Source organism: Alosa alosa, chromosome 5 (genome assembly GCF_017589495.1).
Source record: "Alosa alosa isolate M-15738 ecotype Scorff River chromosome 5, AALO_Geno_1.1, whole genome shotgun sequence".
In the NCBI taxonomy this organism is placed as follows: Eukaryota; Metazoa; Chordata; class Actinopteri; order Clupeiformes; family Clupeidae; genus Alosa; species Alosa alosa.
This window is the reverse complement of record NC_063193.1, coordinates 10982737-11054825: the sequence shown is the minus strand read 5'-3', so window position 1 is coordinate 11054825 and position 72089 is coordinate 10982737. Positions and strand designations below refer to the sequence as shown.

Sequence of the window (72089 nt, the reverse complement as noted above, 5' to 3'; positions counted from 1 at the left end):
CCCACATGGATAGCATGGAAACATCAGTTTTCGTTTCGATCTGTAGCCCCCCCGCTGGACTGGACCCCCCGAAAGGAGGGTAGGGCAGACACACTTTTCTGTGAATATCTTGAGAACCATAGGGCCTAGAATGACCAATTGTTTTCCTTATATTTGCCTCCAGGGGTCATCTTAACCCATTCCATGTGCACACATGTGCATAAACAGATACACACGCACACACATACATTCACAGTAATCATACGTATGACACATACTCACACAGTAGACATATGTACGCATGCAAACACAGGCACATACGCAGGCACACACACAAGCATGCACACACACACACACACACACACATAAACATAAACATGTACACGCACACATGCACACAAGAATTTCTCAGAATTATGAACAGGCAAGATGGGGGTGGGGTTGTATAAAATGAATTGTACATGTGAAATCTATGAACTAATCATGTTTTGGTACTTGTTGTCTAGCAGATACCAGTGAGAATTGAGTGTGGATAATGCAATTTAGTGAGACAGTTAGAATCATATAGGCCTTTCAGCGTGATTTATTTTTGTGGAATAAATGTGCTGGACTGGGCGGCGATCATATTTTGTACTGCTCTGTGGTACATCTAGTTTTTTTTTCTCCTAGTCCTTTAAAGGGAAAACCCCTATATTTGGAAATTTCCATAGAAATCCTAAATGGGGTGGGATGATTGTATTGGGAGCACTGAGGTGTCACATGCGACTGTGGTGGGTCCACCAGACCCGGGAACATTGGCTGTGTAACACAAATATGAACACCTTACAAGGGTTAAATCAGCATTTAAGTGTTGCCTAAATTAGTCACCACAGTCAAAGTCAAAGTCAAAGTCAGCTTTATTGTCAATTTCTTCACATGTTCCAGACATACAAAGAGATCGAAATTACGTTTCTCACTATCCCACGGTGAAGACAAGACATATTTTACCAATTTAGGTCCACAGACAAACATAACATTCAAGTAAACAAAAAAGTAAGTAAATAAGTAAATAAGAGGGCACATATAATAATGAAAAAATAAGAGCAGCAAAATGTGGTTGAAATTGTCCATAGACAGTCAATAAAAATACTAGTGCAAATTCAGGCCAATAAAAGGCTTGGGTAGTTCAGTCCAGTCAATAATACAGTGGCAGCAAACACGATTTAATTTAACATTTCATGGTCCTTTCCTCTCCAATGATCTTATCCTCATAGTCAATCCTCATAGTCATTTTTGTTGTTTTTCATACTGTCAAACTTCCAAAAAAAAGCTCAATCTCCAAAAAACACAGGTCCCTAAAAGTTGCCTGTATGCACGATTCCTGCTTCAAATAAAATCAGAGGAAATTAAATGAGATAACAATGGGTTAAGATGCTTACAGTAGGTTCTATTACTTCCTTCCGTCTAAAAAAGTTTTGGAAAAGGTAGACTTGTTTTTTTGTTGTTTTTTTTTTGCTATGCAAAAGAACCACACTTGATATAGAGAAAAAATGTCCTAAGAGTCAGAAATCCTCCTGCTGAAGCTTCTGAGCCTCAAATTAAGGTAACATTGTAGCACTGCTTTCACTAGTGCATTTGAAATATTACATTTATTATTCTATCCTGTCTTTTCTCCAATAAACGCACATAAACATAATGCTAGGGCATTTATTGGAAGCTTCACTATATGCTTTTTAATATAAAAGACATGCCAGACCGATATAAGACATGTCAGAGCTGCCATTGTCAATTGTAATCTTCTTTTGTGTTATAGGCTAATACAGCATAGACTGATAGACAGTCAGATCAGGATTATGACAGGAGCCCCCTCATGCCACTGTGATGGGCATGACACCATACATTTTACCAACTCTCTGTGGGGCCTAAGTTATTTTAAATTGTGTGTCCACTCCATACAATTAATATATAAGGTTTAGATATTTAGGTTGCTATGTGCTACCATCGACTGTTTTTAATGAAAGTGGCAATTGGCAAGATTTTTTTGATCATATTCACTGAAACCAACACTATGCTCTGACAGAACAACATAAATCAAAAACAAAAAACGCACTTCTACCTCCAGCTAGAGTCTGTTATTTGTTTTGCAAAAACCCACAGCTCCCGGTTCTTCTGGTCCGATCAGAGCAGGGCTGTGTGAGATCTGACTCTCAATCACAGTCTGGTGCAGTCTGGTGCGTACTGACGAGCACAAACTCGATGAGAGGGTGCTCGGTGGTAGTGGGGGAGGGGCATGAGAGTTTTTACACACACAGTGTGCAGCTTTAAATATGAATATTCCTTAAGAAATGAAAATCAATTCAATAAGTATATTCACCTTATTTGTAAAACTCTTCTGCATTCAAAGGAAAACAGGACCCTATGTCAGTAATATAAACTAAAATGTCACCCTCGATGCAGACCTGTGAGATGCTTGTGCATGGTGACCTGTTGCATTAGGAGAGAAGCAGTCCAAATTACATTTGGAGAGTTAGCTTTAGCCAGTAACCATCATGGTTAGCCGCCACCATCTTTTAAAATGGTGTCCGACATGTGCTCACTTAATGACACATTTTCCTCAAACAAGCCAATTAGCTTCCATAATTACAGGTGGACACTTGGGCGTTTTGAATTGGCAGTTTCCAGGGTGGTAGGATGTGGCTGGATGTGGGCACGAGCATACCACTAACGTGATTTTTAAATCACTATATTGCAGCTCAGTTTCAACTTGGCGAGACTGGAATAGTCCCCCGCTCCCTTCAATCTCCCTTCTCCTTCTCTTCCTCACTCTATCCTTTATAACAGATTCTAATTTAAAGGTCAACTGAAACATAGCAGACAGTAAACTTAATATACAGGCCATGAAATATAAATAGAATTTGACATAGTACATTTACAATTTTTATTTTTATACATTTTTTAACATTTTGTAATAAAGAAGATTAAAGAAAAATATAGTAAAGGGTACATGAAGAAATATCCTATAGGGCTTACTACAGCGTCACATTTCAATTCTGGAAATGGAGCACCAGCAATTCATCTCTACAACAAGAACTCAGAAGCAACAAGTCAAATGCAGCTGAAAGTAAACACCAACACATCTCCCTCACATGGATACATACTCAACCACGCATACACACACACACCTGAATCAAACAAAAATGCACCTAACACGCAGGCACCCTCAAACATACAGACACACACACACACACACATACATACACACACTTACCAAAACGCACACACACCGCTGCTCTATTTGAGCCTTGATAGGGCCGTCTGCTGTGGCACAGCGCTCTAGCCTAATCCCAGTGTGATAAGACACACTAGCAGACTCGCTACTAAGAACTGTGGATCACAGACCCAGGGAGATCAGATAAATCCCCCATTACGCTGGCTGCAAGAGGACCACCCCTGTGCTCAAAGCAGGGCGAGGACGAGCGCAGTCAGCCATGAGAGACCAGCCGTGCAATTTTGTCCGTCAGCGCACAGAATTTCTCTCTCTCTCTCTCTCTCTCTCCCCTCGCCACCTCCTTCACTTCCACTCATTTCCTTTCGAGTGGTTCGTAAGGAAGGGACCGACGGAGACCGGGGAGGTGGGGATTATAGTCATTTGTTCGTCCATGAAATGAACAGATGGCCGCAACATCAGAATAGGCCGTTTCTCTGTGTGTGTGTGTGTGTGTGTGTGTGAGAGAGTGTGTGTGCTCAGGTGTGATCTTCACAGTACATCATGCCACCATTCTTAAATGTCACAAGGTTTCCATGGTAAAAAAAGTGTGGCTCAACCACATAATGGTGGAGGCCTGGAACACAGCACTTTGCAGCAGACAGGGAGGACTGCACATCATGCACTATAGTACAGTGGTGTGTGGGAGGGGGAGTGGCTAGCGGCGAAAGCCAATGTGCTTCTTTTACCGATATATTTAACGATATCTTTTGCATTTCTTATTCAAACAATGTCAAATTTGACACTGCACTTACTCATGCCCATGGCAAGACACCTGCCAAGTTTGAAATCAGTCTGACAAACGGTCAGCGAGATATGCGTGCCGCAGACACACAGACACACAGACATCCGGACACACAGGCGCTTCTTGCTTTATAGATAGATAGATAGATTAAACAATCACGCCCTATGGCAGTTTGAATAGTGTCGTCTACACCAACTCGCATCACTATTTCATATGTTGTGAAAGAATCGTCTGTCCTAATGCTGATAAGTTTGCACTTACACACACTGATATTCTTACGCAATAACGTGCCTGCATAATGCAATTCAAATCGATATATGACACTGAGCATCGCAACTGCATTTGGAGTAGCAGAAGAGCAGCAAAATTCTTGCATCACCTCCAGTAATCCCCCATCTTAAAGCACAGCTATTATGGGTCTGGGAGCATTAGGGTCAGCCTCGGAGTCGCGTGTAATGGTTTCCTGGTCCTTTGAGAGCAGGCTAACTCGACCATATAATGTCAGTCGAAGCAAGATTTCAAGACCTTAGGCAAGGGAGCAATGGTAAGGATACTGGCTGAGAGAGTAAGAGAGACAGAGAGAGAGAGAGAGAGAGAGAGAAACGCTAAAAAAACACTGAAAGGGGAAATTAAAGCATGCTTTAGATTTTACCAGTGAAATAAAAAGAGAATTGGATGTGATCTTGGCCATGGTGTATCTTTTTAACACTCCACTCGAGGCGATGTATACCCACAGGTCCATGCTATTGACTGCATCCTGAGGCAGAATAGCTGACTGAGTGTCAATAACCCTTAGTATTCCAGAATGTTCAACAAAATAAGCACCACAAGACTGATGCCCTTACAGCAGGTCTTCTTCAAAAGTGTTTACTCTATTAAATCTCTCTCTCTCTCTCTCTCTCTCTCTCTCTCTCTCTCTCTCTCTCTCTCTCTCTCTCTCTCTTTCATCTAGATGTCTCTGTCTTTTCTTACTCACAAAATTAGCACCACATTATGCATGTCCGTAGTCGCATTGGGGTAAAGATGGCACTTTATTGTGGATGTGGGAGTTGTGTCGATTGATATTTTGTCAGATCCCACATTTGAATAATTCAAGACTTGATCTTGAAGCATGTTGCCTTTTAAATTAATTCATATTCCAATAAGATGCTCTGAAATTAGGCAAGTTTTAATAGGTCTGCTCCTTAATGACTAGGGGAATGAGCAAACAGGAAGGTTTCCTCACAAGTCATTGAGGAATGTGAAGGGCAATGTCGGCTTTATGTCTCTCTGTTTTCTTCGTGGAGCCTGGCAGTCAAGACCCTCAGCAGGAATCAATAAAATAGCAGATTGAAAATGAATGTGAATTTGATACCTGAGAGGGCAGCGCTCTGAAAGAGCTGCACCAATGGAGGTTAAGGGAATCTGCATCACGGCGCACACTGTTCTCCAACGGTATCATTTATGCTCTCGCTCTCACTCTCAAGAATGTGATTTGCATGGAAATCTGTGAAAAGAAATGACAATTACCAAGGCTGAGAAGGCGCATTGGAAACAGATTATGCCTTGAACATGCTTTCTGTACTAGATGATTCTCAAGGGTCGTCATTCACTGAACTGTGATGCTCAGCTGACTTCTTCAACTTCAAACTCTACTGAAATCACAGGGTGAAGCTACCTGGTTCCACTTAACAGACCTAAAAGCAGTTGAAATGATGCAAACGTTGCAAATATTGTAATATTATATTGTATTGTGATATTGTATTGTAATATTGTCATTCACATTTCATGAGATGTTTTTATCACAAGCAGCCCACAGTGCAGGCAGGCATTAGTGTCAATATGTTCACTCCCTTACAATTGGACCCATGGCCTTTGACCTTATTCACAACTTGCTCCATGGACAGGGCAGGCAGTGGAGAACTCTCCTGTAGCTTTATCAGCAGAGAAGACGTGAGCGTACCACTGACATGACTTTTGGGAAAATACATAATTTAAGAAAGCAAGACAGATGTTTACAAAACATTACAGCTGTGTAAATAATATTAAATCCTCATAAATAATACTAACCTCAATGCACACTTGGGTCTTACCAAAGCACACCAGTATGTGCAGCGGCACAGTTTGAGACCACTATACCTCTACTCACTCTAAGCTAACGTGCTAAGTTGGAAATCAAGTAATTACATCTTTATTTTTTTTTAACAATATGATGTCATCTTGAAATGTAAGTGTGCAGATATTGTGCATGTTCTTAACAGTATTTTCATACTTTTCCCAGGGGACACACTTCCTCAAAGTTTGGGGTTAAGCCACAAAGGTTTTTAACTATTGGTGACACACCTGCCTTGCTCTGTAGGGGAGGTACAGGCGCTCACTCCAGTAGAAGACGAGTCGCTGAGCTGGCATGGCTCACACCGTTATCCAAGTTCATGAGTTTGTATGGGACATTGTCCTTCAGGTTTGGTGGGAGTGGGAGTATGCATTCACATCATCTAAAATAAATCACAATGGAGTTCTTTTTTTTTATTGTTAGAGATCCAACTTCACAATGTCATAGAAATGTTCATTCTGTACATTCTGCACAAGCTATCTTGGGATTGGTGCTGAGGTCTACCTAGACAGGATTGCAAAAGCACAGCCGAGTAGTTTAAAAAGTGTCATGGTTTACAGATGATGTGGTTCCCTTGGCTGCGTTGAGCTGTGACCTCTCTTGCACACTGACACGATTTACTGCATGAGTGTGTGGTGGACAGGTTCAGTATTTGTGCCTCAGAGACTGAGGCTATGCTTCTGACCTTACAAAAAACATGAAACAGCTTGGCAAAAAGCCATATTTTTTTTTACAGATGATGAGTGTGGAAAATCTCAAATGTAAGTGGAACAAATGCAATGTATATTACTGAAACTGTAAAGGTAAATGCTTACAGATGACTCACAAAATATTTAGCCAAAAGCTGAACTGTTTCTATAAGGCCATCATATACCCAACCTAGGAGGACACACAAGTATCTCTACTAACTACACCACATTACCCTACAGCTATACCTAATTTTATATACTTATATGATTATAATTAGTTAATAACTAGTTTACAATGAGTTAATTGTTATTTCTTCAAATTATTTGATCAATCACTAAAATAAACAGTAAAACATAATTTATCAACATAATTAACAATAAACTGTGTAAAGTAAGACATTCCAGATGGTCCAAGGGTTTGCCCAATCAATTTCTTCTAGAACAGGCCCAGTAAATCATCAGGGAATCCGCCACCTCAAGAAAGCAATCCTGGCCAGACTCCATCCAATAGCGTAATCCCTATATCATTCTATACTGGAAAGTGTAGTATTCTCTCCCATAGGCACTGTACCTGACTGCAAACCCTGGGTACCGTCCCGACAGCACCAGCTCCTTACGATGAGGTGGGTGCCTCATTGTTATTTCCCCTGTCAAAATCAATCAGGGCCTCAGCGATTGGATTGCACAGTTAAGGCATGGTGTATCTTGGCCTGTGCCGACTCAATTAAATGAGTGTCGAAATACTGTTCTACTTTATAATTCGGGTTCTTTATAGTGCTGGTGGAGCGGGCAGATTTACTCTCACTCTGAGGAGTGATTTTTTCCCCCTCTGAGTCCCAACGCCCGGTCCATCTGTCTCCCGGCACAGAGCGCCCGGTCGCTGTCACTCTGTCCGCTTGATGTCCGGGGGAGCCCTGATGAACAGCCACACCTCCCCACACTAACACCTTTCTTATAGGAGTTTAAGGGGCAAGCAGGGCTGGGAATTACCACCTTGAGAGAGAAATTGGTTAATTTGAATCACTCCCTGTCAGAGCCCTCCCCTGTTTAAAAGCATTGATTAAAGGATGAAAGTGAAAGGCAGAAAGGAGGAGTGAGAAGCTCAGGCAAGACCTGGTACACACACACACACACACACACACACACACACACACACACACACACACACATGCAGGAGTGAAAATCACACAGAGCCTCAGTGTGAGCGACTGCACATTTATCTGGCAAGAGTGCACATTTGCACCACAACAACAAATAATCACATCATCCACCAACAAATAATCACATCATCCACCAACCAAACAGCCATTGTGTACAGATGTATTTGCATACAGTTTGTTGAATTTCAACCAACCGTATAAGGACCTGAGGTGGCAAGAGTTAATTGGAAACCACCAGAGACAGGCAAACCACGGGGAGAGAGAGAGAAAAAAAACACACTAGCCTGGGGCTGCTTTGTCATCCAGTGCATACGGCGAAGGACAGCAGGTGTGCTGGAGAGGGCTGGCAGGAAACTTATGGAGTGTGTTCTGTGACAGACAAGCCCTCGAGCAAGAGATTGCCGTGCGGATTTGGGTGGCTTGCGACCATGGCATTGCATCGGTGCTGAAAACATGCAAAGCGTGACTTTGTCTATATTCGTGTGGGTGTGTGTGTGTGTATGTGTGTGTGATCTCGCTCTCTCTCCCTCTCTCTCGCTGTCTCTTTCTCTCTCAATGTTTGTGTGTGTGTGTACAGTATGTGTGTGTGTGTGTCTGACCCTTTATGTGCTTTGTCTGTCTGCCTATCTGTGCCAGTGCTGATGTGTCCCTCAGTGTGAGTCAGTGTGGCATATATACTCACTGTGGAAAGAAGTGTACAGAGCCCGGGAAGGGTCATGTTGGTAAAAAAGGTATTGCGAGGGAACGCAAAACTATTGCGTGGGAACACAAAACTATTGTGAGGGAGCGCAAAACTATTGCGAAGGAACGCAAAACTATTGTGAGGGAACGCAATAGTGCAGTCTAAAAATATTTACCAACGTGACCCTTCCCGGGCTCCGTAGATGTGAGTTTCTTTCAAAAGAAAATGTCCTTTTTTAGTTGTCACCTTTCATATAGTATGCACAGCTCATTTGCAATGATCTTATGGACAAAGGGCCCAGACATGGACCGATCCTCTGTTCTTGGGGACCTTTAAAGAGAGCTCATGGTCAGGATTAAACGGTATCAAAGGGGACCCCATCCGATGCCTAGATAATTGAATATTGGCACTGTAAGATGTCATTCCTCTCTACTCCCATGATTCCTTTACGGGAATGCACCTCCATTTTAATGTGTAGGGAGAAACATTCCTTTTTAATAGATCTGTAATTGCATCATCTTTCAAGCCTTCCACATTTTCACAAGTGCCACCACTGCAATTAAAGCACAGCACATCTTGCAAATAAGGAGGATTAATGATAAAGTATGTTACAATTTGTTATCGCTCGGCCTAATGAGGCATGTTTTAATTTTCTATTTCAGTGTTCTACATGTGTGGTTAATCAGGCTGAGACAGTGCTGGCAGCAAATGAGGAGGAAAAGATTCTATCAAAGAAAGGATATTATTGATGCTGTCACTCCTGATAACTGAGGAGAGATTGCCAGCGTGAAACTCGCTCTGAAGGTGTGTTCTGTGAGTTCTGATGTCTGTTGTTAAATTAACATCACTGTGACTGGTCCTATGTATTCTGTGTCATAATCTCCTTTATAATACTTGGAATTACAATAAATCCCCCCCCCCCCCCCAAGTCCCAATCCCAAGTGGTCCGCGAGCAGACGTGGTAAAATATAATATAGATGAGTTGTTTGCAATATTGAGTTTGCATATATGTTTTAAATGTGGAATGGTAAAAGATTATGGCCAACATACCATAATTAAACAGTGTCTTAACAAACCTCAAACTTGCCTTCTCCTATTAAAATAAAGGAATCAGATAGTCATCACAAGGGTGATATGGTACATTTCCTTTAACTTGCTTCAAACATTGTTTTAAATACAAAAGATCTCTTGAAAATTAGCTTAATTAAATTGTCTCTCTGGCCAGAGTTGATGGTGACCCTTAGATTGTCCCTATCAGACCCTGCTGCTGCCAATACACACTGGTTTATTAATGTCTCCTTCACATATGTGGACCTCATTTGGATGAGACTAAAACTTGCTTGAAATCTCTTTGTTTTGTGGTTCTCCTCTTATACGTCAGCATCGACAGAGACATGTTCAGTTCTGGAAATAATGGCTGACGTCAGAGCAGTGATTGCTTGGCCTGCCTGTGAGGCAAACGAACGTTTCATGGTGATCATGCTGCTTGACTTTAATTAAGAATCTGAAACAGCTTAATTGTGCTGTTCAACTCTGCTGGCGTGAGGCTGGCCCCTGCTGCCCTGTGCACTTGCCTGGTATGCCTTTGTAGTTCACAGGACAGCAAGCATGAAATACTGTCAGAAACTGATGCCTTTGCTTTGTTTCTGTCAGTAAAGGCTTTCTCTGCCCTTGAAAATGACTTTTTCCTCACATAAATCATGAGTTGGAGTGAATGAATGCTTATCATCATCTTTGGATAATGAATGTGATATAACGATCAGTCTGATTTCTCTCTACTGTCTATCCAACCACTCTGGAATTCCAAGTTAGATTACTAAGAACATTTCTTAGTAATCTGCATCATCATCATCATCATCCTCACCATCATCATCATCATCACCATTACCATCACCGTAACCCTCACCTTCATCCTCATCCTCCTCATCTGCTGTCTCCGGACTGAAAACCGTATAGTCTATTTGCAAGTTGGATATTGCTATTAAACTAAAAATTTTGGCTAATAAACTAAAAACATTGACATTTTGATTGATACCTTGGTACCTTCAGCAGCAAAAGCCGTCATTAAAACTCTTGAGCTGGAATTTCTCATTCAAAACAGCAATGCAGAAGAGTGGAATTCATTTGTAATCGGACTTTCTATTGCTGATTTCCAATTTTACACAGACATCATACATATTTATTACTCTCTGGGCGTCTTGCCCACAATTAGCTGATTGAGCATTTTCATAGCAATCATGCTTGTATTAATCTCATTTCTTTTCTGTCTGTTCAATAAATCTTATCCTGATACCAGATGTATGTGTGTGTGTGATAATGTTTTCACCAGATTTGTGTTCTTTGTTCATTGAGAACGAGACAGATATCCTCTGTGGCTATTTTCACTCCTCTCTTTCATCTGTTTTTGATTAAGCTTTGAAATAGACATTATTCTGCATTGTGCGATCTGATGAAGCCCCACCTATTAATGTCCTCGCTGTTTAATCTTCAGCCCACAGAAATATAGGTATACACCTTCATTATCAGCTATAGTTTCTGGGATCTGGGAGCATCATATTAAGAGAGAAAATGTGTTATATGTGATGAGTGAGCTTAAGAGGTCACTGTCATTTCATGTCTGAGGTCATCTGTTTACTTTCAAATATATTTTGCTATATAATTGAGGATTAGGCAAGGCTGCATATATTTCAACTGAGTAACAGAATGGATGTCAATGTGTTGTTTTTTCTTCCATTTGTAAAAATCCACACATCTCAAAATCACAGACTCTCAAGGCGAGACAACAAAGGAGGAACATCACGTCTGTGCCCGCCTGATTCTTAAAGTACAAACCGTGCCAAGTTGTGTGCCAGTCAGAGAAAACCAGCTTGGTGTGTCAGGAAGCTTTGAATTGTCAGCATTAGGATTAATAAAGAATGAGCTTCTTTAATGTCTCGCTTGAGTGATCTCATAAAAGCTGTCCTGTGGGCTGAATGGGCAACAGAATACAAATAAACCTCCGAAAGCAGTTCAATGCCACAACTTTCCCTTTTGTGTTTGCAAGGCATGCAGAATAGGAACACATGGCCACTCTGGCATTGTGATGGGAAAGTGGGGGAGAACCTAATTTGGCACCAACCTCCTCTGAATGGCCTCCCTGAAAATGTATTATGCTGAACCGAATGCAGCAGGACATGGCTTTTGGCCAATTCCGAGACACCGTCCTGTTTATTGGACACAATCAATGTAAGGGTGAAAAATGGAAGCAAAAAAGCAAACTTACAATGCACTGATAAAGCAAAAATACAAGTTTTTTGCTTTGCTTTGTTTTTGCATGACACTGCTTTCCTTTGCATTCGGACTGCTTAGTCTGTCTGACCAGTTAGAGGAGGAGTTTCAGTTTGCTTTGCTGAGTTGGTCCAAATTCTTCTTTTCTTTTGGTTTTGTTTGTCCTGATATTTCTGTGGAGAGCCATTGTGGAATGAACTGTTTAGAAACCTTTATTTGCTCAGTGGGACTGTGGACGGACCAGTTGAGACGCTGACTCTGGAGTTTGGGTCTGTCCACACACGGGCCAGGATCGGTTTAGTCCAAAGTCAGCTGCTCCCCGGTTCTTCACCGGCCCGCTCCAGGACTGCGCGTGTGTGTGTGTGTGTGTGTGTCTGTGTGTTTTGTGTGTTTTTGCACCTTCAGGAGAAACAGATCAAGGACACTGTTCAGATGCCTGCTTAATTCAAGGCACTTTATCATCCCTGATGTGGAAGGCAATTTGCAAAAGGGCAGCCTCAGCGACAACACTGAGCGCGCCTTTGATTTGTATATTTGGTTTTTGCCGCACGATTCAATGAGCAATGATTAAGGCCTCGGCAGTAAAGCACAGCCAACTCCACTAGTGTATGATAGTTAAACTTCTCCCTTATAACACTGCATTTCCTCAGCAGTTTTGTGGTGCTCACACTGTAATGGCGGCAGTACTTCATGATGAAACCTCTTGCCTACATTGACAAAAGCACTTGTGTCATCACTTTTGGTCCATAAGAATGCTGTATTTTTCCTCTACATGGCAAAGGACTGGGTAAATGGGCAATGTGGACAAAAAAGTAATTTGAATTCTTTTCCAATGTCCTTTGTCTTTTGTAAATAATCCCTGATCATAGTGCATGATATATTAATCGTCAATTTTGTATTGCAACACTGAAAAAAGCTTGTGAAATCATTTATTTTTATTCACTTTCACAATCTTGGGCAAGGAATCAACATGGCGCTGCACGCCCACACAGATACACATGCTGATCTGCATCAATCACTCGGCTCAGTGTGCTGATCCATCTGTCAGCCTATCGCACTGTTACCTGAGCGCTTTCCCACAGGGCCAAACCCCGACGCTGCTGACTTCCTTAAACCAAGAGCACTACATCCCCCAACCCCAACTCCCCCCATACACACAAACACACACACACACACACACACACACACACACACACACACACACACACACACACTGTGACACCCAGCTGTCTGAAGCCAGTGATGACCATGGGGGCCCCACCCTCAGTCAAGCCATGGGCCAGCAGCCAAGAAGCACCTTAAATCAATTCAATTTCATTAGGTGCCACCGCACACACAGTGCATCGTTATAATTTCATTGACGCGCCGATGGATTTTTCAGTGGATGTGCCTGCTAGGTAAATGGCCCCTGGTATAATCATGTTGGAATAAAATGCAATCGGCGGTGATTCACAATGGTTCAGCTATGCAATCCCTACATGCACGCTTGAGGGAGGGGGTCTCTTGCGGCACGGCTATACATTGGCATTCCATCTCCATGCTCTTTTTCCCTGTCACGGCGCCCAGGCCTGTTCAGAGTCAAGGTATAGAGGATCAGATCCAGCATCTCGGGCTGCCTCTCCTTTTTGCATGTCACAGCTTATCACAACTCAAATAGCACAGGACGTACTGCTGTTAATATGATTCCAGGTTCTGTGACTGGGGAAGATATTGTAACAGGGATTTAACAGCACACAGACCAGGTTGTAATTTGAGCAGGTAACATTAGGCTCTAATGTGATTATGTATCCCACGCTGGGGAATATCCCCAGCCTTGAGTGTGTCTGAGGGAAAAGAAGTCAATAGGTGAGCTGAATGTGTTTCTGATTATATCTGTCGGTCTTGTGTGTTGTTCTCTGTTGAGGAGCCTACAGTTATCTCACCACAGAGGCCACTGGGTCAAAATGGCTTCACTGGGTTTGGAATTGCTGTAAATTCAATACGTCCACGGTGAAGGGGTGAAATCTCGGTCGGATTGACATCCTGTTGCAACACCCCATGGGTCATTTCTTTTTTGTTAGTCCAGCCTTAAGCTACCGTCCCCCTGCATTGAGCATCCAGCACCCTCCCTAATGCTCTCTTGTTTCTTGTCTGTCACCATAATTCAAGGGCTATTTTCAGCAGGACGACGAGCATGCGTAATACCCCATATGAAAGCCAGCATGGTACCACCCGTTGAGTGCGCCACAGCTCTCCATCCAGCCGAGCGGACAGTGAGGCGGGTGACTGAGCCATCTGTGTCATGAAAGGGGAAGGTTAAGCTAATGAAGTGGCCACTTCAGTGTATAAAGCAGGTTTGCCGGTTTGCCGGTTCAAAGCGGACTGTCTCTTAAAGACGCAGTAAAAAGAGGGGGGTCTGCTTGAGATTTACAGCTCTGTTTGAGCCTCCCCATGATAACCCGCCATCATTTAGCCAGGGCTCTTTTGGATGCTTGACACTATGTAAAGGTCACAGTTTTAGTAGCTAACAGAAATGAATGAATGCATTCAGAAGCCAAAGAGATTATTCATTCACAAACATGTTTAGGCTTTATGTGTGTGTGTGTGTGTGTGTGTGTGTGTGTGTGTGGACTTTGCATAGTCTGAACTGTTCTGCTGTATTTGCTTGCTATACAGGTCTGTGCTGAGAGTGAGCATCCTGTCTGAGCCGGACACGGCAGATGCATCATTGATGCGTGGCTATACCCGGAACTCATGAAATATTTGAGAGGCACACAGTCAGGTGCTGGTGCTCTGGGTGACAGGTGCAGGCTGGCCAGGGGGAAAAAAAGTGGCGCCTTCAGAGAGCGTCCCTGTGGTTTGCTGGACGGCAGACAAGCAAATGAAGTGACAGCCGGAGCAAACAGAGCACTGCGCTCATTCCTGAAGGTCATCTGCTCTCATAGACTCACTCTCAGGGCCGCTCAACTTCAGGAGGTAAGGCTCTCCAGTCACTTCAACACCCAACAGAGGATATCCAAAAAAGAGCAAGATCACATTATATTATATTATATTATTATATTATATTATATTATATTATATTATATTATATTATATTGCAACATGCAATGCATATTATAAAATTACATATATCTTATATTTGTCTTATATCTACAAACAAGAATGTGCCCATATGGATTATGCTATCTGTGAACTATGATTTAAAAAACTAAATCGGCAGAGAGGAAGCTGCAAGAAGTATCCACAAGAGAGTGCACCACAATGTGTAAAAAAACACATTACTTATATTTCTTTCTCTTTGATATTCCATTGTGCCATTGTTTCTAATCATGTATATTTCTTTGACTCAGGAAGCAACTGGAATTTCAGAATATTTCTTTCTCTTTTAATCGTGTCTGCTATTATTCATTCATACACACATCTTGCCACGGGAGACACAGTGATTCTACTCGTGCACTGCAACCATTGATTTGAAGAGTGATACTGTCAGAGTGATATTCAATAAATAAGAAGCAAGATCCTTGTACAATGTGCTATATTCAGGTCATGCATCTTGTGTGTACAATGACTCCTTATTTACCTCAAGTTACCTTGGCTGATGGATTGCAGCCCTAAATTGACTTACATGCCAAGTGCCTCTGTAACTGTCTCTGCTAATAGTATATCTACTCTAAACTTTGTTTGGCCAGCTCCCCATTCCCTACTTAGATAAATGTATGTCATCTAATGATATGTGGCTTTTGTTGCAGTGGCGACTCAAAGCCAAACTTAAGTTAATCTCCGCTTTTTCTTGGATGCGCTGCACTTTCCCCACTGGTAATAAAATCGTCTGTCAGTGCAACAAGCACTTTGCGTGTGTGTGTGTGTGAGAGAGAGAGAGAGAGAGAGAGTATATGTGTGTATGTGTGTCTGTATACAGTATCTGTGCGTGCATCTGTGTGTGTGTGAGTTTGTGTGTGTGTGTGTGTGTGTGTGTGTTTATGTTTGTGTGGCCCATTTACTAATTCTGTGCCTGTAAAAGTGGTGTATCCAAGGAGCAGCCGTCACTGGGACCCCCAGAGCCACTCTAATCTGCACAGCGGCCATGCTGAAGGGAAGGCGGCAGACAGGCTGTTGTTCTGTGGGACACTCTGTCTGCATCCCAATCGGTGACTAATACATATCAACGGAGCACCGATCCAACCAAATGTGATTTCCACTGAACGTGCATCCCTGGATTCAATACGAGGGGGAAAATGGCATCGTCTCATTCTGCTCAAAGGGGCAAAGTGTTTGAGGAGAAAGGATTACTCTTGCCCTCGAACTGGTCGTCCTTCATGCTGAAGAACCCATGTTTCTCATGTTTCTCCCGACACTCGGCAAAAAGGACGGGTCACTGAAGAGGGCAGACTGTCACCCCTTGGCATCGCAAGGAGTTCCAGAGATTTCTGCGTGGGTTGCATGTCTCCTTCATTGCCCAGCCACACAGCAGGGTGCAGGAATTTCAGAAGAAGGTTCCACCCCCCCACCCCAGCATCTCACACAAATTCCAGCTTAAAAAGCAAAACAGATGAGGGTTGACCGGAGGTCCAGTGCCTCTCTGAACAGAAATGAGACCCAGCGTGTCAAATGATACGTTCCAGCCATGGGGGCGAAAGCTCATTCGGGTGTTATCAATCCTTTCGGCGTGACTTTAGATCCCGAGGGGGAAAAGTGACTCGGCAAACAAAAATAAGTGTGAAATGTTATTGCCTCAATTGCCACCCCTTTTTCAACACAGCATTTCCTCATAGAGCTCTTTCAGGAAGAAGGACCACTAGATGAAATGAACTACACCAGACACATCTGAACATATTTTGAAATGTAATGACATATTCATGCTCTCTTGTTGGTTCTAATATGCAGACACCATAATTGTGTAATGCTGAAAACAAGAACAATTTTTTTCACCTTCCTCACATTGTGCGTGCTTACAATACCAATAAGAAAAGGCAAGGTAGTCATAGCAGCAAGGCCATTGGTTTCATTCTCAAAGAGCATAAACAAACTGATCAAATATTTGAGTAAACTCACCGTTACTGCGTGTTACTTCAGATAAAAGCATCTGCTAACTGAATAAATATGCATGCAATGTAAATGTAAACCCTGTAAAGGCTTCGCTTTCACCACAAACCATTTGTAATGCTAAACAGACTGAAGGTACAGTACTGAATGAACTCCTTGTGACTGCAAGGAAAGTTTCATGGAGAGACTTCTTCTCAGGCAGAGTGACTGCACTTTGCTGTTCAACCCTGCGGATAGAGGATGACAATCTGTCCCACTGTTATTGTGCCGGCATCATTATGACTGTGACACTCTGGCTGTCTGCTGATATTCAGCTTGTGAGTGACAAAGGATCTCAGAGGGCTTGCTAGTCTGTACAAAAGGTGTAATACTCTGTACTAAAACACACATTAGTCATATATTATGTTATTTCATGATGACTCTTTAATTCAGTGAAGGGATATACTGTAAACAGACAATCTGTTTCTGTTTTCCAATTACTTCTTCATGATACCCTACTGTCCGGGCCTTCAGTATGAAGTTCCGAGCTTCTGAATTACAGCCCAATGGTTCATTGGAGATAGAAAGCGAGTTTTAAGAAGAAAGCAACTTTGTTTTTCCCCTTGATATCAATCAAACCCCCATCTGTGTTGTGCATGACTGTGTGTCACTGGTATCTCCATCACAAGTGTACCACAGGTTGTCTTCACCCTTGACGTCAGTGTGTGTTGTGCCTCACCCCTGGCTCTATGCTGGGGCCTCTGTGTTTACCACTATCTTCACACTCTCATCTCCCTGGCATCCTCCTCCTTCTCCTCACTCCCACTCTGTGAAGATCTTTATCTCCTCCAGAGTTATCTCTGCATTCAGCAGGATCTTAATCTGACGCCATTTTTCTTCCCCGCCATCTGCACAAAGCATTTTTGGAAGAAGTCTGGTTGCACACAGATACAGTATATATATATATATATAGTCTCCCTTCCCTAAACTAAAAAAAGCTTTAACCGCTACAATCAGTGATTTGCAGTCGCGCAGTTGATAATAACAAACCCTGTGTCAGTTCAGACACGTTTCAGGCGCATTACGGGCCGATTCTTTGTCAGTGGTAATTACTGTGACAGTCTCTCTCCCTCCTTGTCAGAGCCGTCCCTGCACATTTATATAAGTCGAACAAGCCACCTGCGTACTCTCCTCCGTCTGCCCCTGAACAATCGGCATGACTAACACAATCTTCCGCCGAGGTTGAGAGGCAAGCCTTCTCCCTCCAAATCAAATTCCCCTGTCACAGAGCGACTGATCTTCTGAGCATGGCGAAGGAAATAGTGTACGGGGGAAAAAAATGAAAAAGCCGGTAAAGAAAGAAAGAAATAACACAAAGGGGGGTGGAAAAAGCCTCCTGTGTGAATGCTTATTAGAAACTTTTTCCATGGCTAAATCGGGCGTGCCAAACAGATACGGCAGAGACTTTCTGCTTGCCGCAGTGGTGATTAGGTCTTCATTTGGGTCTCCAGTCTTTGCGTATCAACAGGATTGGAGCCTCTTCACTTCTTATGTGACCATAAGGTTGATACACAGTTTCAGAACCACACAACCCCCCTCTTCTTAAGCAAACTTGAAATAAGGCCTGTCTTCTCCAGAAGTTTCTGGTGGTGTGCATTAAACAGAATCCTTAATCCTCCGGGTGACACAAATATCCGCAGCAAACTGCTTTAAATTATGTGAGATCATGGTGAGATCCCTTTGATATCATGATATATGAATACCAATGTGTGTGTGTCTGTGTGTGTGTGTATGTGTATGTGTGTGTGTGTGTGTGCACGCAAGATGAATTCTCATTTCATAGTGTGTGACTTTGACTCATCTTTCCCCATGAAAGAACTGACAGATCAGCAATCACAACCAAAACATGCACTCAGTTTTAGGGTATATGTGTGTACCGTATATATATGTGTGTGTGTGTGTGTGTGTGTGTGCATGTGTGAAGGGACCCTCTTTGATTTTTCTTTTACCATGCAGACTTTTTTTTCTTATTTTCATAATGCCAACCAAGATTGCTCAAATAATAACAACAATTATGATGATGAAAAAGGGGAAATTATGCGAAGCTCTAAATGCCATCTTTAATTCCTCTCTTTGTAGCACTGACGCATCTGCAGAGTAGAGGTAGAAAAAAAGACCTGCTTCTTCCTTACCCTCCTCCTCTGAGTTAATAATGGTTGGTAGACCTTGTCTCAGCTGCTAGACTTGACTGACTCCACTGATGGTTCATAAAGGTCTTGTGGGAGCCTCGCTCAGGCCGTATCAGGCTGTGAGATAATGGACACCGTCTGGCTTCCCCTTTCTCTCATCATGAGAGATGGCTTTATGGTGGGTTTTTCTTGCAGGTGGGTGGCGGTAGTGCTGGTTTGGAGGGTGGCAGGAGGGGTGGGGGGGGCAGTGCAGGGGTGCGTGCGGACAAGATGACAGATGCCTGACAATTGAACGAGGCGTTTGAAGGCGCAACAAACACTACCTGTCAGGCGGCGTTATGCACCGCTGTAGCCTCGGCGCCTTGTTTTGGGAATGGTGCGTGATTCCAAGCTTTCCCTGTCACGCAGCGTCGGTGAAGAATGCTCAGAGGGCATTGCTGATATGATTTCTGCAAGCTTAGCTGTCCAGGCTTTGAACGGCTGATCCCAAGATCTTAGCTCTGCCACCTCAGTCTCCGTGAAGTTGCCTCAACAAGCTCCTGCACAACACTGCCCTCCACAGGCTCAAAGGTCAACTACATGCAAAACCCAGAGACCTCAACGTGCACTTGACCACATTCCATTTTAATGTATCTATTTCTCCATAGATAGGTTCTCAAGCTATTTGGTAGTCAAATATTAGTATCAGTATTTCTTTAGTCAAGATGAGTGGGCTATATCAAATTAAATCTAAAAGGAGATTATCGTGATTAAAACAGCAATGTGAAGAAGGCCCTCCAGTGCTAAACAAGGCAATGCAGGAAGAGTATTTGCATCTGTTGTATTATGTATGGCCTCTTAACCCTTAAAGGAGTACCGTCACACCGGTGTGACGGGAATGTTGGGAAATTAACATTCTAAAGAATATCTGGGTTCATTGAATTCAACATAGAATTTTAGAACCTTCAATTGTTGCGGAACTTAGAATGTTCAAAAACCTACACCTTTAAGGGTTAAATGCCCACACTGAGGATGCCACCAGCGGCAGCTTGACAGTATTCATTAGCACTAGATGATCGGCCTGCACACTGTCAGTCAGGAGAGATGCACATGGGAGCGGGTTGTTGACCGGTGGCTCCGTCGTTGTGAATCTCAAGCTGTAAGAATGCAATGCGATAATATCTCTCTCTATCTCTCTCTCTCTCTCTCTCTCACACACACACACACACACACACACACACACACACACACACACACACACACTCTCTCGCCATTCTCAAGGACTGTTATGACAGCACACTCACATTTGATACTAGTCAAGTCCCCCGTTTCACAAGTAATGTGGACTTAATCACACTGGTTCTCCTCACCAATTTGGTAGCACGTGTAAATTGTCAATGTCATGTGTGCTTAAAACATCACAGTCCATGATGACATCTGAATCAAAGCAGCTGCTGTAAATAAATATCCACCCAGAGCACTCACAGTATTTATGGCAGACATTTCACACTTCACAATTCACATGTTAGAGAACTTCATCAGATCTGCCTGAAAATGTTTGGGACAGATGCTGACAACTTAGTATCTCAGACACTAGAAGTTAGATGTTTCTGCTGTAAGTTAAGGAGCTGCCAAAATCAACCCATGGGGAGCAGCCTATTCCAAAGCTGTCATGACAGAATCCCAACTCACGATACTTGAAAGAATAAGCTATTATTCTAGAATGAGAACTGCCTTACAAAGATGTAGATAATATTCAAGACATAATTGTATCTGGGAAATCCATCTGGGGTATAGCAAATAAATCCTGCTCTTAGCTCCATTACATGATTTTAACATATTCATTATTTCCATACAATACATTCATTTTCAATCTGATTCAGTTCAATCTACAATAATCAAAATTCATACACGAACCAAAACCTCAAAGCACTTCAGCATGACAAATTTAGCGCACTATGCTCATGCTTCATACAGTGGCTTAAAGAAATTTTAACTTGCTATAAAAATGTAATGGTGAAATGTGCAGTTGTACAATGAGAAAGCCTCTCAGAATGATTATCTCTCTCTCTCTCTATCTCTCTGTCTGTGTGTCAAATGCATCAACATGTCTGAGGCCAGTGTATGCGCATGCGTGTTTGTCTCTTAAATGTTGAGTGCAAATTGCCTTGTTTCTCAATCTTTCAGTTTGCATCAGTTCAGAGACTTGACCTCCCACAGGGATTTGGCCAGCAGTCAGCACATACCATTTTCTTCTGAGTCATTTTTAAAGATTGATGTGAAAACATACCATGCATAGTGGCCTTGACCAAAGCTGTCACTAAACACTGTTGTGAGGTCAGTAAGCCTTAGATGTTTGTATAACAATGGCTGTGTTTACATGTACTGAGGGTAATCCTGAGTTTGATCATATTCAGTATATGGTGCTACATGATCACAGAGAAAACTGGTTATTAATATTCCTATATGCATGACGAATACATACAAACACAAAATCAGAAATCCAATAATAACCTGGATCAATGTCAATGTAAACACGCAAGAGTACATTTCTGTGTGTCTATAAGTGTGTGTGTGTGTTTGTGTGACAAAAGAGGGAGATAAAGATAGGGAGGGAGAGAGAGAGATAGGGAGAGAGAGGAGAGTGAATGATGGAACTAATCAGGGTCCCTTTGTAGTGCCATAGCTTTGGATAGACTTATCTCCAGTATGAAAGTGTTTGGCACACCTGCCCATGCGAGCACCTTTGCAAGAATACCGTGCATCATGCTCCCTGGACCAAGGCAGTGGGGACTGTGAGAAGAATGTGCAGCTTTTCATCACTCCGATTCCCCCTCTAACCTTGGAAGACCGCTGATAAAGCCGTCACTCTGAACACTTCCTCCAGGGGAGTGTTACCTGATAAAGTGGTGTTCCACCTGCTTTGGCCTACGGACACAGGGTGCAAAAAACAACAACAACATAGGCTTATACTAAAAGTGACCGGTATCTCATGAACTCTTGTAAATGTGTTAAGAATTTACCAAAGGTCAAGTGGCAAAATTACTTAGTTTTTGTTTTCATATTTCTTCAACAAATTAACCCTCTTAATCACTTTTAACAGCACATACTCTATGAGCAATAACAACTATCTGAAATAGAAAAAAAGACTGAAATATTCTTCAACAGATCAGGACACTGAAGCACCATTGCTTGTCACATGAGTGGTCTCCTGAATGTATACCTAGCCCAGACATGCCAGGGTTTCTACAACATCCTTATAAATGTATAGGATACAGGATTCGTATACTGTAGATCAGTGTTTCTCAAACTTTTTCAGACCAAGGACCACTTAAGCAATTTGGACTTACATACAAGTTGGTTCAATATTGCAAACAACTCATCTATATTACATTTTACCACTTGGGATAGCTTGTGAACCACCAGTGGTCCCCGGACCACTTTGAGAAACACTGTAGATGCTATTGTAAAACGTGTAGTGAAATGGCATTAGTTGCTCAACTTTTTCCTGTGCAACCAGCCCGAATTTAAAAACAATTTCTTAAAAAATTAACAACATTTAAGATAGGTAAATTCGGTCTGGTATTGCTCCATTGACAAGATTCCGAGCCCAGCAGGGAACTGATCGCACCAATCAAATCTTCAGGGTGGGCTTTATACATTGATGGACAGATGAGCAACGGTGCATTCTGTGATGTCACCTGAGCGTGCTTCGGTTGGTTTCATTTGCAGCAAAAAGGCAATTGCGTCTGTTGTACAAAATATTTATAGCGCAATAACTTTAAAAACAAACATAAAACAGCAATTAAGGCATTTGTCAAGAAGAAGGTAGGCTCATTGTAGGCTATTCCATTGCGCTGATTGGTTAGGTCTATCCAATTGTGTGCAGATCCATTCTGAATAGAATTGAGTTGGCTATGCCAGGCTGGGGACCACTAACTATTTCTGGGGGTGGGGGTAATGTGTATGTTAATCATTGCAACTTAAAAAGTTTTGTGTGTGTTTAAGATCCATCGAAACAGTCTTTCTGTTTTAGCCATGTGATTACACAGGCCTGAGCCTGACCTCAAGCAGTTTAAACAGTCCATTGTCAGGGTGTGAAATGTCATATCTTTAATAGCTCCCTGTTGCAGTCTAACCTATTCTCTTTAGGAAATACATACTTTGGTGACAGATCACGTGATGCATTGGCATGCATGTGGCAATGTGTTCATGAACTGGGACAAGTGTTCACTGGGGAGATGGCAGATGGAGGCTCTCACCATAGCCAAGCTGAAGGGTGACAAAAAAAAAAAAAGAATAAAACACATGAAAGCCGTCTGTCTTGTGTTGTCCCATCAAGTCAATAATGTTTTTATGTCATTATATGTGCATGAGGTTATGGCCAAGGTGCAGCCACAAACACAACGTGATGCTGAGTCCCATCTCCAACCAACTGAGTGACAAGGCAAACAGATGGCGCCTGGCCAAGTCTCGACCCCGAGGCTGATGGATATGGCACCAGTGAGAAGACTAAGTGCATCAGCTACTGGAGGTCGTTTGTGACACTTTCTATCATTTTGACAATCCAGTTTGCATAATGCAATGCCAGGACTTCCTTAGGTGTAGATGAGCAGGAAATAAATCATCCTGTGTCCTATTTTACTTATTTTGAACTCAGTTTGCAAATATCTGTAATACCATGCAACTTATTTTGCATTTCTTCCATAAGACAATACATGCCAGATAGATGGCAATCTACATAGATCCATAGGTCCAAAATCATTATTTCAGATGATCTGCTGCAAATCTTTTCCAACTATTTCGACACAGCACTTGGAAAGCATTGAAGTAATCACATATTCTGAGATTGAAAAGTAGCCTTGGGGATAAATTAAACAATTCACATCCCCGTTTTAAAGCGTTTCAGTGTTCAATTATTTACTGTGCAATAAATCTGAGTCAGCAAAGCAGCTTTATACTACACATATAGAAAGTGGAGCCAGAGGACTAACAAACTACAGCTGTAAATATGGTCAAGCATTTCATCTCAGTTCCACATCTTGAAAATTCCTTGGATGTTAAAGTGCATCTCATCTCATTCTATTAAAAACTTGGAATGTTTGTCAGTGCTAGTGCAAAGCTACAACTTCACAAAAGATGTAAGCTGAAGGGCTTTGTTAACATCAGCCTACTGATTGATAGCATATTGCATCTTTCTCTCTCTCTCTGTCTCTCTCTTTTCAAATGGTGCCATTCTCAAGTCCTGTAAACACGCTTGATATACAGGCTAATTTGGACTTAATTTAATTCACATACAAACTATCTTTACCAATTGTCTATGTTTAAATTGTCAAAGGCATGTGCATGCTACTAAAAAAACATCATGGCAGGAGTGTATGAATATACTGTACTGTACTGTGCGTATTGGTGACAAATAAGTAGCCTAAAGGCAAACATTTTCACACAATAATCAGTGAATACTGGGTGCAGCATTTGTCAGTTTTTTGTCTGGCTTAGACTGGCTCCACCCGCCTAGTTCCTCTGTTCATTTTCATTTCACATCTGACAATACACTAACATTTCCCTTTGCCACCATAGTGCCTGGCTAATCAGCGACAAGATGGGATGACATACAGTACAGTATGTCTCGAAATTTGTTTCAAAAGTGGATGTGGTAAATGGTATAGCAACACCTGCAACACCTGCAAACCTCAGTTTTCGTGTAAATGAAAGGCCAAACCTCATGAAAATATTATGTGTTTTTCCTACGTAAACGGGGTCTCAAGGAGGCTACCCCGGGCACATAACTGAAACGCTCCGTTCACGTGTCTGTAAGAATTACAGGGAAGCTACACCAGGCGCGTAACTGAAGTGTTCTGTTCGTGTTGCTTCTGCCGCAACAATTAGCTTCCAGTAAAATCAATGGAATTAGCTACACCAGACAAGATAGCGCGTGTGTGTTCGAAAAAAAAAATAGACCAATCTTCTAAAATGATTTTTACGTGTCGCAAACGGAACGCTTCAGTTACATGCCCGGTGTAGCCTCCATGTTAGCGTCACTATGATCAATGAAACTGGCGCATATATGTGAAAAAAAAGACCAGTCTTCTTAAATTGTTAATGCGTCGCGAACGGAATACTTCAGTTGAGTGCCCGGTGTAGCCTCCCTGTTATGTGATGAAAGTAAGCTTTAGGAACATTAGGAATCCTGGATTAATGTATTTGATTTGGCTAGTGATTGCCAGGGTTAAGACGTTTTCAAATTGTGAGAGGCCAGACTCTCTTCACGAAGTGAAACGAAGCAGTGAGTCTGGAAACCATTACTCTGTCCGTCATCTGGCCAGAAATAGGAGGACCTCTTTTTCACCTTATTCCGCACGCAAACAGGGGGGGCGCCATCTTTGCCCATTTCGTGCCCGAACTTCCCGTTGAGCAGTACATCCATTGCGATACATTTAGATAGCAGAGTTCGATCAAGATGACTGCCATCATATGTTATGGGTAATCCTAAAGTTAGGAATGTTAATTTAGGATTTTGGCGACTTAAGACATTTCTGTAATAGGCTAAATCTTTCCTATCTGAAGTTAGGAGAACACTGTCTTAGGTAAATAATCAGATGATGCATTGGGTTTTGGGTAAAAAAAGAAAGCACTTTATAAGAACATATTATGACAATTACGGTATGTTTATTTTATTTTATTAATTGGTTTATTTGATAAGGACCATGCATATTAATGAACATTGTGTAAAAAACACCACGTAAATATGCCAGAGTTTAATAACTACTTTTCATCTGCAGTCCCTTGGCAGGTGACATAGGACAAACATATAGATAGCCAGCAGTCATACAGCACTCACACACTATAAAATTAAACACATGGTGACATACTGTATGCATTAACAGAATAAGCCAAACACAACAGATAAACAAAACAAAACAGAAATACATGAAGACAAGGAGGACATAAGGGTGACATACAGTACACTGACAGAATAAACAAACATACTGTGCTGAGAATGACAGTCCATCTCTAAAATATATCTCCATACGGGAGGCCACCGCCGCATATCATCTACCAATAGAGGTGAATTGCCTTGTGTGGCAAAGTGCAATTTAACTCAACAGTCCAGCTCCTCCTCCGAGAGCACTTAGTTTCCGGAAGTAAGTTTCCCATTCATTTTTCCAATCGACGTCTGGAAATATCCATATATAAAGTTTTAGACCATGCCTTAGGCTAACCAGCTACAACGTGACTCATAATCAACATATCATTTCGAGCAAAAAAAACTAACAGAAAAACAGAAAAAAAAGGTTTCAACTTTCAAGATGAGAAAAACTGTTTTTTATCGGATGGCCACACATCGGTTCTGACAGCCTCGGTATCCATCTTAAGTATAAGTATAAGTATACTCTTTTGATCCCGTGAGGGACATTTGGTCTCTGCATTTATCCCAATCCATTAGTGAAACACACTCAGTACACAGTGAACACACACTAATCCCGACGCAGTGAGCTGCCTGCTACAGCGGTGCTCAGGGAGCAGTGAGGGGTTAAGTGCCTTCCTCAAGGACACTTCAGCCGTTCCTGTCTGGGTTCGAACCGGCAACCCTCTGGTTACAAGCCCTAACTAGTAGGCCACGGCGGCATCTTGATTCCAGCGAGTAGCCTAACGAGATGACAGGCATGGGAACAGTGGCATAAACATTTCCATGGCAACAGCGATCTCTTCCAATCAAAGACTCTGCTTTTACCGGCTTTTATATGTTAGGATTTTGGGTAGTGTAGATTCTAGTACTTTTCTGTTAAATCGTGAATTTTTTTTTCTTTTCTAAAAACAAGGTTGATGCCCCATTAACTTTTGACGTCTATGAGCATGTACAATTGCGTACAATTGTCATGTCAAAGCTGGGTTTAATGCTGCGTTCCAGACACAATGTAGCCTGTAAGTTATGACTTCAAATCACGACTCACAACTTAGTTGCATTCCAGGCGAAGACATGACAAGTCACGACAAACCCTTCTGCGGCTGTTGTTTATGTGTGTGTGGCGTCAAAAACAGTAAATAGGAGTACATCTGGTACCAGTTTACGGGTAGTATGTTAAGGGTTTGACTGCCATTCCAGGGCACTTTCAAGGTTGTGAAAACACGGGTTACGGGTTGCCTGGAACGAGCCATAAGTCTACCATGGACGGTACGATTTTATGGCTTATACTCCAATTGTCAAAGGGGAAATTGTGTTGTATTCTTACTTCCGGAATCGGCTGTGGGCGGGACTGCTGCGGTCTATGTTGCCATCTGACAACCTGATGGCAGTTTCATTTCCTCCCAAGTTAGCCTCTCCATCCTCTTCTGCCATGTTATCCAAATGAAGCTAATTAACCAGAACTAGCCTACCGGTAGATTGAGCACAAGGCGGAAGAAAATACATTTCTAAAATGGGTGTGCCGGAATAAAGTGAATAATCTGCAATATGTTTTAATTGGGCCTGTCTCAAAAACTCAGCACATGCACTTATTGTCCATACAATTAATGTCTATAGGCAATTGCCAAAATGAAAATTGGTGTGAAAACAAGTGTCCTCGTTTTTGGCCTTTTGCCGTCATTTTTAACAAGAGTTTTCCTTTAACAGTTAGTTACAGTAGGCTATCGTCTGTCAGCTGACCCAAAAACTGATAGGCCTAAGGCACGCATAACCTGCTAAGCAGTAATGACTGCATTTCCCATGAACACTCAAATGCGTATGATTACCCATAAGTCATTGTAACCGTCTTCCTGCTTTAGAAACAAGGTCGCAAGTAACTTATCATTCGCATTGAACAGAGACGATTTTAAGTCACCATGTTTGGCCAGGCAGTTCGTCGATTTACAACATCTGCAATTCGTTCCTCACACTACGGAGAGGGACCAGGACAGGTATTTAATTTGCAATTGAATATGCTATTTCAATTTGAAAAGTGAATAAGGCAAAGCCGTGGCCTAGCTTTAGTTGCAACCTGTCTCGAGGTCATTTTGCTAGCATGGTTAGCTCGTCAGCTAACACAATGTAGGCTTAATCAATTACCAATGTGACTTTATTGATTCAATTAGGTTACTGGCAGTCTTTCAATGAAGACTTATTTCTGTTGCGTTTGGCTGTTTAGTTTTGTTGATGTTAACTTTGCTAATAACGTTAGTAGCATCAGTTAGCTTAATGTAGGCTAGTGATAACAGTTGCTAACTTTGCTAATGCATTTCCGTTGTGTAAGTTAATATGTCGTTACTTAGCATGACCCTGTCAGTCCAACTTTGCATTAGGTGGTAGTTACCTAATATTGTTCTTGCCAGTTATACTAACGTTATGTAAATAAGCGTTTGGTAACATTAGCATGTCACCACCAAAACTGTTAACGTTAACTTACGGCTAGAAATGTTAATGGTTAAGTTCGATGCTTCACGTTTGCCATTGTAACAGAAAGGTAGTAGGACGTTTAACGTTGTCTTGTTATAAAATAGGTGGTATAAAGAGATGGAGTAGCGTTAACCTTAATGTGGTGATCTTGGAGCACTGGCTGCAGCTGTGCCAGAGACAACTTACTAGCTAACGTTAGTTTAGCCTGTGTTGGTACCATTTGACGTTTCCGCTATTTGACGGTCACTGATAATGTAACGTTTTGCTAACAGAAACCATCCAATGTACGTGTATCCAATATTTTCTAATTTTTACATTTATTATAAGTTGCTGTCTTGAACTAACTCAGAAAGTGACCTTGCATAGTTCAAAAGACTAGAAATAACGACAATGGGGTAACATACCACTAACAGGCTGTCTTAAAAAAATGCATTCAAATGTAACAATACTTTGAAGGTGCCTGTCTTTTTTTTCTCTTCAACAGAATCTTCCATTCTCCGTGGAGAATAAGTGGAGGCTGTTGGGGATGATGGTGGTCTTCTTTGGCAGTGGATTTGCATTCCCCTTCATTGTTGTGAGGCATCAGATCCTGAAGAAGTAAACTGGACCATGGCCTGCAAGGTGAGTCACTCTGTCAGTTTCTGTCAGTCTTGCATAGAGTTTATTTTGTTACACTTCCTGTGTTGAAGTATACCATTTTGGCCCCATTGTTTTAAGATTGTTGTGTAATGACATTCACCTGTTTGTTTGCTAAACTATTGGTAAAGTAGGCCTTGAGACGATCTAGCTGAGTATTCTATGGGTTGGTGTGATTACTGCATTTTGGCATGGTGTAGTAAGGTTTCTTGTGACTTGAAAACGTATGATAATCCTGATCTACAGGAATACTTTTATAATGGGGTGTTTCTGGCAAGACACAGGCAGGATTTTTTGTGTCCTCTGCAGTGGAAACACACTTTTTGAAGGGAAGGGGGGTGTAGTAAAAAAAATGACTTGCTGCAGTCCCTTAGTTTGCAATAGATCGCAACAAAGACTCTCAAAATCCTATTTTGTGTGTGTCTGTCTGAATAAGCCAATGGATCAGTCATAATGGATCTGATACTAGTTCACTGAATTTATGGCACTTGGATGCTGTGCACATGAAAGAAAATTGTGCCTCTGACCTCAATCTCTTTGGGTTTTTTCACACAGGTCCCTCACCCTCAACGTCTTTGGCCCGACTGTCTTCATTTCCATTGGGGATTGTGTAATTTAATTTGTACATAATAAAGCCAAATAAAAATTAAATTTGTTTCGGGCTTCTCAATAATTCCCTTACGTTTTTGGTGCCTTTCCTTGTAATTGTATCCATGCCTAAAAATTCACACTGAGCCAAATGGAAGAAAGCATTCAGTATTTTATAGAGAAGAAGGCTTTGTACATGATTGCATCATGACATTTTTGGTGCCTTGTAGTTGAATCCATGCCTAAATACTTACACCAAGCTATATGGAACAACATATTCAGCATTTTATAGAGAACAATGTGTTTTACATGATTGCATCATGCAAGGGTCATTATGACAGTACTTAACACAGATGTGCAGCAAAAATTATTTGTAAAGTGATTACCAGGTGTCTGAAAGTTGCTGCTGGTGGGCTGATGCACAGTATATTGTGCACTTTCAAGGTCAATAGGTCTTGTACTAAAACCGTTTTACCAGGCCTCTAAGAATTATGGTAAAATTTCTTAGTGCATCTAATATGGCAAAATGTTAAGAGTGTATCATGTCATTCTATGTGACCACTTTCAATAGCACGTCTTGTGTTCATACTATATTTATTTCTATAGATATATGCTTTGACCACCAGTTACTGGAGTGCAGTATGCAACTTTAAGGCACCATATCGTTACCTTCCTAAGGTTTTTCAGAAAGCAAAAAAGAGTTAACCAAGAATTTAATGATTTAGGCAAAACAATATTTTTATGACTTATGCCGTTAGTCTATAATAACGTAATATAATAGTCAGTTGACATGGCTGACATGAGCTTATCTTTGCTGGTTTGTAGACAAATCCAGGTTTGTGTACTGTGTCCAGGTGCGAGCCATGAGTGGTATTTACAGGTGTATGAAATACAAATACTTTGCAATTGTAGGGGGAGCCTAGTAACAACATGAATCCCAAACTATGTAGGATACCTAATGGCCTTATTTTGTTCTCATTCTGGTAGGACTGAAAAATGGTCATGCAAGGCAGATGGTGAATTCTGATAGTTGAGGATGTGTTTTTAGAGAGAATTTAGTCTGGAATGATGCTGTCCAAAATGTTTTTTGAAATGATCCTCCACCATTTCAGATATCCTCTGTTTGTAATGATCATTTATCTGATCGCTTCAAGGCAGATCTCAAAATGCATGTGCATGTTTATTTACTGTGTTTGGTCTTTGTTTCTCCTCATCACTGTCTCTTCATTGCAGAGATGTGAGGTTGTCTGTCTGACAGAGATTTAGAGGGCTCCAAGGACCCGAGAACAAGGAGATTTGGTAAGAATGGAGGAGTATCATTAGAGTTTTAACAAGGTCTCGTGGGGGAGGAAGAAAACATTTAGTTTTTTTTTTAGACAACCATTATTAGATCTGAGGCTCCACCATGCTCTTTTAAGATGACATGATGTTCCCCTCTATTGCACACATCCATAGCCCAGTGAAACACTGACAGTGCCCATCAGAGCAGATTCATTTGTTGTTGGATTTAATTGACTTCAGTATTCATTTTCTAAATTAGGACTGGCTACGCCATGCAGGCTCTAGTCAAGGGTCCAGTTGGTGGCCGGAGTAATTCAAGTCTGAATGTGCAAGTGGTATGTTGGCCTCCAATGGTACAATGTGCAGTTTCCCTATTATTTGGCAGTATCAAACTCCACATTAGATTAATTCAAATAAATGTAATTAGGTCTCTATAAGGTGCTTTTGTACATTTTGGATATTTCTGTACTGTGTTTTATTTCTTGGGGAGCAGTGGCTATGGTCAGCTTAAGGTGTATAGCCCTGGTTTATTAGAAGATGACCACCCCACCTAAATGCCATGCTGTTTGAGACAAATGAGCCAACCCAGTCTGAACATCTACACTAGGCTGGGTAAACCCAGCCTGATCTGCTGGCGAACCTGTGCATCTTTTTCTGCTGCTTCCGTTACAATTTCGCCGGGACCAATCACAAGTTGGCTTATCTACCTGGCACACTATTGGCAGGTTTAAAACGATGACAATAGTGGGAGAGCCTGGAGTTTCCGCATCTCTCTGCAAACATCACCAGGTTCGTTGGTCAGATTGGTGAATGACTATCCAATTGCATACAGAGTTATTTGAACTATGACCGTTGATCACGTCTCTTGTGCAGTAGAAAATACATGGCGGACTCCCAAGACCAATTTTCAATCTTACAAGATTTAGCTTGGTCTGGTGAAAGCCAGACTACATCTGTACTTCACTGACACTAGGGGATGTAGGCCCTGAGTTGCTTGGCGAGATATTACTGACTTCTTGTGTAGTCCAGATGGGAGTGTAGAGAATGAGAGGTGATTTTTTTTTTTTTTTTTTTTTTTTTTTCCCCCCTCAACTACTGCCAGAATCAAAAACCCTCACAGTGCAGCATTTGGTCATCACAAGTCAGCTTTGGCAGAACTGGTTGGTAGACAGTGCAGTGGGGCAGGCGACTGCCTCAGACTGGACCTGTTATGGTGATGATTATGATGCATCACTGTCCCTTATGGCAGAGTGTCATGTCGTTGCAAAGAAGGGCAAAAAATGCAGTGGCTGGCATGAACAGTGTGTCTTTGACTGTGCTCTAGATGTGACCAATCTCCTGTTCTTCACCTGAGGGGAGAGAGCTGGGCCGGGTGCCAGAGGCCTTGTCATCTCCTCATTGCCGGGCAGATCAGGAAGGCAGCTCCCGAGTGGTTGTCTCCCTTCCACCACCTGTTCATCAGTTCTGTGAGCCAGATCTCTGGATCCCCAGAACCCCCTCTATGAATGCTATGAGAACACAGCTGGCCCAGACTAGGCCCAACAGACTGGAGGGTATTGCTAGTAGGCTGCAGTGCTTTAGTGCAACCCTGAGACACCCAGTGCCCGTTGAACTAAAGTCATGTACATCAATGTTATCCATCTGGGCAGGGGATGATGTGCACTAAGTGCACATCATGGTGAGTTGGTGAGATGAAGCTAATGAAAGTATTACATTTATAGCCATATTCTACTGCTCTTCATCCTGCACATAAACTTGTTCTTAATACTATAATGTTACTGTTTCTGCACTACAATGGTGCTGTTACCATACACATAGCTGTACATACATATCTGTTTATATGGTTCATACTAAATATTTATTCAGTTTTTCTGTAATATATTCTGTTAATACACTGCATATATCTATATTGTTCTTACTACTACTATAATGGTACTGCCACTATGTACATATATGTACATGTTGTTCATACATTGTTCATATTACATTTATTCTGCTCTTATAAATTTACTGCTAATACACTGCACATAGATTTAATTTATAATACTCTAAACCACCTTCTGAAAACAATTATACTGTCTACACTGCACTATATCTTTTGTCTTGTCTATGCACCAACTACTTTTTATATCACATTGCACTTTTCTGCTTTTTTGCACTTCTGGTTAGACACAAACTGCATTTCGTTGTCTCTGTACTTGTACTCTGCGCAATGACAATAAAGTTGAATCTAATTATATGAATGGAAGAATAATGCTTGGAAGTAGGCAATCAGGGCTGTTAATTAGATATTTTAAAGTCAGCATAATGCTTGGATGCATAATCCTTACTGTTTGCTGACCTTTAGAAAGACCAGCTGCACCAAACTGAACCAGCTGTTTGACCCCTTACAAAGCCATAAGTCATAAACTGTGCCTTTTACATGCTTAAAAGCTGCGAGTTCTGAAATGGCAAACCACAGAAAAGAAATAACTCTGAATAGGCTAGAACAATAGAGAAAAAGAGACGCTTAACCAAATTAAATTACAAAATATATCAAGTGGAGATTGTCGGGGTCTAAGAAAAATGGCAATGCCCTTTAGCAGAATGAAAGTGGAGGCTGTACTGCCCCCTATGGACCGGATTGTACCAAATGTGGTGTGCTTCATGAGGATCTAGTATTGATTGTGTGTATGAAGTTTGAATAAGATTGGACCTTTACAAGATACAATATTGGTAAAAACATTGTTATAGACCACTTTCCCAAAATTGGATTGATGCTTACTTTGACTTAACTTTAAAACGGAGAGACAAATCAAAAAGGCTTGGTCTGATGGTTAAGGTCTGAATTTCATAGGAATCTGATCAACGGTCTAGGAGGAGATAGATTAATTTCACTATTGAGGTTTTTTTTTTTTTAAATGGCGGGGAAATGTAAATTCCATACGGTTCTGGAGATATGAGCAAAAACGTAATTATGCTTATTATAGCGCGCCCTACGGTCAGAAAGGGGTCTGTTTTGTGAGATCATGCATTGATTGTGGACGTATAGTGAAAATTTGTGTAAAAATGTAGTGTCTGTACCTATTACAGTTATGGCTGCAGACACTGTTTTGGTGCAGCAGCTGTAACACCCCATGGACAGAATTTCATATTGGGCATCCTAAGAATGTCATATTGATTGTCTGTACCAAGTTTGGATAAGATTGGGCATTTTTACTTATTGCAGCGCCCCCTGTGCACAGAGTTTCACAAAATTTGGTGTGCGTCCAAAGAATGTCGTAATAATTATGTGTACCAAGTTTGAATAGGATTGGACCTTTACAAGTTCAGATATAGGCAAACAACATTATAGGCCACACCCCGAATGTTAATTGAACTTAAAAACGTAATCAAAAATCAGAAAAAGCCAATCTGTTAGGCGTGGTCTGTAGATGATGTGTACCTAATTTTGTGGGAATCAGAACAACGGTCTAGGAGGAGATAGATTAGTTTCACTTTTGAGTTTTTTGAAAATGGCGGGAAAATTGACCAATTTGCCTTATTCACCTGGCGGCCAGAACTAGGCTACAGGGTACACTTGCCATTACCTCAGTCCAGCAGATGGTGGTGGTAATGCACTCAGTTTGCAAACTGCCAAAAGTAAAAGCTCACTGACAAAGAAGGGTTCGCTGGCCTGTTCTTCTTCTTCTTCTTCTTCAGTAAGTTTTTTTGGCAGTTTGCAAACGGAGTGCATTACCACAACCATGTACTGGACTGAGGTGTAATGGCAAGTGTACCATGTAGCTTTGTTCTGGCCTCCGGGTGAATAAGGCGAATGGTCAAATTGCCGTGGTTGACTTCATTTGATGCAGGAGCACTAAAGGAAGAAAAGGAAAGAAGAATTTTGGAAAAATTCCATACGGTTCTGGAGATATGAGCAAAAACGTAAATGTGATTAATATGCCCCATATGGACAAAAATGGGTAATTCCTGTTGTGTGAGATCATGCACTGATTTGGGACCTATGATAAAGAATTTGAGTCTGTACCTACGGTTATGACTGTGGAAACGGTTAAAAATCGGAACAAAAACAATAGGAATCCCACAGCTCCACTGCTTGGACCCCTAAATATATAATAGAGTTACACTTGAACTGGGGTTGAACATTTAATGAACTGGAGTTGAACATTTAATTTCATGCCATCAGAGTCATGCATAGATGTAAATGAGTATTTTGGCAGTAGCATGGGATGCACGTTCTCATAGAAGTATTTCCTTGCATACAGAATTGGTCATTAGGTGACAGCTTTGACATAGAGGTCCTTAGCAAAAATGGACAGAAGCGTATGGCTTCCACCATGAGGTGATGCCATCTGGCTGTCACGAGGTGACAACAGAGAACTTTCCAAACAATGACATGTCTTCCTTCTTAGGACTCTCATGTCTGCTCAAGTGCACAGAATCTGTTAGAAGCGTTATCGTATGTTAAAAGCGAAGTCGTATTTAGGTTTATCAGTTGGTGCTAAGCTGCCACCACAATGCCCTCAAATCGGTCCTAAACAGCTTGTCTGTCATTGTGTGATCAAAAGAAAATTGGAGCATCAATTTTCTTGAAGGCCATTGCCACCACATTATCGCCTGTGTGGTGGTTGTGTGATTAGAGTGAAAATAGCTGTTGTGTCATTTTCTACCCTTTTTCAAATGGGGTGATAACTGTAGAATGACATGAAGGTTGGCGAAAGGATAAAAAAAGGAAATCACAGCGAACAATGATGACAAAATTACACAGCCATCCTTCCTTTACCTGCCTTTTTTATTGTTCTACAGGGGCCACCATGTCCTAGTTCCCTCTCTTCCCCACTTCCTAAAGCAAGGGCCCAATTATAGGTTGGCCAAGGACCTAGCAACTCTGTGGCTTTGACAACTTATGAAAAGTACATGAGCCCCACGCACACTGGGGGGATGTCGATCGAACGAGCCATTTGTATGGCTTGCAACAATACATCATGTGTGAGGATCTGGCTGATACGCCAGTGCTGCACACAACTGAAAAAGCCTTTCTGGAGAAGGATGGAGCAGAATTTATTAAAGTTGGAAAGCATTTTCAGGGGGTATTGCATATGTTTGTCAAAATATATGTGATTTTTTAATGCCAGTGAGTCTGGAGGCTGGAAGCATGACTAAATCATAATACATCAAAACAAATGAAAATATTTCCTTCATTTTTTTTTTTTTTTTTTCCATTTATGTTTGTGGAATGTTTCATGTTTTTCTGGTTGTACATAAATTAATCTGTCCATATGGTGATTGACAACCTATTTTGTTGACTGGCAGGTTGCTGCGGCATGATGGATGTATTATTTTTAAGATCACCGATTCTAGTTGAGTATTTAGTGTCTTCTTGTGACATTCTATTATTTAAAGCAGATTCATTTGTGTCTCATGGAACTAAGGAGAAACATCTGACATTTTCTCAGCTGTCAGGCTACATTTTCTCTGTTGGAATTGCTTTTTAATGACTGTCCAGCTTTTCAGGCCCTTCTGTTCTCTCTCAAATTAATGTTCATTCACAGATGGCTTTTTAACCAAAGACACCTCCAGGAAGAAAATCTGTGCCAGCATTTAAGTCACAGCCACTCCTTTGGAGGGCAAATGGAAGGCAATTTCTGGTTTGTACTTTTTTGCCTTCTACATGAACCATTCAATCAGTGAATACGTTAATAATATCAGATAAGATAAATTGCATTCCGATATTGTTTATTATTGCCATTTTTAACAGATTCTACTGCATGTTATTATCCAAAATTAACAACCAGTTTCTTTCAAAAGTGTACTGTAGATGATAAGAAAAGTAGAAACTACCAAAATGATTTATCTTCTTGTCTGTTTTGCCCTCCCCCTTGCAGTTTAAACATAATCCCCCTTTTAAATTTGAATCCTCTCTCTATCTGTATCATACTCATTAAACTTGTGTGCAGTCTAATTTGCACATCTAAGCGTTTCGGATTTAGGACATCACTATTTGCCAAACACTTGAAGATGATCAATTAAGACAAATAATCAGTGTAGAAAAAAAGTGTCCACGTCTATGTCCCCACAAAGTGTACACTGTAAATGTCTATCTTACTTATTTATCCATTCATTCCCCTTGCCCTTTAAAAGACATAATTACAGATGAAAAGAGTCTTTTACTTTTGCAGGCTACCCAGGGATCTGGAGTGTATAAAAGTATAAAAAAGTAAAACATGTAGACGGCCGTGTAACACACACCAATACACACTACAGGCTCCAAACCTCAATGGACATCTTAAGAGTGTGGGTTTTTGTCAGTCAGAGTCATTTGCCTGGTACGAAAAGCCTCACTCCACCGTGCTTCATGCTCCAATACCAAAGTTTTGAGGGGCACTTTCTGCTCTACCAAGTCTGCCCACTCTTCACTGACTTTCTTTCCCTTTGTTTACTTTGCTCCCAGAGTTTGAAAAAAGAAAATGCTGACTTGCTCGGAGGTATGTAGACTGTCACTGCAGAAGATGAAGTGTGCCAACACCACCCACTTTGTCAGTGAGCGCGGCTCTTTTAGCTTCACTATGAGCTCCACCTAATTAGCACTGCGCCTCTGGGGAAAGTTTTCCTCGTGAGAAATGAAGGTCATTGTGTGGAAGGAAACCAAGGTGGCTGTCATGGCAATATGGGGCTATTAAGGTGTCTATGAGTTGATTACAGTAGAAAAGTTAACGGACAGATTTGGAGACAACACACACACACACACAAACAAACACACACAGTTTGTCTGTGTGTGAACATATTTCTTTGTGTCAGGTCTGTAAAAGAGGCGGCAAAATCTCTAGTGAAGTACAAGGTTTCTCTTCAAGACTTTGCCCTATATCTATATGGCGTGGGGTGAGTGGAGAGTGTCAAAATGTCCTCTTCTGAGACCCAATTCAGTCATCTCAAATGTACCGATGGTCTTTTATTCCCTTTCATTGTGGTCCCATCGATTTCATTTAGGCTTTAATAAGTCAAATGATGGGCGCGCGGACCGAAAAGGAAACCTCATTGAGGTCTGATGCATGTGTGCCATTAATCTCCCATCATGCTGGCCCCATTTAGACTTCAGAACAGGGCCCTGTTTCAATTATGTAACACTTTCCACCGCCGAGTCTCACAGCAACAAGTCTCGGGGCCTGACAAACCTCCTGATTTTAAATAATCATTCCCATCAAAGTGGAAGCTCCTGCAAATAGCCTGTGAGGCTCATGCTCGTGTGCTAATATTGCTGAGGGGGCTGTTCTCTGCCTTCATGAAATATGGATTTGGGTTACAGCATGCCTCACTGTGTCCTCCTGAGTGACAAACCTGGAGTTCCCCTTTTTGATTTAGCAAGTTTGTCTGTCATAAACAAAACTATTATGCAAACAAAATATCAAAAATGTTTAAGAAAAAGGCATTAAGAACTGCACACATTCTGCTATCTTATTTTAGATAACACATATGGAAACAATAGCAGTTATTATATCTTAGTTGAGATTATGTGCAGATTAAACAATGTTAAATAAATCATATTTGCACTCCAAAAGAGATCATTGAGGACTATGTGGAGTCGAGAGTATATTTGTAAGGGAAAGTTCTGGTACCAGCAACTACTGGTGCAGAGGAGCCTAACTTTAGTTTTGAAAATTAGAGGGATTTTTGTGCTGTAAAGGTGAAGGCTCTCTCCAGATAGCCGCAGGTAAGTGCCTGATCGGGCCCCCTGGGGGTTCCGTCCAGACGACGGTCTCTGGACCTTCTCCAGGCCCTAATAAAGTGCCGCAGTAATTACAGTGAAACTTTGCTGAAAGTTAATTAGAGGATTTTTTCACTTCGTAGACCCAGCATAGCTTCTCCAAGGAGACCTGTTCGAGGAATGCTGAGTGTCGGAGGCACCCCTGAGGTTTACACCAGCACGATTATTTTTTTCCCCTCACCAAAAGACAGGATGAGGACAGTTTCACTTTCCAAGAAGGATTAAGAGTGGCACATTTAGAATTAGCTGGCGAAGAGGCAGAAACATGAGATATCAACAGCACTCAATTTGCACAGCCTCAGCTTGTGCCGGATCACTGAGCCACTTTCGTCTTCTCAAATAACCTGTTGGTCACATTCTATAACTCCGACGAGTCAAGGTGGGTGTTGAGGTAAAACACAATTGCTTCTCTCTCCCCCCAACAACAACCCCCCCCGAGCATATCAGTCACAACTCATTTTCTGCTTGAAGCACCAGACAACTAAAATAGGAAAGGAAATAAGAGACTGTTGATAGTTGGTAAGACATTTTAATGAGGAAAACAAGAGAAACACTTCTCATTGCCAAACAGCCATAGGTTCTCTGTTTGTCTGTGTCGCCGTCGTGCTCAGAGTGCTTGTGTGGATCATTAGTTGTTTTCTGCACACAGGGAGATGTGTCCCTCCCACAGATACACACATTTGGGGTTTGAAGTCACACAGCATGACTTTTTTTGTTGTTGTGCCTCAAGCCCCTAATACCTGGATGTCAAACAGCGACAAACAGCCTTTGCCCAGGGGGAGAACAAGGCGTACACTGTTGTTGAGATGATAAATGCATCTTTAGTTGTGATGAACACAAGGTGCGGCCCGCTCCAGTGTGTTACATACAAACTCAGAACCTGAATGTGTGGACTCAGATGTAAAGGAATATAATCAGACAAGTCAAAATCAGCACTGCATGAACTGCACTTAACTAATTCATTTAATTTTTTGGAGTGCTTAACATCCACGGTTTCATGCCTCCTTCATATTATTGGGTGTGGCTGGTATTCAAATCAGCTAAGGCATGTTTTAAGATTAAAAAAAACATATAACGTACCTGCTAAAGTTTGAACACCTGCATACTTCTGCGTACAATGCAACCATCCGTCCACGGCCAAGTCCATGTCATCATTGCTTTCTGTCTTCTGAGTTAGTATACACCAGATCATTTGTCGGGGTGTCAAATTTTGCCAAATACCATACTAGAGTTTCACAGGTCCTTTTCACTTTGCATAATCAGAAATAAATGCATTAGAGAGGGGAAAAAACACTCAAACCAAATTTGTTTCTCTTTATCCTAATAATTGTCTGTCAGCGCAGAAGCTTGTATGAAGGGTCCTGAAGAGCTGCTAATGGACAATTGTCCTCTCGTCCCCTGACCCAAATCACAGTGACTCATTTCTCAGAATCTTTGCCAGGTGAATAATACAATTTTCGGGGGAAGCATTGGGGACGACAGAGGCAAACGAGGAAGTTTGATATGGGGGTTTGAGGGGTGTCTGAAAAACTCCTGCACACCCCATGGTTTTACATATCAAATGAGGAGACGGTCGGTGGGTGGGTGGGAGAGGGCATTTTGCCGAATCTGAAATGGAGCAGAGCCGAAATGGAGCGCGTGCTTCCCAGCACCCGGTGGGGAGATGACAGTGATTTAGGTTATGGGGATGTGACCTAATGAGGAAGAAAATTGCATTATGTATGAAATACTATATAAAACTCTAACAACCGATTGGATGAGGGGAGAGAGTGCATTACTCTAGGGCTCCACAAAAGCCAAAATGGTGTCATCATTAGTTTCCCCCAATGATACAGCATAAAAGTTTTAGCTCAGGACCTGTGAGTGTTGAGTGCCCAATTTTCTCTTTAAGTTTTGGTTCTAGAAGACTACAAAAAGGAATTTAAAATGTGAAGATAGTCTAAGAACCACTGGAGACTTAACAATAATACATTCTCTATGTTATTCCCATTTCTGTAACCTGAACTATAGCTCAAAGCAAGTTAGCATTGACACACATTTCTCAAGTATATGAGAATGTTTTTGTGTGGGTTGAGTAATACAAAAATCAAATATTTTTTTCCATGTTTGGCATTCAATGAACATGTAGCTTGTTATTTGGGTGTCTGGTTCACTGGCCGTTCTCTAGTCTCAGTAAAATAAAACAGACACTCAGACAGAAATAAAACTTGACGATTACTTGTGTGATGTATTAAACTTTTGAGTTTTGGTATTTTGGTAACTTGGTTGTGCCGTAGACCAATCATGTCAGCCTAGCTAGTGAATGCTGGGATATCTGGTATTCAGTTCCTGCTTGAGCCGAGTAAAGAGCGAACGTTCAGCAAGAGTGCTGACTGTCTACTGTGTGTTATTTAGTGGAATACACAAAAAAATTGGCGACAAGGATAAAAAATGTCTAAAAGTAGGCAATATGGTGTTAATAGGGACCATAGGGGAATTCGTCCCGAAGATGGAGTCGTGGTCTGCATGGAACGTTTGGAACAGTTCTTTGTGGCTAAAGACATCAAAGTAGACAAGCAAGTAGCCACCTTGCTTAGCGTAATGGGAGCAACGACTTATGGACGACTAACGTTTCGATGTACAGTAGTCACATCTTCATCAGAGTCCTGGACTGATATCTGATCCTAGGACTCTGATGAAGATGTGACTACATCGAAACGTTAGTCGTATGTTCTGCACCTTTTACTAAATAAATTGAAAATTAAGAAGACATCTGAGCTGCACCGGCGTCTCTCCTTCTCTCTACAAAAATAGAGACAGAAGAGAATGAATTGCCAATGTTTACACTAGCCAGTGAAGACTGCAAACAAGCATTCGAAACGAATTTCATAGTGGATGGCAAAAACATGGAAATGGAAATTGACACTGGGGCTGCCGTGAGTTAACCTGACTCCGCCAGATGGATGCTTCGCATTTGCTCTGCATGTCCATCTGGGAACTTTCCGTTGGAGAACTTTTGGGAAGGGGCAGAAAATACTGGTTAGCTGATTGGATAAACCATCTGTCTATCACCACCTATGTTGGTTATCGACGGGCCAAATCAACCAATTAGATGAACAGAGTGTTCTTCTAATGCCTTTGTTTAACATACAATTAAGTTAGGTAACGTAACTAACGTTAAAAATTTTTAACTTACCATTTGTATGTGACATGAACCTAATCAACGACAATACCCATCAAGTTTTCACGGTAGGCCCTACACTTCTTAAGAAAGTATATTCCTCCATTATGAACTGGAATCGGTCGTGGAGGATGTCTGTGACGTTCATTCCTCCCAGCTGCATGGCTGAGACTCATAGCTTCACAGCTTCCCCAGGAATACTTTCTAATTTGAATAAAACTTGCGCGATAGCTATGCTCATCTCATCTGTGGATGCCGTGTAGTAAAAAATATTTGTAAGAACATACTGTATACAAATGTGACTAACTTCATCAGTCTGTCTGCTTCATATTTGCATTAACTGACGATTGTGCCTGGTGAAGACACGCCTCGACCATTTGCAAATCAAGTCTTTTGTCATGTACAACGACCCAGCTTTTGTCTTATGCCAGACTTCACCATAGGCACGCATATGTCCGGGGCGTGTCTGAACTTTTCCACTGGAGCAGACAAAGAACCTACTAACAGATATAAGGCTGTGACGTTCGTGAGGTGACTTGAACAAGGCAACTTGTTTCACGTTCTCCTCCGAGCCGGCTTGTAATACACCTGGGAGCGTCTCCCTTTCTTAACACATCTCAGTTCGGTTTTGTTTCCACGTCATTTTTAATTCTCACCACAGCCGTCATGTTGTTCGTTGCGTCACACCTAAACCCGCCTCAAAACCAACGCTGATTGGCCGTTTGTTTTGTGAACTGCTCCAAATTTTCTCTATCGGAAAGATGCCAGACTGATCTGTGAGTGGAAACCTGAAGCTCGCGAGATCAGGATGGTCTCACGAGGCTAGCCGTGAGTATCATTTCCGAAAAAGTATTTCTGACGAAGTTCCCAGAACAGCCACTAGATGTTGCTAGTGTTAAGCTAAGGACTTACACGGGAGAAGTAATGCCTGTGCTAGGGCAGTTTGAAGCCAAAGTTAGCTACAAGCAGCAAAGAGAACAGCTACCTTTGATTGTAGTGAAAGGTGCTGGCCCGGCATTGTGCGGCAGAAACTGGCTGCAAAAGTTGCACGCAGAGGTGTTTAAGGACGAATTGGGCACCCTACGTGGCATCACAGCCAAAAAAAGTTTTGCAAGAGCCGCCCATTACCATTTGCAATGAAGTCAAGGGTGGATGCTGAGCTAGACCGACTGGAGAAGGCAGGTATAATCTCACCCGTTAAACACAGCGAGTGGGTTGCACCGGTAGTACCTGTAGTAAAAAGAGACAACACAATTCGCTTGTGTGGAGATTACAAATTAACTGTCAATCAAGCTGCCACTACAGAGACCTACCCCCTGCCTCGGATTGAGGAGCTGATGGCCACACTGAGTGGAGGTACGATATTCTCAAAGATTGACCTGGCTTCAGCGTATCAGCAGGTCCTTCTGGAGGATGAGTCAAAGAAGCTACTGACCATCAACTGACCATCAACACACATCGAGGTCATCTTGAATTTCCTCTAGGAATCAATAAAGTATATCTATCTATCTATCTATCTATCTATCTATCTATCTATCTATCTATCTATCTGTTCATGTATAATAGGCTAGCCTTTGGGGTTAGCTCTGCCCCCTTCATTTTTCAAAGCATTATGGAGAACCTCATGAAAGATCTGGATATAGTTATTTGTTTGGATGATTTGCTAATTACAGGCAAAACTGAGCATGAACATTTGCAGAAGCTACAGAAGGTGTTACAGAGACTGGAAAGTGGCTTGAGAGTCAAGAAATCCAAATGTGAGTTTGGAAAAGAACAGATTGAATATCTAGGCCATGTGTTGAACATCCAAGGCATTCATCCATCTCCAGACAAGGTAAAGGCAATCAAGGATGCACCAGCGCCCTCATCTGTGAAAGAGCTGAGAGCGTTTTTGGGGCTAGTGAATTACTATGGGCGATTCATGCCAAACCAAAGCACTGTGCTAGCTTCACTCTATAGGCTGTTAAAAGATCAGGTGGAATGGGAGTGGAAGAGACCCGAGCAAAAGGCCTTTGAAAAGTGCAAAGAGTTGTTAACAAGTGACAAGGTTCTTGTGCACTATGATCCAGACTTACTTCTCACACTGGCTTGCGATTCATCAGCCTATGACATAGGGGCTGTCATTCAACATGAAATGCCATCAGGAGAAAAGAGGCCCATTGCTTATGCGTCACGGACGCTGGCCTCTGCTGAGAAAAATTATTCTCAGATTGAGAAAGAGGGACTGTCATTGATATTTGGTGTTAAAAAGTTTCATCAGTATTTATGGGGAAGGAAATTCAAACTAGTGACTGATCATAAGCCCCTGCTGACTCTTTTTGGAGAGCACAAAAGTCTACCCACTATGGCTGCAGCTCGAATTCAAAGATGGGCAATTATACTGTCCGCTTACGATTATACCACTGTACTGTGGTACTGTGAGTACTGTGCATCAGAAAAACACAGCAATGCAGATGGACTTTCGAGAGTTCCCTTACCGGAAACAAGCGATGCAGGGACAACAGCCATATCAAAGAGCATTCACGCACTGCTAACAGAACATCTAGAGCAGGCACCATTGAATGCTGACCAAGTGGCACGCGTGACACGTAAAGACAGCGTGCTATCCAAGGTCTTGAAGTTCATCATGAATGGATGGCCTAATGACGTGGATAAAAGCCTGAGAGCCTTCCACACATGCAGATGTGATCTGTCTGTTGAGCGTGGATGTGTCCTTTGGGGCACCAGGGTAGTGTTACCTGAGAAACAGAGAAAGATTGTTTTAAAAGAGTTGCATTCTGGTCACCAGGGTGTTGTAAAAATGAAAGCCCTCGCACGCAATTATGTGTGGTGGCCTAAGATTGATGTGGATGTGGAACAGGTCTGCAAAGCCTGTGAGTCTTGCCAGATGGAACAGCGGATGCCTCGACAGGTGCCATTACATCCATGGGAGTTTCCGGGCCAAAGCTGGAAAAGACTACATATAGACTTTGCCGGTCCATTCCTAGGTCACACTTTCATGATAGTTGTGGATGCATACTCCAAGTGGCTGGAGGTGTTCAAAATGCCCAACATCACCTCACAAGCCACCATCACAAGACTAAGGAGACTGTTTGCAGCATACGGTCTTCCTGAGCACGTTGTCACGGACAATGGAACACAGTTTACGTCCGAATTTAAAAACTTCATGCGGCAGAATGGAATTCTGCACTGGTCACCCTGCCAGTAATGGTCTCGCCGAAAGGTATGGGCAGACATTTAAAAGTGGAATTAAAAAGCTTGGACAGACCACAATGGATTTAGAGGATCTCTGTATTCCTGATGCAGTACCGCTGTACTCCAAATTGCACTACAGGCCAGGTCGCCGGAACGAGTTTCAAAGTGCATGGGCCAGATAATGAACCCCCCCCCCAAAAAAAAAAAAAAAAAAAATCGCCTGCGCTGTATTTTGTCTTGCTTGCGCAAACAAAATGTGTGCGCTCGTAATAGCCTGCGTAATTCTGCTTCATAAAGTTGAACAAACACATGCGGTCATTTTACAGATAAATAGAAATAGCCTATGCAGTTTATGGGGTAGGCCAACTTGCATAGGCTATTTCTATTTTACTTACACACGTGAGATTCTTTCTCTGGGCTACTCGTAGCTGAGCAGAGTTGGGTGCAACACGTCAGTAATCACATTACAGTCCCTACAGTGTGCGAGCAAAGATATTCAGAATTCTGGGAGGGCGACAAGAATATTGGCAAAAAAACAAAACTCATCGGAGAAGGCTATTACCTTACTACTGAGCGGAAAACAGTGCACAACTAACTAGCTAATGACTAGTCTGATGTCAATCACACCACAAATTGATTCCAAAAAATATCAGGGTGTATCTAGGACTGCCACTGTTTTCAGTGTGAAGAAGAGCATCTAAGGCTATTAATGACAGAAGGAACGCAACTCGCAAGCGCACTTCACTCAAAGCAGTTCAATGTTTTGCAAGTTGTGTGCATGTCACCATTCAACTTTTATGAAGGAGTGTGTGCGAGCTGGGCAACAACACTTCCACAAGGCAATTCGAACTTGCACAATTTTTAAAAGCACTAGGAAGTGCCGTGTTCATTAACTTTTGAAGGGAGATTAGCTATCTGTAAGAAATGCCTGGTAGGCCTACAGCGCAACCTGGTTTGGCCTAGATGCTACCTAATGTTTCACAACTGTAATTAATTAAATAATAAATAAAAGGGGATGATATCTAGCCTATAATGTCCATAGAAACATTTCAACGCAGTAACGCAAAAGTAGCCTAATGTAAGTTGTTAATCCTCAGAGAGAGAGTAAAGAAGTAATGCCATAAACACCGAGCCACCTGCAGGCGCCAATAGCTACAGACGCTAATAATTTCAGATATAGACCACACACGCATTTTCCAGGGGTTCAGCCCCGCATGTAATTTCAAAAGTGGACAGACAAAGTCTATGCTATTTGAAGTTAAACAAAACATACCGTATTTGAGTGCGGTTCATGACGCTGCTTATCAAAGTAGACACAGCAGGTCTCTTTCAAAATGTCCTGTTATAATTGCAGCTGCTTCCGATTATGTTGAATATTTAGAAAGTAGCTTACATGACGGCATTTGTGAGATTCTGGTAGAAACTTGCTAATTAACTAAAGCAAGACTTGAGTGATATCACACAAGGCGCACAGAAGTTAATTAAATTAAATAGGTTAACATGCTTTATTTGAACATTGCAATACCCACCCAACAAACCCAGAGACGGCTTAGTAGATGTTTCGGATAGATGACAGCACCTTGTAACCGATTAATGCAATAAAAGCAGTATCATCATAGCAGTATTATCATATCATTGATAATCGTTCACATTTTACTATACGCTAATGACAACCACAGCCCCTCAGCTGGATTTGCAGAGGAGTCTCCAAAGTACAGGGAGACAGAACGCGAATGACTTGAGTAGGAACTTTTTGAAAAGGGAAAAAAAGATGAAGACAATGAGTAAAGGGCGAGGCTAGAGTTGGAGGAATTGTGTCTTATTGCTGTAAAGGAGAATGCGAGAATGACTGCCGCTGACCCACGTAGGCTCACAAGTAAGAAGCATAAATCAGCCTTAAACTGCATTAAGATGTCCACATGAAATACAGCCTCCTTTATGTCAGAAGTTCGCATTAGCAAATGTGGTTTGGGAAACGGGGACACAGAAAATAAACAGGTTAACCTGGTCTATTTGAACATTGCTGTTAATCTTAAGTGATATCATAAACCTTTCGAAAGCTTGGTAGCTTAGGCTACATGTCTCGGGTATATCACGTTGCGCATGATATCGATTGAATCGCATGTCGCGCAATAGGCTAAATGTGGTTATCCAACAGATTCATAACTTCAATAATGGCTCACAATTAATATAGGCTAATGGCAACCTGGAAAATAAACGAGCAGTAGGCCTAGGCTGCAGATATATTGAACATTTGAAGCCATCCCGAGGTGACAGCTGGAGCTGTAGAGTTGGAGTCTCCGATGCACAGGAGGACATTACGCTTAACTCAGGAACTTTACAATACAATCAATCATACCAGACCAGAATAAATGTTACTGGATTTGGCTACATTTCAAATCCATCCCTCCACACATGTTGCATTGATTGAGAATGAACGTCTCAGAATTGAGCGCTGTCTGCTCCCTGGGGGTGTTGCCTGGGCGCTCTGCTGGTGTTTTGCTCATCGGTTTTGACCCATGAGCTGAAAGTTTAAGGTATTTCAACAGTGACGCTGCACAAATGGCTTTAGGCTATATTAGATGTGGGCTACTACCGCTATAATGGTTCACACCTCTCTCCGTTTTTTGCGCGGAGGTTTTTTTTTTTTTTCGTGGATGATTTTGTTTATTAAAAGATATTTTGAGCCACTGTGATTCCGGCGCCTATGCTGCAGACTTGTTTTTGAACAGACATATGCGCACTCGCCTGGATCTAATCCATCTGGACACAACGGTCACTGTTCGCAAGAAACAGTACATGCAAAAGTTCTACCATGACCAGCGAGCGGTGAACAGATCTTTTTCTCAGGATGACCCTGTGTATTTGCAAAATACAGCGGGGGGAAGAGAGGAATGGATTCCTGGAGTAACAGTGGAGCAAACAGGACCAGTGTCTGTGTCTGGAGTGGACCAGGACTACAGAGTTCAAGGGACATCACATACAGGAGACATGGGGATCAGTTGAGATCTCGTGTCACAGCCGATGAACTGGATGCTGATCCTGTGCACATGGACAGTGACGAGTTGTCAACAGTATCTCAGCAAGTCTACGTCGCTCAGCCAGAGAGAAGAAACCGCCTGGGCGCTATGACCCTTAAAATGCAGTTCACTTATTTTTGCAAAATAGGTTTAACATTGGACTGTGGGTTGAATGGACTGTTCTTGATTAACACTGTTCTAGCACAATGTATTTAAAAAAAAAAAATATTTGTTAAGATATGGGTATCTTACTGGTTTGAGTAATAAAGCACTGATTTATATGAGTTAAGTATCTAGTGTAGCAGAAGAGTACCTTCACTTAAAAAGGGGGGTGATGTATTAAACCTTTGAGTTTTGAAATTTTGGTAACTTGGTTGCGCTGTAGACCAATCATCTCAGCCTAGCTAGTGAATGCTGGGTTATCTGTATTCAGTTCCTGCTTGAGCCGAGTAAAGAGCGAACGTGCAGCAAGAGTGCTGACTGTCTACTGTGTGTTATTTAGTGGAATACACCACAACTTGCCTAAAATGAGTGTAATTTAAAGGACTAAAAGACTAGCGTTATAAGCTAATTAGTGGTTTGTCTTAAAACTGGTCACGTTCGATAAGTATAAAAACATATCCCAGAGAACGGACGAACTCGGTATGTGTTATTAAACCCTAGGTTCATTTTGCACCGGATTTGTCCTTTAATGTTGAGGTGGAAAAGTAAACATGATCATTTAAATAGAGTAAACTACTTGAATTGCTGAAGTTTGTGCTACACTAACCATTTGTTTGCACAACTTGCAATTCAGATTCAATCTGGCGCTCCCTAAAACTACACATCCTGTTTAAGTGTTTTCCGTGTGTCAAAATAAAAGTCACAGCCATATCTCATGCTTTGCGCATTATATCTCCAGAACGGCTTGACGCATATGCTTAAAATTTGGTCCAAGTGTTTGTATAGACTCAAAGATGAAGTGAGTTGATGTTGGAGGTCAAAGGTCAAGTCCATGAATACTCTGAGCGCGATATCTCAAGAATGCCTTGACATACATGCCTGAAATTTGGTATGAGTGTTTGTATGGACTCAAAGATGAAGTGAATTGATGTTGGAGGTCAAAGGTCAAGGTCAAGAACGCCTTGACACACAAGGTTTTTTGGTACGAGGGTTTGTATGAACTCAAAGATTAAGTGATTCAATGTTTTTTTTTTATCTCCCCACCAACATTAAGCCAGCAGCTTTCCATCCACTATTGTAATTCCTCTGGCATTACATTTCTATTTAGTATAAATGTGTTTCTGGTATACTTGTAAATGTACTATTTTAATACTTTTTCGTACTAAATTGGCCCACTTTCAGTTTATAATAGTAAACTTGTAAGTCCTGAGAACTGTAAGTAAACTATAAAGATACTAGTTATATACTTCTAGCACACCTTTTGGTTCATCATATAATCGTAGAAAAGTATTTTTAAGGTGTTAAAGTTCTAGGTGCACTACAAGTGAACTTATAGGTGTACTGTTAGTTTACTAATGTTAAATGGACTGCTTTAGCACTTTTCCACTCAATGGCAGACACCACGGCACCAACTTGCACATTGGGAGCACATTTGGGGTTAATTGTCTTGTCAGAAGAAGTTGGACTCGAACCTGCAACCTTTGCGGTTGATGAGTGAGTCCTCTACCTCCTGAACCACTGCCACTATACTTCTAGCCCACGTTTTCATATTCATGATAGAATACTTCATGATAGATTACTTATATAGAGTAATTGTAAGGGTCCTGTCGTGTTTTGTTTTCCTTGTTTAGTGTTTTCCTTCATGTCTGCTCCTCTTGTTTACTTCCTGTGTCCTGTTCACCTTGTTTGTTTTGCCATGTGTTTCTGTTGTGCCCGTGTCTCCGCCCCTCACCTGATCCGCGTTAGTCTGTTAATTATGGTTTCCACCTGTCTTGTTTTACCTTGTTCATTGTCCACCTGTGCCCTGTTACCCCTGTGTATTTAAACCCTCTGTCTTCGTTGGTTATTAGTCAATGTGTGTTGTGTTACACAAGGTTTGTTTAGTTGGAAATAAAGATTCTTGTAACTCTTAAGATTGCCTTGCCGTACTTTGCCCTGCGTTTGGGTCAAGCCCTTGCAACCGTGACAGTAATTTCTCAGTAAACTATAATTTTCATTGTTTTTATACTGCAAATACTTTTTCTTTACATGGATTTCACATCCTACTTTTAAAGTATACTAGTAGTTTTCCATTCAAGTAGACCTATCATTTTTATACTTGAAGCATATTTTTAACTGTCATATGTTTAACTTCAAAGTAGTCTTAAAGTTCACTAATATAAATGCTACCAGTGGTCTACACATAATAATAATAATAATAATAATAATAATTGTACTGTCCTCGGTGAGGTGTGCTAACTCCAACTAGACAGTGAGCTAAACTCTCTTCTATTCATGAACATGAAGAATGCCTTAAATTCTTGTTTGCAGATTTATTTTCACTCTTCACATTGTACTGAATCCACATTGATAAGATCAAAAGATCAAATAACGAAAGAGAGTGAAACTAGAAAACAAACAGCAAAGTATTGCAATTAGTCAAGTCACCTAGTTTCCATGAACAATACCTTAAGTATAGAAATCACATGTAAAGTTAACTATTAACATTTCCTAGAGCTAACATTATCCTGAAGGCATCCACATGTTGAAACTAGCATCCATAGTTTTTAGCCTTATAGCTCCGTTTTTTTTTTACCTCATGAAATTAACATACTAACGATCTAACTTAGCTACAACAAAGATGTGATACATACAAGCGATGCCTCTGCTGGGGAATCAACATGTAAGAAGCAGTTTCTCTGGGGTAATGACAGTCTGCACTTTTAACCAACCTGCCGTTTCTAGCTTTTTTCACACACAAATTCTAACGTGATCTAAACTATTTTCCTGCCTACTTCCTGTACAGCCCAAAAATACAAACATCAAAATAAAAGTCTGGATGAAACTGAATTTGTACAAAATTAAAAGCATTAACTTCAAATGAAATGCCTGAAGGGCAGAACAATAATAATAATACATTTTATTTAAAGAGCGCCTTTCAGGACACCCAAGGTCGCTTTACAGATAAAACAAATAGAAGAGAGAGAGAGAAAAAAAAAAAAATATATATATATAGATATATATATATATATATATAGTCCATTTAGCCATATCACAGTCCATAGGCTAGTCGGAAGAGATACGTTTTCAGTTCCTTTTTAAACTGGGCAGTGGATTCACAATGAACGTCTCAGAATTGAGCGCTGTCTGCTCCCTGGGGGTGTTGCCTGGGCGCTCTGCTGGTGTTTTGCTCATCGGTTTTGACCCATGAGCTGAAAGTTTAAGGTATTTCAACAGTGACGCTGCACAAATGGCTTTAGGCTATATTAGATGTGGGCTACTACCGCTATAATGGTTCACACCTCTCTCCGTTTTTTGCGCGGAGGTTTTTTTTTTTTTTTCGTGGATGATTTTGTTTATTAAAAGATATTTTGAGCCACTGTGATTCCGGCGCCTATGCTGCAGACTTGTTTTTGAACAGACATATGCGCACTCGCCTGGATCTAATCCATCTGGACACAACGGTCACTGTTCGCAAGAAACAGTACATGCAAAAGTTCTACCATGACCAGCGAGCGGTGAACAGATCTTTTTCTCAGGATGACCCTGTGTATTTGCAAAATACAGCGGGGGGAAGAGAGGAATGGATTCCTGGAGTAACAGTGGAGCAAACAGGACCAGTGTCTGTGTCTGGAGTGGACCAGGACTACAGAGTTCAAGGGACATCACATACAGGAGACATGGGGATCAGTTGAGATCTCGTGTCACAGCCGATGAACTGGATGCTGATCCTGTGCACATGGACAGTGACGAGTTGTCAACAGTATCTCAGCAAGTCTACGTCGCTCAGCCAGAGAGAAGAAACCGCCTGGACGCTATGACCCTTAAAATGCAGTTCACTTATTTTTGCAAAATAGGTTTAACATTGGACTGTGGGTTGAATGGACTGTTCTTGATTAACACTGTTCTAGCACAATGTATTTAAAAAAAAAAAATATTTGTTAAGATATGGGTATCTTACTGGTTTGAGTAATAAAGCACTGATTTATATGAGTTAAGTATCTAGTGTAGCAGAAGAGTACCTTCACTTAAAAAGGGGGGTGATGTATTAAACCTTTGAGTTTTGAAATTTTGGTAACTTGGTTGCGCTGTAGACCAATCATCTCAGCCTAGCTAGTGAATGCTGGGTTATCTGTATTCAGTTCCTGCTTGAGCCGAGTAAAGAGCGAACGTGCAGCAAGAGTGCTGACTGTCTACTGTGTGTTATTTAGTGGAATACACCACAACTTGCCTAAAATGAGTGTAATTTAAAGGACTAAAAGACTAGCGTTATAAGCTAATTAGTGGTTTGTCTTAAAACTGGTCACGTTCGATAAGTATAAAAACATATCCCAGAGAACGGACGAACTCGGTATGTGTTATTAAACCCTAGGTTCATTTTGCACCGGATTTGTCCTTTAATGTTGAGGTGGAAAAGTAAACATGATCATTTAAATAGAGTAAACTACTTGAATTGCTGAAGTTTGTGCTACACTAACCATTTGTTTGCACAACTTGCAATTCAGATTCAATCTGGCGCTCCCTAAAACTACACATCCTGTTTAAGTGTTTTCCGTGTGTCAAAATAAAAGTCACAGCCATATCTCATGCTTTGCGCATTATATCTCCAGAACGGCTTGACGCATATGCTTAAAATTTGGTCCAAGTGTTTGTATAGACTCAAAGATGAAGTGAGTTGATGTTGGAGGTCAAAGGTCAAGTCCATGAATACTCTGAGCGCGATATCTCAAGAATGCCTTGACATACATGCCTGAAATTTGGTATGAGTGTTTGTATGGACTCAAAGATGAAGTGAATTGATGTTGGAGGTCAAAGGTCAAGGTCAAGAACGCCTTGACACACAAGGTTTTTTGGTACGAGGGTTTGTATGAACTCAAAGATTAAGTGATTCAATGTTTTTTTTTTTCCAGGAATCTCCCCACCAACATTAAGCCAGCAGCTTTCCATCCACTATTGTAATTCCTCTGGCATTACATTTCTATTTAGTATAAATGTGTTTCTGGTATACTTGTAAATGTACTATTTTAATACTTTTTCGTACTAAATTGGCCCACTTTCAGTTTATAATAGTAAACTTGTAAGTCCTGAGAACTGTAAGTAAACTATAAAGATACTAGTTATATACTTCTAGCACACCTTTTGGTTCATCATATAATACGTAAAGTATTTTTAAGGTGTTAAAGTTCTAGGTGCACTACAAGTGAACTTATAGGTGTACTGTTAGTTTACTAATGTTAAATGGACTGCTTTAGCACTTTTCCACTCAATGGCAGACACCACGGCACCAACTTGCACATTGGGAGCACATTTGGGGTTAATTGTCTTGTCAGAAGAAGTTGGACTCGAACCTGCAACCTTTGCGGTTGATGAGTGAGTCCTCTACCTCCTGAACCACTGCCACTATACTTCTAGCCCACGTTTTCATATTCATGATAGAATACTTCATGATAGATTACTTATATAGAGTAATTGTAAGGGTCCTGTCGTGTTTTGTTTTCCTTGTTTAGTGTTTTCCTTCATGTCTGCTCCTCTTGTTTACTTCCTGTGTCCTGTTCACCTTGTTTGTTTTGCCATGTGTTTCTGTTGTGCCCGTGTCTCCGCCCCTCACCTGATCCGCGTTAGTCTGTTAATTATGGTTTCCACCTGTCTTGTTTTACCTTGTTCATTGTCCACCTGTGCCCTGTTACCCCTGTGTATTTAAACCCTCTGTCTTCGTTGGTTATTAGTCAATGTGTGTTGTGTTACACAAGGTTTGTTTAGTTGGAAATAAAGATTCTTGTAACTCTTAAGATTGCCTTGCCGTACTTTGCCCTGCGTTTGGGTCAAGCCCTTGCAACCGTGACAGTAATTTCTCAGTAAACTATAATTTTCATTGTTTTTATACTGCAAATACTTTTTCTTTACATGGATTTCACATCCTACTTTTAAAGTATACTAGTAGTTTTCCATTCAAGTAGACCTATCATTTTTATACTTGAAGCATATTTTTAACTGTCATATGTTTAACTTCAAAGTAGTCTTAAAGTTCACTAATATAAATGCTACCAGTGGTCTACACATAATAATAATAATAATAATAATAATAATTAATTGTACTGTCCTCGTGGAGGTGTGCTAACTCCAACTAGACAGTGAGCTAAACTCTCTTCTATTCATGAACATGAAGAATGCCTTAAATTCTTGTTTGCAGATTTATTTTCACTCTTCACATTGTACTGAATCCACATTGATAAGATCAAAAGATCAAATAACGAAAGAGAGTGAAACTAGAAAACAAACAGCAAAGTATTGCAATTAGTCAAGTCACCTAGTTTCCATGAACAATACCTTAAGTATAGAAATCACATGTAAAGTTAACTATTAACATTTCCTAGAGCTAACATTATCCTGAAGGCATCCACATGTTGAAACTAGCATCCATAGTTTTTAGCCTTATAGCTCCGTTTTTTTTTACCTCATGAAATTAACATACTAACGATCTAACTTAGCTACAACAAAGATGTGATACATACAAGCGATGCCTCTGCTGGGGAATCAACATGTAAGAAGCAGTTTCTCTGGGGTAATGACAGTCTGCACTTTTAACCAACCTGCCGTTTCTAGCTTTTTTCACACACAAATTCTAACGTGATCTAAACTATTTTCCTGCCTACTTCCTGTACAGCCCAAAAATACAAACATCAAAATAAAAGTCTGGATGAAACTGAATTTGTACAAAATTAAAAGCATTAACTTCAAATGAAATGCCTGAAGGGCAGAACAATAATAATAATACATTTTATTTAAAGAGCGCCTTTCAGGACACCCAAGGTCGCTTTACAGATAAAACAAATAGAAGAGAGAGAGAAAAAAAAAATATATATATATATAGATATATATATATATATATATAGTCCATTTAGCCATATCACAGTCCATAGGCTAGTCGGAAGAGATCGTTTTCAGTTCCTTTTAAACTGGGCAGTGGATTCACACTGCCTGATGTTGTTTGGAAGTGAGTTCCATAGCTTTGGGGCTGTGTGGGAGAACGCTCTCTCTCCCATGGTGCTGAGGTTCATCTTGGGCACCTTGAGCAGACCAGCTGATGAGGATCGCAGTGAGCGGGAAGGGGTGTAGCTCTCTAATAGGTCGGTTATATAATTGGGAGCAAGGTTATGCAGGGCCTTATATGTCAACAGTAAGATCTTAAACTGGACTCTCTGGGTAACTGGTAACCAGTGTAGCTGCAACAGTACAGGTGTTATGTGGCCTGTGGACTTTGTGCCTGTTACTATCCTGGCTGCAGAGTTCTGGATTATTTGTAGGTGGTGGAGTGATTTCTGTGGAATGCCAGAGAAGATGGAATTGCAGTAATCAATGCGGGGATGTAACATAGGCGTTTACAAGTACTTCTGCACTCTGCTGACTGAGGGGGGCCCAGTCTTGCGATGTTGCGCAGATGGAAAAAGGCGCTGCGAGACACACTGTTAATATGGGCAGTGAATGAAAGTGTGCTGTCTAGTATAACACCAAGACTCTTCACCTTGGTGGAGCAGGCAATGTTGGAGCCATCTATAGATAGGGAGAGTCTGTTTTCCATCTTTGCCAGCGTTGTTTTTGAGCCAACAACAAGTAATTCAGTCTTGTTACTGTTCAGTTTCAGGTAGTTGTTAGTCATCCACAGATTTATATCATGCAGACAGGCAGTCATCGCAGCAGGAGGAAGGGAGGCAGTCGGTTTGGTGGACATATAAAGCTGGGTGTCATCAGCATAGCAGTGAAACTGAACACCATGTTGCCTCAGGATATTTCCCAGTGGGAGGAGGTAGATGATGAAGAGCAGGGGCCCCAGAACAGACCCCTGTGGCACTCCCTTTGTGACAGCAGCACTCTCCGACTTGTGGTCCAAAATCTGGACAAGCTGTGTCCTGCCAGAGAGATAGGAGGTGAACCATTGATGAACACTGCCGTGCACTCCAATGCTGGTAAGACGCTCCAGAAGCAGCTGATGGGATATGGTGTCAAAAGCTGCACTCAGGTCAAGGAGGATTAGGATAGAAATGAGTCCAGCATCAGCTGTGCAGAGGAGGTCATTTGTTACCTTCACCAAGGCAGTCTCTGTGCTGTGCTTTGGTCGAAATCCAGACTGAAATGAAAAAACATACAACACTTATTCACATTATTATGACCGCAAGCAGCTTAAGCCGGGCGGTCATATAGGTTTAGTCAGATTTTTTTCTTTTTTTTTTTTTTTTTTTTTCTTTTTCGCGATGCCCAAATTTCCGTCAATGATTCCGGGACACTGAAAGACCGGGGTACACGAAACTTGGTGGGCATGTAACCCCACATGGATAGCATGGAACCATCGTTTTTCGTTTTGATCTGTAGCCCCCCCGCTGGACTGGACCCCCCGAAAGGAGGGTAGGGCAGACACAGTTTTCTGTGAATATCTCAAAAACCGTAGGGTTTAGGAGGACCATTTTTTTTTATATGTTGATCTCAAGGGGCCATGTCAACCCATTCCATAACCACTCATTTCATGTATAGCGCCACCTAGTTAAACACAAAAAAGTAAAAATTAGGTGTTGTAATTGAAGGTATCTGTGACCTAACATAGTCAAAACTGCACGATATTGGACGTGTAGGATCATTATGACACCCTCTGTATGCACGCCAAGTTTTGTGGAATTCCGTTCATGGGGGGCCACACAATAAATTAATTTATGTTACTATACACCAACTGGCCTGTAGGTGGCCGGAGACAGTTTTCTGTGAATATCTCGAGAACCGTAGGGCCTAGGAGGTCCACCTTTTTTATGTATGTTGGTCTTAAGGGGGCATGTCAACCCATCCCATTACCACTTATTTCATGAAGAGTGCCACCTAGTTAAAAATTAAAAAGCAAAAAATTAGGTGTTTTCATCACAATATCTCTGGCTGACAAGGTCAAAACTGCACAAAATTAAAAGTGTAGGATCATTATGACACCCTCCGAATGCATGCCAAGTTTTGTGTACTTTCGTTCATGGGGGGCCTTACAATAAAATAATTTATGTGTACATTTTGTGACGTACACCAACAAGGATTCCCGGGACACTGAAAGACCGGGGTACACAAAACTTGGTGGGCATGTACCCCCACATGGATAGCATGGAACCGTCATTTTTCGTTTTGATCTGTAGCCCCCACGCTGAACTGGACTCCCCGAAAGGAGGGTAGGGCAGACACAGTTCTCTGTGAATATCTTGAGAACTGTAGGGCCTAGGATGACCATTTTTTTCCGTTTGTTTGCCTCCAGGGGTCATTTCATGTGCACACATGTGCACAAACAGATACACACACACACACACATTCACAGTAATCATACGTATGACACATACTCACACAGTAGACATATGTACGCTTGCATGCACAGGCACAGGCACATACGCAGGCACACACACAAGCACGCACACACAGACACGCACACACACACACACACACACACACATAACAAACATGTACATGCACACAAGAATTTCTCAGAATTATGAACAGGCAAGATGGAGGTGGGGTTGTATAAAATGAATTTTACATGTGATCTATGAACTAATCATGTTTTGGTACTTGTTGTCTAGCAGACACCAGTGAGAATTGACTGTGGATAATGCAATTTAGTTAGACAGAATCATATAGGCCTTTCAGCGTGATTTATTTTTGTGGAAAAAATGTGCTGGACTGGGCGGCGGTCATATTTTGTACCGCTCGGCGGTACATCTAGTTTACATATTTTTTATTAAAAATTCACATCTGAATAAAGAACATATTTTCTTTATAAATAAAAATATTAATCAAAATATTGTATAGGGTAATATTAGAATCTGTCATGCAGTCTCTCAAAGATCAGTCTCTGGCTACAAGTACTTAGACTTTTCTGTTAGTATAAGTACTGAAGTATAAGTACCAAGTAGGCTAAATATATTTAAACCTTGTATAAGCCAAGTATAAAGCTATTTAGTGTATCTGATCAGTACACAAAAAGTAAGATATGCCTAGTTCAAAAAAGGCAGACCAACAAAACACCTCCATAAACTTCTTTTTGCTAAGGGAGACAACAACTTTGACTTTGGACACAGTCAGTCAAGACACTAATATATGAACATGGAGTTAAGTTTGTTGGTTTATGACTGGGCTTAATATGTAGGCCTGTAAGTGAGGTATAGTGAGAGAATAACAGAAAAGTGCAGGTGATAGTGAGATCACTGAAGCTAATCGTCTGATTCATGCATGATTCATGCACTGCTGATAAAATGTCCTTTCACAGCTAACCTATCAAGGTACAGTAGTTTCACAGAATTCCCAGAATTGCTAATCGACTGATCGAATGATTCATGCACTGCTGATAAAATGTCCTTTCACAGCAAACCTAGTTTCACAGTATTGTTTCACAGAATTCCCATCCATTTGAGTGAGAATGATAACAGCCTCAGATATAAACAGTCTCTGTCTCCATGAAAAAGGTGCTTGCATTAGCTATGTTGCTGTTAAAGATGACCTTATAAACACATTCAGTGGTGGTATAAAGATAAATACACCGTGAATTAGAATGGATGATCGCTAAATGGATGTCGTTTAACCTTACAATATGAAACCGTGCAATTATATGGAGTGCTTTTACCATCACAGCCTGAGCTCTCTGTGTATGTATCTAGACACTATTTATAAACCTTTTAAAAACTAATTTCAAAAAGCAACTATGTGTTGCAATATTAGTAGACTGCATGTCAGCCGTTTGAAAAGGACCAAGTCTGACTGTTTGGTATCCTGTCTATGAAGCAGTATGTAATAGGATTCATAGAAATGGCAATTACGTCTGATTCAGGTTTATTTGCATAGAGTTCAGCAAAGAGGGTGAGGAAGGGGATCATGTCCTGGGATTTGTGGTGGATTTTCAATCTCAGTCTTCACTTTGATTATCATTGCACTTCAACGTTATTTGGTGCCAATGGCTGGCTTAAGGATAAAAGTGATAAAATAACACTGAGTAACTGCAAATTAATTTCCCACAAGTTACAAATGGCTTTGAGTGGATTTAGAATTCAATTATCTCTGTCAAATGCCTTTTAAAATATAATACAGCTAAAGTTCCTTTATCTGAAACCTAGGATTTAATGTGCTCATCTCACTCTAACTGTATTGTTTGAGAATTGTAAGAAGTTAATTACTTTTCTCAGAGATGAGGAAAATGGTGTCTGCCTTGAATCAGACATTTTCTCTGATGCGTCTACCTTTTCTATCACTAAAAAAAATATTGCTAGTTCATTTACTCCTTTGATCTATGAGCATAAAAATTGAGTGGTTTCGTTCATAGAGGTTAATTGCTTCTATGGAAGATTTATTCATAGACTAGTAGCAGTAAAGTCAACGTGCCATCGAGGCTATCATCACTTGTCATTTAGTGCATTATTGTATTATTACAAATTGACGGGGGAAAAAGTTTTAGACATTTTGCTCATGCCAGAAGAATGGCCTGCAAGAGGAAAGCTTGGTGCTGTCAATCGCCTTCCTGATCAGTAAGACATTCTTATTCAGTTCCTCTGAGCCTGCAATAATAGCAAAGCAGTAGTGCTTTAATTCCTGTAGGGTAACCCCTGGCCCATTTGAAAAGAGTGACTTCCACAAAGGAGGTCAGACCATTAATTTTTTTTTTTTAAACACAAACTTTTTAAAAAAATCTCTTCTGTTTGAATTGTATAATTCTGAAGCTGCCAATTATCACATTAAAACATATGTTAAACAGCTCGGGACTAGAACATGTTGTGAAAATTTCTATTAACCTCCTTTGAAGTCAATCACCTCAGGAGAGAACATGAGGAGAGAGGCTCGTGCATGAGAGAGTCCCAGGAGAGTTTGTAATTTGTGTATGTAGATATACAAGACATAACCACATAGCCTCATTGTCCTTTTCTCCTTGACTACACTGTGTATGTTGAAATTGTTGACCAGAAATGACTGAGAATGAGGCAAATGGTACTGTACATAAAAGAAAACTTGGATTCTTGCTAAATAAAAAATAAAAACCTTTTCTGCACCATGTTTGGCGTCCCAGAGGCCTCTTGTGTGACCATTTTGGGCTCGGGTGAGAGAGAGAGAGCAGCTGAATCTCTAACACTGCAAAGCACTGAATCAAATCAGCACAACCAGCTGCGAAAGGAGATACACAGAAGATTGCTCTTTCACTCTCGCACACACACACACACACACACACACTACAAAGTGTCCCTCTGCTCCTATATACAACTGTGTGTTGTGTGTCAGTATGTGTGGGTCTCTCTCTCTCTGTGTGTGTGTGTGTGTGTGCGTGCCGGTGTATGTGAACGTGTAAGTATGTGCAGATTGTGAGGAATGAATTGTGTATTTGAGATTGTGCTGCAAGAAGAGGGAATGTGCTTCTAGATAAGGATAAAAAAAAAACAGGACCGGTCCCACAGCGGATTTACATCTGTGTGTTCTCATAACCTTATTCTCCACTGGGAGGAGAGGAGAGAGAGAGAGAGAGAGAGAGAGATGCAGGGGAATTGAGCAGGAGGAAACAATAGAAGCACTAAAAAGACAGACAGATACTAGAGCAAACCAGAGAGAAGAAAGGTTGAACTGACCTTTGGGAATACAGTTACATAACCCGAGGAGAGAAAGAGTTGCATAATTTATGGCTGCTTTGGCAGACTATTTTACTATTATAATTATGATCAATAATTGGAAATTGAACATTGTGTCTGCTGTCCTTTTCTTTTAATTTATGCTGGCCACTGGACAGGGGTTGAAGTTTTGCCAAACATCTCAGCTATACTTCCAATTTTGATGAGGAATCTGTTAATCCAGGCACATTATCTCCAACTGCCAGTGCAATTTCTCAATCTGTTGTGAAATAATGTGTGTAAAGTTTGTCTTCTTTCTTCATTCAGTTCAGTATTATAGTCCATGTCCAGACATGACATTCTCAAAGCAAAGCAACCACCTCCAGTTATCCTTCCAGACACAATCACTGTCAATGGAAAAGAAGAAATGAGGAGAGAAATATGTGCATTTTACTTACCTCAGCAACAAACCAATAACCATAATGGATCGCCATAGGGGTAAACTAATGAAAAATTCAAATAGATTAACAGAACCGAACCAAAAAGCAATTTGTTGAGTATAAATTAGAGTTGTAAAATGTTTTAGGCTCTCTGCACAACACTGAATACTTTCACTTTCTGGTCACACCAGACTGAGCTGGGCAGGTGTATCTTATTGTTGTTGTCTTTTCATTATGTTGCTATTTATGTCCAAGAAATATGAAAGAAGTATGTCTTTAACACTGACATCTTTATCTCTTTAACTAAATACTAAGTTTGGTGATATAAAAAGAGTGCCAAAAAAAATATTCCAGTACAGCAGTATTTGTTGAAAGTTTAATATGTTTTACTCATCTCTTAATATTTCATGGAGCGAGTTGCAGTGTTTCTCTACAGAGTTCCACAGAATATCTCCGTAGCACAAAATCCAGTTTTATTTCCATCCTGCACACTAATGAAAGCAACTGCTGCGTGGAATCGGACAGTGCTGCCTATGCAGTCAGGGGGCACAGAGAGTGCATCCACAGCATCAGTGGGGTTGGGCATTAGCAGGGCATGAGTGTGGTCATCAAGGAGCCCATATGGTACTGTGGATGATGATAATGGCACAGAGTATGCCATCCACTGGTCCTACACAATTTGGTCTGGACCTGGTCATCACCAGGGAGAGACATTCTTAGGAACCCTGAACGGTAGATTATAGAATGAATGGCATGCATTCACATATGCTCTCTCTCTCACTCTCTCTCTCTTTCACAGAGGTATGGCTCAGGTCACTGCGGAGGTCATCGGAGGGTCATGTGTGGTTGATGTTAGGTGTGCTGAGTGTTCATGCCCATCCCCTGAATCACTAGCAGTAAAATCTTATCCTGTGTTTACTGATATGTTCATTAGCCTACTCTGCTTATAAGGATTGCAGTTATAGCACATGCTTGAATCACTAGTCAAGTCAAGTCAACTTTATTTATATAGCGCATGTAAATTGTCACACTAGTTGTCAGGTGTTACAGGATCTCGATAGGAACAATAAAACTGAACTTTCATTGGCTTACATAGTTTGGTTTATCCATATCCTTGACAAATTTATTATAGGCATGTTTGTTAGTTCTCTTTTTTCCATTCACTACATAAGCTGAAAATGTTGTTGAGGAGAGGAATAGCCTGGGTAGTGGACATCGGACAGTAAGCAGCAGGCAGTCACTGCAGGCACTGGTTACTTCTAGAGGGCATCTGAGTCGGGAGCGTCCGACTGCTTGGGGGGATAGGGAATGCTGACAGTTCACCCTCTCATACCTTAGGACTGGGACTAGACAGCAACACGGTCAGCAGAAAAAAACTACCACAACAGCACTGATCAACAAACACCATTCATCACCCTAGACAGAGGCCTCACTGCAACAATACTAAATATATTCCCTTGTTTATGCGAACACGTGAAGCTAGTATATGCACATCCCAGAGACACCGAGTATGATTGAGTTCAGGCTGGATTTTGCACGGTGGTCCGTCATCTTCGGGATGGATTTCTAAGCTTTGCGTCGGATTAAATAATTATCATTCGCTGAATTGAATTATATGCATATATATACCTCTGAGCTTGGAGCTGTGGTGTCTAGAAATGCTGCTGCGTTGCTTTGCCAGCCAGTAAATAAAATGATACCAGTTCACGCTGTGAAAATGACAAAATTACTTTAGGTCTAAATGTGTTTTACCGTGGGCTTTGGACTGCAAGTTGCCTTTGGAGAACAGACTGAATTGTTATGAAGTTCTGCCAAGTACAGTCTGAACAAACTATTCAATTGAGCAGATAGATGTACATGAAAGTGCCAGTGCATTACTGAAAAAGCTCACAAGGAACGAGAGAGCCTGGAGACCAGAGGAGTCAGAGCTCTCTGATTCAGCTTATGCCATGTGCAAATTCCTCCTTTCCTCACATTAAATGTGCTTTGAACCAAAAAGTCTCAAGTCTCCTTTTTAGTCTTTTTACTTTTACTTATCTCTGAGAATTTGGCTTTATTCAGAAGTATAATGTGGTGGGAAGGACAAGTGGCTAAGAGTGTGGACGTGAGAGAGCTGAGAAATGGTGTACACTTCGAGGCCCACTAAGAGATACGGGACATGAGCCCCAAAAAGCACCATCAGAGGGAAGAATGCTTAAGAGTGCTGAGTGTTGACAGTGATTTACTCCACAGAGATGCATCTCTGTGGCCATGTTTCTAAGGATTGACACTGCCTCCGGAAAGGCCGGAAATATATGGGCCATTTAATTCCATGTGAATCTTTGCTGTGCTCACACCAATAGTGTGCAGGATTGACTCAGAGGGAATGACCGGTTTGAGATTGGGCCTTTTCTATATCACACAGCATCTCCAGTTTCTCTCGAGCGCTGAATAATTTGTGAATGCATTACGACCGTAAATGGGACTGCTGAATGGCCCGGGTGCCTCATTTTGTAGAAAAGCTCCAGGTCAGAGGCAGACATTTTTTCCCCTCTCTTTCAGAAATGTGGCTAGTGACTAATGTAGGCCTGATGATGGGTATTCTTGTCCTGTCACCTTAGTGCTCGGCGCACACTGATACAAGCTATTCTTGGCACAGGGAACAGAACTGTGCTTTGAGCATTCATGTATGAATGTGTGGAGGCCACTGAGATCCAAAAGATGTATTTGCCGAGTACAATTTCCTGTGCTGAATTATGGAGGGAGGGACATTAAAATATAATATGTGCATTTGTCGTGGGCTCTGCCAGGCTTCGGAGAATTATTCTCACCGGTGAGAGGCCAGGGGATTGTGTGCCGTGTGCCATGGGTTTCTGCTGAGCCCTTCACAATCCACAAGGACACAAACAGAAATTATATCATGACGGCTGATTTGTGAGGACGATCGCGAGGCCGGGGGAAGTTATGGATGGCGTCTGCGCAAAAACTGGCCGAGGACGGTCAGTCATCGTGTGGCCCTAAACAAATGCCGGCTGATGCATTTTCGTCTATCTCCGCCGGGCTGCCAAGAGGGCGGGCTCACCTATGCCATTTTTCATATTTCTCTGACAGGTTTATTCTGCCAAAACAGCAATGCTTCTTTGGGAATGCCAAAGCTAACAATATTTCGACTTTATGTCTTTAGAGGTTAGATAAGAGCAGACAATGGAATGTGTTTGCCTCATTGGGGGAAATATACTGTTGTTTATTTTTCCGCTGGGCTTTCATAAACACCATAATAAATCTACCCAAACTGTATTCTAACATTTGGTGCACTTTCAGTTTAATAAGGAACTTTATGGAGATATTTTACAGTATTCTATGAATAGAACTATCTATTCTGGCTTTAAACTCTCAATTACATTTCTACCTGCCATAAACATTAAATACAGGCCTAATCATCTGCAGAGTAGCACTTGTAAAGTTGTAGGCGTATTGATTCCAGTAGGCTTCCAGTATTTTTAAGGGAGGTCTGTCCCTTCACTTTCAATGTCAACAGGCAATTCAAATAAAGTGGGACCTAATTGAATAAATTATTGTTCAACTTAATAGGTGACTACAAAATGTATCACCACAAATCCTGTGACAGGAAAGAGCTACTAATGAACACACATTTTCTCTGGGGTCACCTAGAAATTAGAACAAGATAAGCCTGATATTTATCTATAAAAATGAAAATGTTTACATCCTGTTTGCTCGCTGTCCTTTCGGCGATGAAATAGGACTGTGATGATGTTTCAAAATAGCAATGATTTATTTATTTTGACAGCAGGTGAAATGCCAGTCAGGAGAAAAAAATGTGAAAGAAAAAAAAAAATGTCAATCAAATCAACATCTAAACGTCAAACACTAAATAAACTTCAATAACTAAACTCAATAAACAATACTCAACTCTGGCACTCAATGCTTTATGTCTGTCAGCAGATGTCAGTTAACTGTTGCTCACCTCAGATCATTCTGAAAATCCCTCTTCTCACCAGGGAATTGCCAGGCTCCCAGATTCAGATAGCTTCTCTGGTCTGATCTATTTCAAAAGAAGCTCTTTCAGGTAGACGTAAAGCTCTCAAGGTGTCTTGCCAGACAAGATGTCTGTAGTGTGGAACTTCTGACGGTAAGTCCTTGCTCTTAAGTTGTATTTCTTTAGGATGGCCTCCTTCACCAAGACCAAGGTGTAGACTTTGGTGTCCTCCATGTCCATCGATAACTATGCACTTTCCGCACCAGTGTGGAGGCCATAGAGACTGGGTCAGCAACACATGTGGCTCTTCAGTCTCCAGTGGTTCCCAGGCTTTGTCTAAAAACTTTTAAATATGTAAAAAACATAGAAACGTTTTGTATTTGTCAACTAAAATGTGTCATAGGCCTATGTCACAACCTGGCATGTCTTTACCAAACTCTGTGGTGGCTTGAGTGGTTCCAAGATCTAGCAATGGTTTCAAAATCCCCAAAAAGTCTTGGCGTAAAGCAGATCAGTTTAAAAGTGCTTGGACAAATGAATTTGCTTTCACCACCACTGAGACTGGATTACTGAAATGTTTGACCTTCAGTGAGAGGACAAACAAAATGTAAAACATCTTCAGAAGTAGATCATTCAGTAAGTGCAGATCGCACGCTAAATGCCATGTTATGTAGCATAGCAACAGTAAAAGTTGCCCCGTGATTCAGAACCACTGCTAAATTTAGCAGATTCTGCCTTTACCCATGCTACAGCTAAGCTTTCCACCAACTTTCATGACAAACATGGCGGTTTTGTGTAATCCTCAAGGGTAGCCTAACTCTGCACTTGAACACTGCAGAAATACTATCCTCCTGAAGGTCTCCAACCTGGCTTTGGAGTTGCTGGAATTGATACGGCATCAAGCTAGGCTGCTCCCCCAGCCTAGCTTGCCTTAGCTGTGGTGGCTACATCAGCGTCCATTGCCTTTGTGCTGGTTCCATGTGCTATGTCGATGTCCAACACTGTCCCATGTCGATGCGCTCCAGTTTCTTCAGGTGCCAAACGTCGCACGCCCACCAACCAAATGTAACTCCATTACACACCCTCAGAGTGAAATATGGAGCGATTTATTAGAATCGAGTCAACTCCAAGTCTCTAATTTTCAACATAATTATAAAAGTAAAATCATTTATATCCTCAAGCTCATATTGAATGATTAAATGCTATGTGGTTTATTTTGGTTATAATGTAATTCTCTTTGTGATGGAGACAGCTCAGACAAATAAGCAACATTAAAGGAGTTTGTTCTTGCCTTCAAAATCAAGACAGTGAGAACAGACAACATTATTTTAGATTTTCAACATCCAGTAATGGGCAGGATGACAAATGACTCACGGACCGAGCCTATGGAAAAAAAAAAAATCAGCGGTCCTAAAAAGAAACCTTATCCAATCAATTTCAGCGACGTTCAAACACCAACCATTTCATAACACGAATAATAAATGAACATTATGCCGTCTGTAATGCACTCGATTTGTCTTATTGAGTGTCGCTAATGGAACGAAACCCACCACATGAACTCAACAAAGAACTTGAGTTGCTTCGGCAGCCCTCCCATTAAAAATTGAAATACAATCACAGATGTGATCTTACCAAGCTCCTCTGGTGGACTCAATGGTGCTGAAACAACAGCCAATGCAATTTAATATCAATCAATCAAGAAGCTGCAGCGCTAGGTTAAGCTGTAGAGGAAAGAGATGGACTGGAAGAGATAGAGGGAGGAAAGGAGAGAGAGAGAAGCAGACAGAAAAGAGAGAAAGAGAGGTGGGGGGGCAGAAAGAAAGAGAGAATCAGTGAGTGAGAAACACTTGTAGTCCGAGACAGATAAACACAAGCTGGAGGTCTCCGTAGAGTTAGGCCCCACCACAATGACTCATCAATCCTCGTTCTGAAAGTCTGGCACATATTAATCACATTATGGGGTGCCTAATGATGTAGAAAAACACCCCAAAACAAAAGCAAAAGTGACCCTCCCAGAGTCACTAATGGAATTAGCAGCCCTGTCTGTGTGGATGTCTTCTGCGTACGTGTCCAGTGCTCCTACCCAGTCCTGTTTCTATTAGCTAGGGAAATAGACTGGGGGATAGGGGGTCACAGGAAGAGGGCAGATAGGTCGCAGGGCGGCCGGTCCGTCTGTTCGTGTCCCCAGAGCTTAGCTGCGGCGCTCACCTCTGCACCGTCAGCTAAATGAAATCGATGAATCATTGCTTTACGGTCCCCAGTGTTTCAGCAACACACAACTCAGCACACAGACAACACAGACATTAATGCTATGAATTTGTGGTGGAGAGAGGCAGAAAAAAGAGCAAGACAGAGAGAAAGAGAGAGGAAGAATGAAAGAGTGAGAGAGTAGAAATGTTCTGCCTCTTTCAGTGGCACGGCTGTGTTTTCTATATCCAACAATCGTAAATGAGATTTATGTGATTTAATTAAGCATTTGTTGAATTAGTTATATTTATGACTGTGGAGGGACAAGCTTTGGGAAATGATCTGACGGAGTAGCTCAGGGGCCTATCATTTTCTTCCCAGCATGCTTTCATTGTTCCCAAGACAGCAGAACACAAGCCTCTCTGTGTCTACATGCCATGGATGGTGGGCCATTGCATCTCGATTTGAAAGCCATCGCTTTGCCTCAAACTCTTAAACATTCTAAAGATCCAGTAATTGAAAAAAAAAAAATCCCTTCCAAACACCCAACTCTGGTGTGGAAAGTCAAGTCAAGTCAGAACAAGACAAGGCGAGACCAAAAAAACACTTTTGCAAGCAGGACTGAGGCCTGATCATGACTGCAAAATGAGGCCCTCTGATGCGTTCAGTCAGGCTGACTCGAATGTGTCACGAGGCAGATTCAGGGAAGTGTGTGCATGAGAGGCACTCTGCTGCCACTGCCTGTGTGCATGCTGGCTTTCCTGCAATTAAGGCAGGAGAAAGTCAGGCAAAGAGGCTGCTCGCTCCCGTTGCTCTCATTATTCCGAGTTCCTGTTTCCGATGTCACGCAGAGTCAAAAAACAGACTTCAAAGAGCAACAGTCCACTCAAACAGTTGTTTCATAAAGGAAAAAAAATATATATTGGATATTAAAATGAAGTGCACAAGCTAAACAGCGTCTAAAGGCTGTTTTGTTTTGTTTGCTTTTTTCCCTTCAAAAATAAATGAATGCATCACAGTCAAAATATCAATATTTGGGGCCTTTTTTTAGCCGTAACGAGCGACTAATGAGCGGAGCCCCTCTCTCATGTAGACACTGAGCATGCTCAAATGAGCTGTCCTTTTTCAGTTTTCAAACTCATGGATTTGATTGTCCCTGGGGATGCACAAGCTGTCCCTTAGTCTCCCCTTGTGTGAATTACTGTCGGAGATCCACGTTTTTCTTCTTCTGTGGTTTATTGTGTGTATAAAGCCCCCTAGGCTGAGTGGCAGTAGCAGTAGAACTGCACTGGATTTCCTTCTCTGTGGCTGGGGTCATGGTGCCCCCTGCTGTCCATCCTGATGTTTGCTGTAATTCCATAAAGCAGCAGTACAAACATGTACTTACTCTAAGTACTAAGCAGGAAGGCTTTGGGGTAGGTGGTCTAAATTATGAATGGAGACGGAGGATATACTTGAGCCATTGGATGAGTATGAGAACATCATCACTTTCCGTCTGGTATTTTGTTTGGTATTTGTTGGTAGGGCATTGTGGTTTATTTGTACTTTTCTGTTTCTCAGTGTGAGATGTACTCTCTCTCTCTCTCTCTCTTTCACTCTTTCTCTCTGTGTGTGTGTGTGTCTTTGGCAATATTATGATAGCCACTGAAGCAAATTTGATTTGAACTAAATTGAATTGGATTAAGAGTAATACTGACAGAGAGAAAAAAGGACAGTGTCTCTTTGATTAGCTCTTCTCTCTCCCCATGCTGGGCACCACTGTGCCAGATAGACACGTGACGACGGGTGTAGTCACAATGGCTGACGTGTCCCCTGTCAGCTTGGCCATTGTCATCATGGCTCATGGCAGCGAACAACTGCGCTCTGTCCCCTGGCATGAGCCTCTTGGCTGCGCCTGCGAGCGCGAGGAGGAATAAACAGGTGGGCCGGCAAATGGCGGAAAAATCCCAGCGTCCTGGCCGGGATGCTCATACCAGATTCCAGCTGTCTTGCCTCGACACAGCAGTGTGTAAAATACTGGCTCAAGTACATAAAACAGATCAGAGTCGGTCTCTCTCTCTGACTCTCTCTCTCTCTCTCTCTCTCTCTCTCTCTCTCTCTCTCCTCTCTCAGGGCTGAGCTCAAAATACTCACACTCAGAGATGGAGAAAAATGAAATACCGAGTCCAAGCAGAAATAAGGAGTCCAAGCAGTTTCCTATTTGGAATACTAAAATATTTTTTTACAGATGCTAAAAAATCAGTACTAACCAGTTCATATCATTGAAAGTGATTATTTCGTAAACCACATTAATGGTGTTTGTTCAAATTGTTGGGTTAGATGCTGTTCAATAATTTATTTAATACTTTATTAATTCTGTATAAAGTCCGTATGAAATAGAAGATTTGTAACACTTCAAATCTGACTGAGCAAAGCACCAGCTACAGTTACCACTGGTGGTCAGGGGAGGGCAGCACTGACACATTTGTATTTAGCACCCAGCACAGAGCGGCTCTCCTGTTCCCTCTCTAAAAGACAGAGCAGAATAACAGTGTGTCATTTTGTCTCCACACACAGGCACACATACATACACCGCATCTTGTTTCTTCTCAATATGTTCTCAACACAGTTCCTGACCTCATAATATTACATCTCATTATCTAACATACATTCCGTAACAAGTCTTCTTGTCATTACCTTCATTGCCTTTGTACATTCACATCAGTATTCAAATGTGACCTCATGTTTTTCAAATCCCACTCAGGCCCTATTTATTGGTTATATCTGACAGTAGATAGTAAGCACTGGCATTTCCGAGATAGTCATATCCATTTAGCTGTTTCCCCTTCACAATCAACACTGGAACATCAGCAGTGGCATCAACTGGATGTGAAAAGACCCAGCTTGTTTGTCTCGTATTATTAACTGATCACCCAGATGCTCACCAACAATCACTCCAACTGGCTGGTGTTGTCAGTCAAGTCCCCTTCGATTTCCCCAATCATAGCCAACTAGATATCTGTGTGTTCTCCTCCCCCAGATCACAGCTTGGGATTGGTGGGGCCAGTCGCACTAAAGAGCTGCAGCTGCATCATCCAGGTGATATAATAAATAATTTGTATGTAAATCACATATAATAAATATGTAAATATTAGATTAGATTAGATTAGATTAGATTCAACTTTATTGTCACTGTGCAGAGTACAAGTACAGAGACAACAAAATGCAGTTTGCATCTAACCAGGGGCCGTATTCACAGATAATTTTAAGGCTAAAAGTAGCTCCTAAGTGGCGAATTTAGGAGCAACTCCTAAAAATAATGGGCGTGTCACTCCTAACTTTAGGACTCCTAATGTTTTTCCCTAAAAGTAATTCACAAAGCATTTTAGACCTAAAAGTAGCACCTAAGTCTGGGACAGCTTAAAAGTAGTCGAGAGGACTCCTAACTCACTAAGACCTATTCACAAAAAAAAAGCTTTTTGTGGCATTTCACGTTGCGATGTTTTGAAATGCGTCGCCTATGCGGCAACAGGAGCTTCCAATCGCGAGGGAACAATTTTGCATTCATAAAAGGGATGCAATAACGCCACCAACAACAACCAAAACTACTCATTGTTAACATGCAAATTAAATGTAACGTTTCATTGTGAATCAAATTAAAATGGTCTCTTCTTTGCAAACGTAGGCATATGTGACAGATTAATTCAATAATGTTGCAAAGATACTGCATCAGTCCATAGGCCTATGTTTCATTAGGCTACTACTGTAGGCTATTTGTTTTGCCTTACTCTTTATTCATTTAGGCTAGGCCTTTTTATTTAGTTATTCATCATCTTCCGTCCTTCGAGCTACTTGTGTAGCGCACGCATTCTCAGACCTGTCACCTGTCACTCATCATCGTAAGGGAGGTCAAGGTGGTCACTTCAGTCAAGCTCGTGCATGAGTAATGACGTCATCCATAGCAACGAAGACTCACTCTTAGTTTAGGAGTCGTCATTTTTCCTTACTAAGAGTAGGTCTGAAAGGCTTTGTGAATAACTTTTTTAAGAGAAAACTCCTAGCTAAAATCTTTTAGTGCGATTTAGGAGTACTCCTAGTGGTAAGATAAAAGGCTTTGTGAATACGGCCCCAGAAGTGCAAAAAAAGCAGAAAAGTGCAATGTATAGGCAGGTGGTACATAAACAGTATAAGATATATAGATACACGCACTGAAGATGTATATTATGCAGAGAGAAAGAGAGACCTCAGTTGTTCATGGCCGTGCATGTTGCTCGTGTTCATCTCCCTCGCTGAATAGGAAGGGTTGGGAGTGCGGCCACACAGCGTGCCTTGGGGTAACAGGGGGACTGAATGAAGGCTTGTTTTATGGTCATTATGCACTTCATAAAGGAGGTCTTGGACTGCGCTGACCCCAGGATGTCCTGAGTGGAGGCCGATGAAAAATCGTCGCTATGACGCAAAGCGACACTGATTCAAACCAGAGAGAGCAGATTACCGGCTCTACACAGACAACTGGCCCTGGTCTAGGCTCCTGTGGCCGACCAGCACTTGAATGTCAATAAATCTCAGTTAGACACTGACCACAAGAATAATATTTCTTCCAATTAGTTAATGGATTCAGGCAACAGTATTTTATAATATTCCTTTTTTCATAATATCATCATGAGAATCAGCAGGATTGCACAATTGTATGTTCATGATATCTATAACATTTCACGGTGGAACAAGTGTTACATTGAACACACA

General features: G+C 41.4%; 1 protein-coding gene and 1 pseudogene across 1 annotated transcript; both read left to right on the top strand.

The window, feature by feature from the left end:
• The first annotated feature begins 27761 nt into the window (after nucleotides 1–27761).
• Nucleotides 27762–29687, top strand: LOC125294752 (cytochrome c oxidase subunit 7C, mitochondrial). The gene is made up of 3 exons (XM_048243730.1): nucleotides 27762–27925; nucleotides 28885–29021; nucleotides 29592–29687. The coding sequence occupies exons 1-2, from the start codon at nucleotides 27851–27853 to the stop codon at nucleotides 28999–29001; spliced, it is 192 nt and encodes a 63-aa protein (XP_048099687.1). The 5' UTR covers nucleotides 27762–27850; the 3' UTR covers nucleotides 29002–29021; nucleotides 29592–29687.
• A 10591-nt stretch (nucleotides 29688–40278) lies between these two features.
• LOC125294572 lies at nucleotides 40279–56197 on the top strand (annotated as a pseudogene).
• Nucleotides 56198–72089: the final 15892 nt, after the last annotated feature.

Bases quoted from the DNA above. Each gene is read 5' to 3' on its own strand.
- LOC125294752 (XM_048243730.1), top strand. From the start codon at position 27,851: ATGTTTGGCCAGGCAGTTCGTCGATTTACAACATCTGCAATTCGTTCC. The intron at 27,926-28,884 runs GTATTTAATTTG...TCTCTTCAACAG, and splicing joins ACGGAGAGGGACCAGGACAG to AATCTTCCATTCTCCGTGGA.